At 44.7% G+C, this 72,089-nt stretch overlaps 1 long non-coding RNA gene across 2 annotated transcripts; it reads left to right on the forward strand.

Annotated features, from left to right (window-relative positions):
- Nucleotides 1-4,236: 4,236 nt before the first annotated feature.
- Nucleotides 4,237-58,604, forward strand: LOC138674063 (uncharacterized). Of its 2 annotated transcripts, XR_011320460.1 has the most exons (5): nucleotides 4,237-4,374; nucleotides 19,931-20,212; nucleotides 57,359-57,417; nucleotides 57,531-57,793; nucleotides 58,100-58,604. It is a non-coding gene; the product is annotated as an uncharacterized lncRNA (long non-coding RNA). The 2 variants fall into 2 exon arrangements; XR_011320459.1 differs by having other exon boundaries at nucleotides 57,359-57,793.
- The last annotated feature ends 13,485 nt before the right edge of the window (nucleotides 58,605-72,089 follow it).

Consider the following 72,089-nt stretch of genomic DNA (forward strand, 5'->3'; position numbering starts at 1 on the left):
AATTAACTGAAAACTGAAAATAAAGATTAAAAAACAAACACACGACGGATTTCATCAACCAAGGTATCATTTTAGTCAGTATAACGGCGCCAACCTGAGACTGTCTGTAGGTTACTGAGCACAATCCTGCTGACAGGTTCACTTTAAATGGCGTCTTGTCTTCCCCAATAGTCATTTTGAGGGGTCTATATGATAGAAAATAACCAAATGTGACACCATTCTAAAAACTGCACCCCTCAAGGTGCTCAAAACCACATTCAAGAAGTTTATGAACCCTTCAGGTGTTTTACAGGAATTTTTGGAATGTTTAAAAAAAAAAATAACATTTAACTTTTTTTCACAAAAAATTTACTTCATCTCCAATTCGTTTTATTTTCCCAAGGGAAAGAGAAGAAATTGGACCACTACAGTTGTTGTGCCATTTGTTCTGAGTACGCAGATACCCCACATGTGGGGGTAAACCACTGTTTAGGTGCATGGCAGAGCTCGGAAGGGAAGGAGCGCCGTTTGACTTTTCAATGCAAAATTGACTGGAATTGAGATGGGACGTCATGTTGCGTTTGGAGAGCCCCTGATGTGCCTAAACATTGAAACCCCCCACAAGTGACACCATTTTGGAAAGTAGACCCCCTAAGGAACTTATCTAGATGTGTGGTGAGCACTTTAACCCACCAAATGCTTCACAGAAGTTTATAATGCAGAGCCGTAAAAATAAAAATCATATTTTTTCACAAATATGATATTTTGCCCCCAATTTTTTATTTTCCCAAGGGTAAGAGAAGAAATTGGACCCCAAAAGTTGTTGTGCCATTTGTTCTGAGTACGCCGATACCCCACATGTGGAGGTAAACCACTGTTTGGGCGCATGGCAGAGCTCGGAAGGGAAGGAGCGCCATTTGACTTTTCAATGCAAAATTGACTGGAATTGAGATGGGACACCATGTCACGTTTGGAGACCCCCTGATGGGCCTAAACATTGAAACCCCCCACAGCTGACACCATTTTGGAAAGTAGACCCCCTAAAGAACTTATCTAGCTGTGTTTTGACAGCTTTGAACCCCCCAAGTGTTTCGCTACAGTTTATAATGCAGAGCCTTGAAAATTAAAAAAAAAATTTTTTCACAAAAATTATTTTTTAGCCCCCAGTTTTGTATTTTCCCAAGGGTAACAGGAGAAATTCGACCCCAAAAGTTGTTATCCAATTTGTCCTGAGTATGCTGATACCCCATATGTGGTGGGGAACCACCGTTTGGGCACATGGCAGAGCTCGGAAGGGAAGGAGTGCCATTTGGAATGCAGACTTGGATGGATTGGTCTGCAGGCGTCCCGATGCATTTGCAGAGCCCGTGATGCACCTAAACAGTAGAAACCCCCCACAGGTGACACCATTTTGGAAACTAGACCCCCTAAGGAACTTATCTAGATGTCTTTTGACAGCTTTGAACCACCAAGTGCTTCACTACCGTTTATAACGCAGAGTCGTGAAAATAAAAATTCATTTTTTTCCCACAAAAATGTTTTTTTAGCCCCCCAAATTTTTATTTTGCCAAGGGTAACAAGAGAAATTGGACCCCAAAAGTCGTTGTCCAATTTGTCCTGAGTACGCTGATACCCCATATGTGGGGAAGAACCACCGTTTGGGCGCATGGCAAAGCTCGAAAGGGAAGGAGCGCCATTTGGAATGCAGACTTGGATGGATTGGTCTGCAGGCGTCACGTTGCATTTGCAGAGCCCCTGATGCACCTAAACAGTAGAAACCCCACAGAAGTGACACCATTTTGGAAAGTAGACCCCCTAAGGAACTTATCTAGATGTGTTTTGACAGCTTTGAACCCCCAAGTGTTTCACTACAGTTTATAACGCAGAGTCGTGAAAATAAAAATTTATTTTTTTCCCAGAAAAATGTTTTTTTAGACCCCCAAATTTTTATTTTCTCAAGGGTAACAAGATAAATTGGACCCCAATAGTTGTTGTACAATTTGTCCTGAGTATGCTGATACCCCATATGTTGGGGTAAACCCCTGTTTGGGCGCACGGGAGAGCTCGGAAGGGAAGGACCACTGTTTTACTTTTTCAACGCAGAATTGGCTGGAATTGAGATTGGACGCCATGTCGCGTTTGGAGAGCCCCTGATGTGCCTAAACAGTGGAAACCCCCAATTCTAACTGAAACCCTAACCCCGACACACCCCTAACCCTAATCCCAACCATAACCCTAACCACACCCCTAACCCTGACACACCCCTAACCCTAATCTCAACCGTAAATGTAACCCTAACCCTAACTTTAGCCCCAACCCTAACTTTAGCCCCAACTCTAACCCTAACTTTAGCCCCAACCCTAACTTTAGCCCCAACCCTAACTCTAACTTTAGCCCCAACCCTAACTTTAGCCCCAACCCTAACTTTAGCCCCAACCCTAGCCCCAACCCTAACCCTAACCCCAACCCTAACCCTAGCCCCAACCCTAACCCCAACCCTAGCCCCAACCCTAGCCCCAACTCTAACCCTAACCCTAATGGGAAAATGGAAATAAATACAATTATTAATTTTTTTTAATGTTTCCCTAACTAAGGTGGTGATGAAGGGGGGTTTTTTATAGTGGGTTTTTTAGCGGATTTTTATGATTGGCAGCCGTCACACACTAAAAGACGCTTTTTATTGCAAAAAATATTTTTTGCGTTACCACATTTTGAGACCTATAATTTTTCCATATTTTGGTCCACAGAGTCATGTGAGGTCTTGTATTTTGCGGGAAGAGTTGATGTTTTTATTGGTAACATTTTCGGGCACGTGACATTTTTTATCGCATTTTATTCCGAGGTAGAATGACCAAAAACCAGCTATTCACGAATTTCTTCTTTATACCGTTCCACGTTTGGTAAAATGGATGAAGCAGCTTTATTCTTCGGGTCAGTACGTTTACAGCGATACCTCATTTATATAATTTTTTTTATGTTTTGGCGCTTTTTATACGATAAAAACTATTTTATAGAAAAAATAATTATTTTTGCATCGCTTTATTCTGAGGACTGTAACTTTTTTATTTTTTCGCTGATGATGCTGTATGGCAGCTCGTTTTTTGCGGGACAAGATGACGTTTTCAGCGGTACCATGGTTATTTATATCCGTCTTTTTGATCGTGTGTTATTCCACTTTTTGTTCGGCGGTATGATAATAAAGCGTTGTTTTTTGCCTCGTTTTTTTTTTTTTAACGGTGTTTACTGAAGGGGTTAACCAGTGGGACACTTGTATAGGTCGGATCATTACGGACGCGGCGATACTAAATATGTGTACTTTTATTGTTTTTTTATTTTATTTAAAGCACTGTATTTTTTTTTCTTTATTTATAAATTTATTTTTTTTTGCACATCTAAAAAAATTTTTTTTTTTTACTTTGTCCCAGGGGGGACATCACTGTATAGTGACTGATCACTGATCTGACACTTTGCAGAGCACTGTGTCAGATCAGCGATCTGGCGTGCCCTGCTCCATGGTTACCAGAGCCTGCTCTGGACCCGGAAGTACTCCCTGCAGGACCCGGAAGTAGCCCTGTGGCCATTTTGGATCCGGGGCCTGCAGGGAGGAGACGCTCGGTACAAGGTGAGCACTTTGCCTTGTACTGATCGTCTCAGGGAAGCATGCAGGGAGCCCCTTCCCTGCGCGATGCTTCCCTATACCGCCGACACACCGCGATCATGTTTGATCGCGGTGTGCCGGGGGTTAATGTGCCGGGAGCGGTCCGTGACCGCTCCTGGCACATAGTGCCGGATGTCAGCTGTGGTAGTCAGCTGGCGATTGGCCGCGCTCCCCCCGTGAGCGCAGCCGATCGCGTATGACGTACTATCCCATCACTGGGAAATAAGTCCCAGGTCACCTTGATGGGATAGTATGTCATATGGGATTAAGGAGTTAAAGTGCAGTGAATATTCATTAGCTGCTTCCCCGCCCACCTGTCAGCTGAGTCCGAAGCAGCAAATGAATACTCCTTCACAGGGACACACATGGTTTCCCCAGCGCTGGATTCCTTCAGCAGCTGGGGAGATCTGTGTGTCCAGTGGAGGAGGCAGCAGCAGTGGCCAGAGAGGACAAGATCGCTGCATACCTGCCTGCCGGGGCTGTGCTGGATGCTGAGTGCTCCAGCACAAGGACCTGTGTGATGTCATGAAGAGGGCGGGCTTGAGCATCACATGGCAGCACAGAGCCCTCCCTCTTCTGATGTCATCACAGGTCTTGCAGACACCACCCTACAATCTGCAAGCTTACTCCTCCTGAGCTGTGGAGAGGCAACAAGAGGGAGCGCTCTGTAGTGTCATGGGATGGGATGCTCCAGCATTTTACCTCACCACAGTGTGGCTGGCTGCCACAATTAAAAGGTTAGTCACTAACACACACTAAAGCACTATGCCACTTCTGTGGTGAAGTATAACTCCCAGCATGCCATAGGTTCTGCAGGACATGCTGGGAGTTATAGTTCTCCCAATGGATCTCAAAGCAGCACTCCAGTGTTATTTTTTAGTGCAGGAGTGGTGCTTTTAATATAAGCCCTGTGCCCCCATTCTTATACTCACCCTCCAGCGTCTTCATATAGTACTTTACAGACACCACACTGGTCCCACAGCTCCATCTTCTACCCACAGCTTCCAACATAATAACATACTATCTACTATATAATTGTCTAAGGGTCACTTCCGACTTTCTGTCTGTCCTTTCTGGCACGGATATTCATTGGTTGCGGCCTCTGTCTGTCAAGAAAATCCAAGTCGCTGATTGGTCGCGTCAAAGCAGCCACGACCAATCAGCAACGGGCACAGTCCGGAAGAAAATGGCCGCTCCTTACTCCCCGCAGTCACTGCCCGGCACCCGCTCCATACTCCCATCCAGCCACCGCTAACACAGGGTTAATGCCGGCGGTAACGGACCACGTTATGCCGCGGGTAACGCACTCCGTTATCGCCGCGGGTAACGCACTCCGTTATCGCCGCTATTAACCCTGTGTGTCCCCAAATTTTTACTATTGATGCTGCCTATGTGGCTTATACTCGAGTCAATGTGGGTGGCAGGGTCGGCGGGTGAGGGGGCTGAGGTATACTTACCTAGTCCCAGCGATCCTCGCGCTGTCCCTGCCTTCCTCCCCGTCTTCTGTGCTGCAGCTTCTTCCCCTCTTCAGCGGTCACGTGGGACCGCTCATTAGAGATATGAATAAGCGGCTCCACCTCCCATAGGGGCGGAGCCGCCTATTCATTCCTCTAATCGGCGGTGCCGGTGACCGCTGACAGGAAGAGCTGCGGCACTGAAGACCAGGCAGAGGGACAGCGCGAGGATCGCCAGGACTAGGTGAGTATGTCATATTCACCTGTCCTCGTTCCAGCCGCCGGGCGTCGCTCCATCTTCCCGGCCGGCGCCTCCATCTTCCCGACGTCTGCGCTCTGACTGTTCAGGCAGAGGGCGCGATGACGCATATAGTGTGCGCGGCGCCCTCTGCCTGATCAGTCAGAGCAGAGACGCCGGGAAGATGGAGGCGCCGGAACGAGACGCCGGGAGCTGCAATCAAGGGAGGTGAGTATGTGTTTTTTTTTTTTATTGCAGCAGCAGCGGCGGCGGCAGAGATTTCTATGGGGCACAATGAACGGTGCAGGGAGCAGAGCTGTGTATATATGTGGGACATGCAGGGAGCAGAGCTGTGTATATATGTGGGACATGCAGGCGGCAGAGCTGTGTATATATGTGGGACATGCAGGGAGCAGAGCTGTGTATATATGTGGGACATGCAGGGAGCAGAGCTGTGTATATATGTGGGACATGCAGGCGGCAGAGCTGTGTATATATGTGGGACATGCAGGGAGCAGAGCTGTGTATATATGTGGGACATGCAGGGAGCAGAGCTGTGTATATATGTGGGACATGCAGGCGGCAGAGCTGTGTATATATGTGGGACATGCAGGGAGCAGAGCTGTGTATATATGTGGGACATGCAGGGAGCAGAGCTGTGTATATATGTGGGACATGCAGGCGGCAGAGCTGTGTATATATGTGGGACATGCAGGCGGCAGAGCTGTGTATATATGTGGGACATGCAGGGAGCAGAGCTGTGTATATATGAGGGACATGCAGGCGGCAGAGCTGTGTATATATGTGAGACATGCAGGCGGCAGAGCTGTGTATATATGTGGGACATGCAGGGAGCATATGGCACCGTATATGGCACAGCAATGGGGCACAATGAACGGTGCAGAGCACCGTATATGGCACAGCAATGGGGCACAATGAACGGTGCAGAGCACCGTATATGGCACAGCAATGGGGCACAATGAACGGTGCAGAGCACCGTATATGGCACAGCAATGGGGCACAATGAACAGTGCAGAGCACCGTATATGGCACAGCAATGGGGCACAATGAACGGTGCAGAGCACCGTATATGGCACATCTATGGGGCACAATGAACGGTGCAGAGCACCGTATATGGCACAGCAATGGGGCACAATGAACGGTGCAGAGCACCGTATATGGCACAGCAATGGGGCACAATGAACGGTGCAGAGCACCGTATATGGGCACAGCAATGGGGCACAATGAACGGTGCAGAGCACTATATGGGGCACAGCTATGGGGAAATAATGATCTATTGTTATTTTTGAAATTCACCGGTAAATGCTGCATTTCCACCCTAGGCTTATACTCGACTCAATAAGTTTTCCCAGTTTTTTGTGGCAAAATTAGGGGGGTCGGCTTATACTTGGGTCGGCTTATACTCGAGTATATACGGTAATAAAAAAAACAAAAAAACTGCTATACTCACCCTCTGTAGTCCGCCGAGCCGATCACGCCTGCCGCCATCTTCCGTTCCCAGCGATGCATTGTGAAATTACCCAGAAGACATAGCGGTCTCTCGAGACCGCCAAGTCTTCTAGGTAATTTCGCAATGCATCCTGGGAACGGAAGATGGCGGCAGCCGCGCGCCCATCGCCACAGCGCCGTTGGATCCCAGGGGTGAGTATGTAATTATTTTTTATTTTAATTATTTTTTTTTTTTAACAGGGATATGTGCCCACACTGCTAAATACTGCGTGGGCTACATGGCTGCTATATACTACGTGGGCAGTACTATATACTACATGGCTGCTATATACTACGTGGACAGTACTATATACTACATGGCTGTCATATAGTACGTGGGCAGTACTATATACTACATGGCTGCTATATACTTCGTGGGACTGGCCAATATACTACGTGTCTGTGCTGTATACTATAGTAACATAGTAACATAGTAACATAGTTAGTAAGGCCGAAAAAAGACATTTGTCCATCCAGTTCAGCCTATATTCCATCATAATACCCAGATCTACGTCCTTCTACAGAACCTAATAATTGTATGATACAATATTGTTCTGCTCCAGGAAGACATCCAGGCCTCTCTTGAACCCCTCGACTGAGTTCGCCATCACCACCTCCTCAGGCAAACAATTCCAGATTCTCACTGCCCTAACAGTAAAGAATCCTCTTCTATGTTGGTGGAAAAACCTTCTCTCCTCCAGACGCAAAGAATGCCCCCTTGTGCCCGTCACCTTCCTTGGTATAAACAGATCCTCAGCGAGATATTTGTATTGTCCCCTTATATACTTATACATGGTTATTAGATCGCCCCTCAGTCGTCTTTTTTCTAGACTAAATAATCCTAATTTCGCTAATCTATCTGGGTATTGTAGTTCTCCCATCCCCTTTATTAATTTTGTTGCCCTCCTTTGTACTCTCTCTAGTTCCATTATATCCTTCCTGAGCACCGGTGCCCAAAACTGGACACAGTACTCCATGTGCGGTCTAACTAGGGATTTGTACAGAGGCAGTATAATGCTCTCATCATGTGTATCCAGACCTCTTTTAATGCACCCCATGATCCTGTTTGCCTTGGCAGCTGCTGCCTGGCACTGGCTGCTCCAGGTAAGTTTATCATTAACTAGGATCCCCAAGTCCTTCTCCCTGTCAGATTTACCCAGTGGTTTCCCATTCAGTGTGTAATGGTGACATTGATTCCTTCTTCCCATGTGTATAACCTTACATTTATCATTGTTAAACCTCATCTGCCACCTTTCAGCCCAAGTTTCCAACACTATGTCGCTGTGCAATATACTATGTGGCTGGGCAATATACTATGTCACTGGGCAATATACTACGTCACTGGGCAATATACTACGTGACTGGGCAATATACTATGTGACTGGGCAATATCCTACGTGGATGGGCAATATAGTACGTGACTGGGCAATATAGCACATGGCTGGGCAATATACTACGTGGCTGGGCAATATACTACGTGGCTGGGCAATATACTAAGTGGACATTATTATTATTATTCATTGTTATAGCGCCATTTATTCCATGGCACTTTACATGTGAGGAGTGGTATACATAATAAAAACAAGTACAATAATCTTAAACAATACAAGTCATAACTGGTACAGGAGAAGTGAGGACCCTGCCCGCGAAGGCTCACAATCTACAAGGGATGGGTGAGAATACAGTAGGTGAGGATAGAGCTGGTCATGCAGCAGTTTGGTCGATTGGTGGTTACTGCAGGTTGTAGGCTTGTCAGAAGAGGTAGGTCTTCAGGTTCTTTTTGAAGGTTTCGATGGTAGGCGAGAGTCTGATGTGTTGTGGTGGAGGGTTCCAGAGTAGAGGTGATACGCGAGAGAAATCTTGGATATGATTGTGGGAAGAGGAGATAAGAGGGGAGTAGAGAAGGAGATCTTGTGAGGATCGGAGGTTGCGTGTAGGCAAGTATCGGGAGACGAGGTCACAGATGTATGGAGGAGACAGGTTGTGGATGGCTTTGTACGTCATGGTTAGGGTTTTGTAGTGGAGTCTCTGGGCAATGGGGAGCCAGTGAAGGGATAGACAGAGGGGAGTGGCCGGGGAATAGCGGGGGGACAAGTGGATTAGTCGGGCAGCAGAGTTTAGAATAGATTGGAGGGGTGCGAGAGTGTTAGAGGGGAGGCCACAGAGCCGGAGGTTGCAGTAGTCAAGGCGAGAGATGATGAGGGCATGGACTAGGGTTTTTGCAGATTCTTGGTTGAGAAATGCACGAATTCGTGAAATATTTTTGAGTTGAAGTCGGCAGGAAGTGGAAAGGGCTTGGATATGTGGTTTCAAGGAGAGATCAGCGTCAAGGATTACCCCGAGGCAGCGAGCTTGTGGGACTGGGGAGAGTGGGCAGCCATGCACTGTAATGGATAGGTTCGTTGGGGGGGGGGGGGGGTCGCGTGAGATGGGGGAAAGATGATGAATTCTGTTTTGTCCATGTTAAGTTTCAGAAATCTAGCGGAGAAGGATGAAATAGTGGACAGACATTGAGGGATTCTGGTTAGTAGGGAGGTGATATCTGGTCCAGAGATGTAGGTCTGTGTGTCATCAGCATAGAGATGATACTGAAAGCCATGAGATTCTATGAGCTGTCCCAGGCCAAAGGTGTAAATGGAGAAGAGCAGGGGCCCAAGGACTGAACCTTGTGGGACTCCGACAGATAGGGGGCGAGGTGAGGAGGTGGTGTGTGCGTGGGAGACACTGAATGTCTGGTCTGTTAGGTATGATGAGATCCAGAATAGGGCCAAGTCTGTGATGCCAAGGGATGAGAGGGTCTGTAATAATAGGGAATGGTCCACTGTGTCAAAGGCAGCCGACAGGTCGAGGAGGTGGAGGACAGAGTAGTGTCGCTTGCTCTTGGCGGTTAAGAGGTCATTGGTGACCTTAGTTAGGTCAGTTTCAGTGGAATGGTGTGACCGGAAGCCAGATTGTAAGCGGTCAAAGAGGGAGCAAGAAGAGAGATGGGAGGACAGTTCAAGGTAGACGTGTTGTTCCAGTAGTTTGGAGGCATAAGGGAGAATAGGGCGATAGCTAGATACAGAGAATGGGTCAAGAGAGGGCTTTTTGAGGATAGGTGTGATGGAGGCATGTTTAAAGCTTGAGGGGAAAACACCAGTTGTTAGTGATAGGTTGAAGAGATGGGTTAGGGTTGGGATGAAGACTGTGGTGGGGTTTGGGATGAAGTGGGATGGGAGCGGGTCAAGTGCACAGGTGGTGAGATGTGATCTTGAGAGTAGAGTGGTGAGTTGATCTTTTGTAATGGTGGAGAAGTTGGTTTTGGAGGTGGAGGGCTGGGAAGTCAGGAGGAAGGGGTCTGGGGGTTGTTGACCAAAACTGTCTCTGATGCTATCAATCTTCTGCTTGAATAATGAGGCAAAGTCTTCAGCTGAGATAAGTGGGGAGGGAGGAGGTGCTGGGGGACGGAGGAGAGAATTGAAGGTGTTGAATAACTGTTTATTGTTGTGAGACAGGGAGGATATGAGAGATGAGAAGTAGGTTTGTTTAGCTGTGGCGAGTGTGGTCTTGAAAGTAGTGAGGGACTGTTTGAATGTGATGAAGTGCTCATTGGAGTGGGATCTTTTCCATCTGCGCTCAGCAGCCCTGGAAGCTCGTCTCAGTTCTTTGGTCAGGCTGGTGTGCCAGGGCTGTCTGTTGATTTTGCGAGCTTTGGTATGTGTTAGTGGGGCAGCAGATTCCAAAGCTACAGCTATTGTGGTGTAATATAGAGCGGCAGCGTCATCCGCATTGTGTATGGAACTTATGTCTGTGAGAGGGAGGAGGGATTCAGACAATGAACGTAGGTCAAGATGTTTAAGATTTCTGCGAGGGTGTGAAAGTTTGTGGGGTGGGGATTGTAGACATGGAGTGGAGAGAGATGAGAATGTAAGAAGGTTGTGGTCAGAGAGAGGAAGAGGTGAGTTAGAGAGGTTAGATAGGGAGCAGAGGCGGGTGAAGATGAGGTCCAGTGTGTGACCATCTTTGTGGGTGGCTGCAGAAGACCATTGAGTGAGGCTGAAGTAGGAAGTGAGAGATAGAAGTTTAGTGGCAGCTGAGAGGGAAATGTCAATGGGGATGTTGAAGTCGCCCATGATGATAGTGGGGATGTCCGCGGAAAGGAAATGAAGTAGCCAGGTGGTGAAGTGGTCAAAGAAGGTGGTGGCTGGCCCTGGGGGGCGGTAAATGACAGCCCGTTGGAGGTTGGAGGGGGAGTAGATGCGCACAGAGTGCACCTCAAAGGAAGGGAGGGTAACAGAGGGTGGCAGTGGGATTGGGGTGAAGGGGCAGTTATCTGACAGGAGAAAACTAACTCCTCCATACCATGAGAATGCTAGAAGCAGAGGAAAGTCTGTGTGCAAAGCTGGGTGATGTACTATGTGCACTTCATAGACAGATAGCAGGAGAGCTGGGTGGATGAACATACCTGTCAGAAGAATACCGTATATACTCGAGTATAAGCCGAGATTTTCAGCCCAAAATTTTGGGCTGAAAGTGCCCCTCTCGGCTTATACTCAAGTCACGGTGGGCGGCAGGAGCGGCGGGTGAGGGGGAGAGGGCGCTGAGGCATACTCACCTAGTCCCGGCTATCCTGGCGCTCCCCCTGCCGTCCCACGGTCTTCGGTGCTGCAGCTCTTCCCCTGTTCAGCGGTCACGTGGGACCGCTCATTAGAGAAATGAATACGCGGCTCCACCTCCCATAGGGGTGGAGCCGCATATTCATTTCTCTAATCAGCGGTGCCGGTGACCGCTGATAGAGGAAGAGGCTGCGGCACCGAAGACCGTGTGACAAGCAGAGGGAGCAGGACGCCGGGAGCAGGTAAGTATGTCATATTCACCTGTCCGCGTTCCACACGCCGGGCGCCGCTCTGTCTTCGCGTCCTCTTGCTCTGACTGTTCAGGTCAGAGGGCGCGATGACGCATATAGTGTGCGCGGCGCACTCTGCCTGATCAGTCAGTGCGGAGAGACGCCGGGACGGGACACTGAGGAGCTGCAAGCAGCGAGGTGAGTATTGCAGCAGCAGCAGCAGCAGCAATGGCACAGCTTTCTATGGCACAGCTATGGGGCAATACTGAACGGTGCAGAGCACTATATAGCAGCTATGGGGCAATAATGAACGGCGCAGAGCACTATATGGCAGCTATGGGGCAATAATGAACAGCGCAGAGCACTATATGGCACAGCTATGGGGCAATAATGAACGATGCAGAGCCCTATATGGCACCTATGGGGCAATAATGAACGTGCAGAGCACTATATGGCAGCTATGGGGCAATACTGAACGGTGCAGAGCACTATATGGCACAGCTATGGGGCAATAATGAACGGTGCAGAGCACTATATGGCAGCTATGGGGCAATAATGAACGGTGCAGAGCACTATATGGCAGCTATGGGGCAATACTGAACCGTGCAGAGCACTATATGGCACAGCTATGGGGCAATACTGAACGGCGCAGAGCACTATATGGCAGCTATGGGGCAATACTGAATGACGCAGAGCACTATATGGCAGCTATGGGGCAATAATGAATGGTGCAGAGCACTATATGGCACATCTATGGGGCAATACTGAACGGCGCAGAGCACTATATGGCAGCTATGGGGCAATAATGAACGGCGCAGAGCACTATATGGCAGCTATGGGGCAATAATGAACGGCGCAGAGCACTATACGGCACATCTATGGGGCAATACTGAACGGCGCAGAGCACTATATGGCAGCTATGGGGCAATAATGAACGGCGCAGAGCACTATATGGCAGCTATGGGGCAATAATGAACGGCGCAGAGCACTATATGGCACATCTATGGGGCAATACTGAATGGCACAGAGCACTATATGGCAGCTATGGGGCAATAATGAACGGCGCAGAGCACTATATGGCAGCTATGGGGCAATAATGAACGGCGCAGAGCACTATATGGCACAGCTATGGGGCAATAATGAACGGCGCTGAGCACTATATGGCACAGCTATGGGGCAATAATGAACGGTGCAGAGCACTATATGGCAGTTTTATATGGCACATCTATGGGGCAATAATGAACGGTGCAGAGTACTATATGGCAGAGCTTTCTATGGCACATCTATGGGGCAATAATGAACAGTATGGAGCATTATATGTGGCACAGCTTTATATGGAGCATCTTATGGGGCAATAATGAACGGTATGGAGCATCTATTTTTATTTTTGAAATTCACCGGTAGCTGCTGCATTTCCTACCCTAGGCTTATACTCGAGTCAATAAGTTTTCCCAGTTTTTTGTGGCAAAATTAGGGGGGTCGGCTTATACTCGGGTCGGCTTATACTCGAGTATATACGGTATGTATATTCTGGAATATATAATAATATATAATAACACCTGTTGTGAATTCTGTGGCAGAGTTCACTCCTGTGGTCACAAATGGTACTTCGGCTGATTCTCTCTGGGAGCTTCCGTTTGTGGAGGAAAGTGGTACTGCAGCTTCTGAGTTTCCTCCCTCAGGTGATCTGGTGAGGTCGTTAGCTGCTTCTCTACTTAACTCCACCTGATGCTTTGATCCATGCTTCCTGTCAATGTTCCAGTGTTGGACTTGTGTTTCTCTGGATCATTCCTGTGGCCTGCTGCTCTGCATAGCTAAGTGCTTCTTTGCTATTTGTTGCTATTTTTTCTGTCCAGCTTGTCTATTTGTTTAGCTGGAAACTCTGGGACGCAAAGGGTGTACCTCCGTGCCGTTAGTTCGGTACGGAGGGTCTTTTTGCCCCCTTTGCGTGGTTTTCTTTAGGGTTTTGTGTAGACCGCAAAGTTATCTTTCCTATCCTCGTTCTGTCTAGAATATCGGGCCTCACTTTGCTGAATCTATTTCACCCCTACGTTTGTCTTTTCATCTTACTCACAGTCATTATATGTGGGGGGCTGCCTTTTCCTTTGGGGTATTTCTCTGAGGCAAGGTAGGCTTATTTTTCTATCTTCAGGCTAGTTAGTTTCTCAGGCTGTGCCGAGTTGCATAGGGAGCGTTAGGCGCAATCCACAGCTGCCTCTAGTTATGTTTGGAGAGGATCAGGAATTGCGGTCTACAGAGTTTCCACGTCTCAGAGCTCGTTCTATTATTTGGGGTTATTGTCAGATCACTGTATGTGCTCTGATCGCTATGTACATTGTGTTACTGAATTGCCTATCATAACAGTACAGGAAGCCAAAAGTACTAATGATTCTCAATAGAGGGAAAAAAGAAGTTCTGAGACCATTTTTTTTCCTTTGCACTGTGATTTGTCTTTTTTTTTTCCCCTAGACATTTGGGTGGCTCAGGACACAGGTGTTACAATGGACATTAAAGGTCTGTCTTCATGTGTAGATCAGCTCACGGCAAGAGTACAAGATATTCAAAATTTTGTGGTTCAGAATTCTTTGTTAGAACCGAGAATTCCTATTCCAGATTTGATTTTTGGAGATAGAACTAAATTTCTGAGTTTCAAGAATAATTGTAAACTGTTTCTGGCTTTGAAACCTCGCTCCTCTGGTGACCCAGCGCAACAGGTTAGGATCGTCATTTCTTTTTTGCGTGGCGACCCTCAGGACTGGGCATTTTCTCTTGCGTCAGGAGATCCTGCATTGAGTGATATCGATGCGTTTTTCCTGGCACTTGGATTGCTGTACGATGAGCCTAATTCAGTAGATCAGGCAGAAAAAAATTTGCTGGCTCTTTGTCAGGCTCAGGATGAGATAGAGCTATATTGCCAGAAATTTAGAAAATGGTCCGTGCTCACTCAATGGAATGAATCTGCGCTTGCAGCCATTTTCAGAAAGGGTCTCTCTGAAGCCATTAAGGATGTCATGGTGGGATTTCCTATGCCCGCTGGTTTGAATGAGTCTATGTCTTTGGCCATTCAGATCGGTCGACGTTTGCGTGAGCGTAAATCTGTGTACCATTTGGCGGTATTACCTGAGATTAAACCTGAGCCTATGCAGTGCGATAGGACTATGACTAGAGTTGATCGGCAAGAACACAGACGTCTGAATGGGCTGTGTTTCTACTGTGGTGATTCCACTCATGCTATCTCTGATTGTCCTAAGCGCACTAAGCGGTTCGCTAGGTCTGCCACCATTTGTACGGTACAGTCAAAATTTCTTCTGTCCGTTACCTTGATCTGCTCTTTGTCATCGTATTCTGTCATGGCATTTGTGGATTCAGGCGCTGCCCTGAATTTGATGGACTTGGAGTATGCTAGGCGTTGTGGGTTTTTCTTGGAGCCCTTGCAGTCCTATTCCATTGAGAGGAATTGATGCTACGCCTTTGGCCAAGAATAAGCCTCAGTACTGGACCCAGCTGACCATGTGCATGGCTCCTGCACATCAGGAGGTTATTCGCTTTCTGGTGTTGCATAATCTGCATGATGTGGTCGTGTTGGGTTGCCATGGCTACAAGTCCATAATCCAGTATTAGATTGGAAATCCATGTCTGTGTCCAGCTGGGGTTGTCAGGGGGTACATGGTGATGTCCCATTTCTGACTATTTCGTCATCCACCCCTTCTGAGGTTCCAGACTTCTTGTCTGATTACCGGGATGTATTTGATGAGCCCAAGTCCGATACCCTACCTCCGCAAAGGGATTGTGATTGTGCTATCGATTTGATTCCTGGTAGTAAATTCCCAAAAGGTCGACTGTTTAATTTATCTGTGCCTGAGCACGCCGCTATGCGGAGTTATGTGAAGGAGTCCTTGGAGAAGGGGCATATTCGCCCGTCATCGTCGCCATTAGGAGCAGGGTTCTTTTTTGTAGCCAAGAAGGATGGTTCGCTGAGACCTTGTATAGATTACCGCCTTCTAAATAAGATCACGGTTAAATTTCAGTACCCCTTGCCGTTGTTATCTGATTTGTTTGCTCGGATTAAGGGGGCTAGCTGGTTCACCAAGATAGATCTTCGTGGTGCGTATAATCTTGTGCGTATTAAGCGAGGCGATGAATGGAAAACTGCATTTAATACGCCCGAGGGCCATTTTGAGTATCTAGTAATGCCATTCGGACTTGCCAATGCTCCATCAGTGTTTCAGTCCTTTATGCATGACATCTTCCGAGAGTACCAGGATAAATTCCTGATTGTGTACTTGGATGACATTTTGGTCTTCTCGGATGATTGGGAGTCTCATGTGAAGCAGGTCAGAACGGTGTTTCAGGTCCTGCGTGCTAATTCTTTGTTTGTGAAGGGATCAAAGTGTCTCTTTGGTGTTCAGAAGGTTTCATTTTTGGGGTTCATCTTTTCCCCTTCTACTATCGAGATGGACCCTGTTAAGGTCCAAGCCATCCATGATTGGACTCAGCCGACATCTCTGAAAAGTCTGCAAAAGTTCCTGGGTTTTGCTAATTTTTATCGTCGCTTCATCTGCAATTTTTCTAGTATTGCTAAACCATTGACCGATTTGACCAAGAAGGGTGCTGATGTGGTCAATTGGTCTTCTGCTGCTGTGGAAGCTTTTCAAGAGTTGAAGCGTCGTTTTTCTTCTGCCCCTGTGTTGTGTCAACCAGATGTTTCGCTTCCATTCCAGGTCGAGGTTGATGCTTCTGAGATTGGAGCAGGGGCTGTTTTGTCGCAGAGAAGTTCTGATTGCTCGGTGATGAAACCATGCGCCTTCTTTTCCAGGAAGTTTTCGCCTGCTGAGCGAAATTATGATGTGGGCAATCGAGAGTTGCTGGCCATGAAGTGGGCATTCGAGGAGTGGCGTCATTGGCTTGAAGGAGCTAAGCATCGCGTGGTGGTCTTGACTGATCATAAGAACTTGACTTATCTCGAGTCTGCCAAGCGGTTGAATCCTAGACAGGCTCGTTGGTCGCTGTTTTTTGCCCGTTTTGACTTTGTGATTTCGTACCTTCCGGGCTCTAAAAATGTGAAGGCGGATGCTCTGTCTAGGAGTTTCGTGCCCGACTCTCCGGGTTTATCTGAGCCGGCGGGTATCCTCAAAGAGGGAGTAATTGTGTCTGCCATCTCCCCTGATTTGCGGCGGGTGCTGCAAAAATTTCAGGCTAATAAACCTGATCGTTGCCCAGCGGAGAAACTGTTTGTCCCTGATAGGTGGACGAATAAAGTTATCTCTGAGGTTCATTGTTCGGTGTTGGCTGGTCATCCTGGAATCTTTGGTACCAGAGAGTTAGTGGCTAGATCCTTTTGGTGGCCATCTCTGTCGCGGGATGTGCGTTCTTTTGTGCAGTCCTGTGGGATTTGTGCTCGGGCTAAGCCCTGCTGTTCTCGTGCCAGTGGGTTGCTTTTGCCCTTGCCGGTCCCGAAGAGGCCTTGGACACATATCTCGATGGATTTTATTTCAGATCTTCCCGTTTCTCAAAAGATGTCAGTCGTTTGGGTGGTCTGTGATCGCTTCTCTAAGATGGTCCATTTGGTACCCTTGTCTAAATTACCTTCCTCCTCTGATTTGGTGCCATTGTTCTTCCAGCATGTGGTTCGTTTACATGGGATTCCAGAGAATATCGTTTCTGACAGAGGTTCCCAGTTTGTTTCGAGGTTTTGGCGAGCAGGATGGGCATTGACTTGTCTTTTTCCTCGGCTTTCTATCCTCAGACTAATGGCCAGACCGAACGAACCAATCAGACCTTGGAAACATATCTGAGATGCTTTGTTTCTGCTGATCAGGATGACTGGGTGTCCTTTTTGCCTTTGGCTGAGTTCGCCCTTAATAATCGGGCCAGCTCGGCTACCTTGGTTTCGCCGTTTTTCTGCAACTCTGGGTTCCATCCTCGTTTCTCTTCAGGGCAGGTTGAGTCTTCGGACTGTCCTGGTGTGGATACTGTGGTGGACAGGTTGCAGCAGATTTGGACTCATGTAGTGGACAATTTGACCTTGTCCCAGGAGAAGGCTCAACGTTTCGCTAATCGCAGACGCTGTGTGGGTCCCCGACTTCGTGTTGGGGATTTGGTTTGGTTATCTTCTCGTCATATTCCTATGAAGGTTTCCTCTCCTAAGTTTAAACCTCGTTTCATTGGTCCGTATAGGATTTCTGAGGTTCTTAATCCTGTGTCTTTTCGTCTGACCCTTCCAGATTCTTTTTCCATACATAACGTATTCCATAGGTCATTGTTGCGGAGATACGTGGCACCTATGGTTCCATCTGTTGATCCTCCTGCCCCGGTTTTGGTGGAGGGGGAGTTGGAGTATATTGTGGAGAAGATTTTGGATTCTCGTGTTTCAAGACGGAAACTCCAGTATTTGGTTAAGTGGAAGGGTTATGCTCAGGAAGATAATTCCTGGGTCTTTGCCTCTGATGTCCATGCTCCCGATCTTGTTCGTGCCTTTCATATGGCTCATCCTGGTCGTCCTGGGGGCTCTGGTGAGGGTTCGGTGACCCCTCCTCAAGGGGGAAGTACTGTTGTGAATTCTGTGGCAGAGCTCCCTCCTGTGGTCACAAGTGGTACTTCGGCTGATTCTCTCTGTGAGCTTCCGTTGGTGGAGGAAAGTGGTACTGCGGCTTCTGAGTTTCCTTCCTCAGGTGATGTGGTGAAGTCGTTAGGTGCTGCTCTATTTAACTCCACCTAGTGCTTTGATCCTGGCCTCCAGTCAATGTTCTAGTATTGGACCTGTTTCCTCCTGGATCGTTCCTGTGGCCTGCTGCTCTGCATAGCTAAGTTCTACTTTGCTATTTTGTTTGCTGTTTTTTTCTGTCCAGCTTGTCTATTTGTTTTTTCCTGCTTGCTGGAAGCTCTGGGACGCAGAGGGTGTACCTCCGTGCCGTTAGTTCGGTACGGAGGGTCTTTTTGCCCCCTTTGCGTGGTTTTTGTAGGGTTTTGTGTTGACCACAAAGTTACCTTTCCTATCCTCGCTCTGTTCAGAAAGTCGGGCCTCACTTTGCTAAATCTATTTCATCTCTACGTTTGTCTTTTCATCTTAACTCACAGTCATTATATGTGGGGGCTGCCTTTTCCTTTGGGGTATTTCTCTGAGGCAAGGTAGGCTTATTTTCTATCTTCAGGCTAGCTAGTTTCTCAGGCTGTGCCGAGTTGCATAGGGAGCGTTAGGCGCAATCCACGGCTGCCTCTAGTGTGGTTGGAGAGGATTAGGGATTGCGGTCAGCAGAGTTCCCACGTCTCAGAGCTCGTTCAATGTTTTTGGGTTATTGTCAGGTCACTGTATGTGCTCTGACCTCTATGTCCATTGTGGTACTGAATTACCTTATCAGAACACATAGCACAGCTACGTAGTATGTTGCACAGCCAGATAGTATATTGCACAGTCCACATAGTATATAGCACAGCCCACGTAGTATATAGCACAGCCACGTAGTATATTGCACAGCTGACGCAGTATATAACACAGCCTACGCAGTATATAGCACAGCTCATGCAGTATATTACAGCCACGTAATATATTACACAGCCCACGTAGTATATTGCACAGCCGACGTAGTATATAGCACAGCGACGTAGTATATAACATAGCCCATGCAGTATATAACAGCCCACGTAGTATAAAGCACAGCCAAGTAGTATGTTGCACAGCCACGAAGTATATTGCACAGCCACATAGTATATTGCACAGCCACATAGTATATAGCACAGCCACGTAGTATATTGCACAGTCCACGTAGTACATAGCACAGCCATGTATATTGCACAGCCGACGCAGTATATTGCAGAGCCGACGCAGTATATAACACAGCCCACGCAGTATATAACACAGCCCACGCAGTATATTACATAGCCACGTAGTATATTACACAGCCCACGAAGTATATAGCACAGCCACGTATTATATTGCACAGCCAATGTAATATATAACACAGCCCACGCAGTGTATAACACTGCCCACGTAGTATATAACACAGCCCACACAGTAAATAGCAATGTGGGCACCATATCCCTGTTAAAAATAGAAAACACAGTAGTTTGACAATAAATGGTTTCACCCAACCACTAACCATGAGTGGAGAAAAAGTTTTGGTGTTATCATTCATATTCTCTGAAAAAAAGCCAAGAAAGCAAAAATTTTGCTGGGGTATGTACACTTTTGAGCACAACTGTAACTGTATATAGCATTACTGATAATTATGCAGTGGACACTGATAAGAATCCATGTGGCTTCTTCACAGACATCTCTAGCCTTCGAACATCTTGCTGACTGCAATGGGCCATATAAAGATTGCCAAGTTTGTTCTGGCACTTGAGAACTTCTGTGGAGACCGGACACCCACCGAATATGCTGGGACACCAGGCTTCATTGCTCCTCAGAGCTGGCTGCTGAGCAGTACAATGCAGGAGTGGACTAGTACGCATTTGGCATCATTTTGAACATCATGATTACCAGCAGGTCCAAATACCAACGAGGACTCTTCAATGCTTCCAGCAAGGTGGCGGAGAACATCATTAAAAAGGTCGGTACATGATATAAGTTATAACACAGCTATGTTATTTTTTTATTGTGATGCTAGCAGTAATTTACTAAAATATTTAGCTACGTTAGTGAAAGGGAGATGTCCCAATATATAGGTAGGTCAACTGTTTAAGTGTTCAATATGCTGTAGGGATGTAGTAATAGTCTATACTACTCGTCACATATTATTGTCGATTTCTACATAAAAAACTAATATATATATATATATATATATATATATATATATATATATATATATATACATATATATATTTATATTTATTTATACAATATTTATTTAAAAATGTATGAAGCTGTTATAGAATTGTAAACAATTTTTTACTTATTTTGTAGCTCTTCTGGATTCCTGTGCCAGTAAATATAAGAGAAGATATTTCATACAAACTCATATTATAATAGCTTCACAATCTCCTTTTCCTAGTTCACAAAGTTAATAATTAGAGTTAAGGTGGCTGGACTGTGCCTCGCTACTCTGCTGAGATGATGGATGGTGTGACAGGGATATGGAGTGGCCTACTCAAAGGGAGTGGCCTACTCAAAGCCCAGACCGTAATCTACCGTAATTGAGAATCTGTGCTCAGACTTGAAGATGGTTGTTCACCAGAGAAAACCATCCAACTTGAATGAGCTGGGACTTTGAGGAATGGGCAAAAATTCCTTTGGCCAGATGTGGAAAAATTATATATACTTATCCAAAGCAACTTGAAGTTGCAATTGCCACAAAAGTAGGTTCTACAAGTACTGACTTTAGGGGGCTGAATAGTTAGGCACACTGAAGTTTCAGTTATTTTGTCCTATTGGTTGTTTGCTTCACCAAAAAGACAACCAAATATTCAAAGTTGTAGTTGTATGTTTTTACATGATCAGATGCAAACCTTCAAAAAAAAAACCAAACTGAAATTTCAGGTTGTGAGATCGCAAAACACAAATGCTAAATGGGGTGAATACTTTTGCAAGTCACTGTAGGTATTTAGAAATAGTACTTATAACACTAAATCCTGTGAAAGTTTTTGTCTTAATACACTACCTTTCAAATGTTTAGGGTCACCCATACAATTTTGTGTTTTCCATGAAAACTCATACTTTTATAAATCAAATAAGTTACCAAATGAATTTAAAATCTAGACCAAACATTGACAAAGTTTGAAAAAAAGATTTTTATTTGAAATAATAATTTTCTCCTTCAAACTTTGCTTTCGTCAAAGAATGCACTCTTTGCAGCAAGTACAGCATTCCAGACCTTTAGCATTCTAGCAGTTAATTTGCTGAGGTAATCTGGAGAAATTTCACCCCATGCTTCCAGAATCCCCTCCCACAAGTTGGTTTGGTTTGATTGGCACTTTTTGCGTATCATACGGTCAAGCTGTTCCCACAACAGCTCAATGAGGTTGAGATCTGGTGACTGCGCTGGCCACTCCATTACAGATAGAATACCAGCTGCCTGCTTTTTCCCTAAATAGTTTTTGCATAATTTGGAGGTGTGCTTTGGGTCATTGTCCTGTTGTGGGATGAAATTGGCTCCAATCAAGCGCTGTCCACAGGGCATGGCATTGCACAATGGAGTGATAGCCTTCCTTATTCAAAATCCCTTTTACCTTGTACAAATCTCCCACTTTACCAGCACTAAAGCAACCCCAGACCTATGGTTGAGCGAAACGGATCGTTCATTTTCAAAAGTCGCCGACTTTTGGCAAAGTCGGGTTTCATGAAACCCGACCCGATCCCTGTGTGGGGTCGGCCATGCGGTACGCGACTTTCGCGCCAAAGTCGCATTTCGTATGACGCGCTTGGCGCCATTTTTTTCAGCCAATGAAGGGGCGTAGGCAGAGTGATGACATAGGTCTTAGGGGCGTGGACGCCTATCGCCATGTTGTCGCTTGTGCGATGTAGCGATTTGCACTGCGTAACACCAGCTTTTCAGTTCAGGGACGGAGAGAGAGAGAGAGAGAGAGAGAGGAGGAGGAGGAGGAGGAGGAGGAAGAAGAGGAAGAGGAAGAAGAAGAAGAAGAATCCCATTGCCTTTGCATTGGGTTTCGTGTTTCGGTCGATCCTCGACTTTTCGCCATAATCGGCCGATTTCACTCGACTTTTGCGATAGTCGGGTTTCGCGAAACCCAGCTCGACCCTAAAAAAGTCAAGGTCGCTCAACCCTACCCAGACCATCACATTACCTCCATCATGCTTGACAGATGGCGTTAGGCACTCTTCCAACATCTTTTCAGTTGTTCTGCATCTCACAAAGGTTCTTTTGTGTGATCCAAGCACCTCAAACTTTGATTTGTCTGTCCATAACACATTTTTCCAATCTTCCTCTGTTCAATGTCTGTTATTTTGCCCATATTAATCTTTTCCTTTTATTAGCCAGTCTCAGATATGACTTTTTCTTTGCCACTCTGCCCTGAAGGCCAGCATCCCGGAGTCGCCTCTTCACTATAGACGTTGACACTGGCGTTTTGCGTGTACTATTTAATGAAGCTGTGAAGCTGCCAGTTGAGGACCTGTGAGGCGTCAATTTCTCAAACTACAGACTCTAATGTACTTGTCTTGTTGCTCAGTTGTGCAGCGGGGCCTCCCACTTCTCTTTCTATTCTGGTTAGAGCCTGGTTGTGCTCTCCTCTGAAGGGAGTAGTACACACCGTTGTAGGAAATCTTCAGTTTCTTGGCAATTTGGAATGGAATAGCCTTCATTTCTAAGAACAAGAATAAACTGTCAAGTTTCACATGAAAGTTTTTTTTTTCTGGCCATTTTTAGAGTTTAATGGAACCAACAAATGTAATGCTCCAGATTCTCAACTAGCTCAAAGGCAGGTCAGGTTTATAGGGTCTCTAATCAGCCAAACTGTTTTAAGCTGTGCTAACATACTTGCACAAGGGTTTTCAAGGGTATTCTAATCATCCATTAGCCTTCTTACACAGTTAGCAAACACAAAGTACCATAAGAACACTGGAGGGATGGTTGTTGGAAATGGGCCTCTATACACCTATGAACAGAGGTGTCAAACTGCAATCCTCAAGGGCTGCAAACAGGTCATGTTTTCAGGATTTCCTTGTACTGCACAGGTGATAATTTAATCACATACACACATAATGATTACAGCACCTTGTGCAAAGCTAAGGAAATCTTTAAAACACGCATGGTTTGCGGCCCTCGAGGAATGCAGTTTGACACCCCTGCCTATGAATATATTGCATTACAAACCAGACGTTTGCAGCTAAAATAGTCATTTACCACATTAACAATGTATGTAACAGTGTATTTCTGAATCATTTAATGTTAGCTTCATTGGGAAAAAAACTGCTTTTCTTTTAAAAATAAGGAAATTTCTAAGTGACCCTAAACTTTTGAATGGTAGTGTATATTGCATTCCTCATATTATATAGCACTATGTGCTTACAATTGCTCATTTTGCCTTTCTACCCAGCTAATTCTTCTCTTCGCCATTAGGTCTATGACATCATGTGATAAAAACTGATTAACTGAATCCTTCTAAGCTCTCTGTTGAAGCAGTATGTCTCTTTTTTCCCTGCATAAGTCATGAGTCGCTGCAAAAGTCCCGGGGGGGTAGCAGCTGGGTCTCCCTACATAGAGCAGAGAAAAGAGAAGAATTAAGTGGGTAGAAAGACAAAATGAGAAATTATAAGTACACAATGACATATAATACATACAGTATATGATTATAAGTGTTATCTAGTGTTATAATTAAATGTCTTTGCATTGCACATCACTGTGTAAAAATGTAGAGATCATGCCCACACACAGAATCCGTTCTGTTGAAGCCATGCAGATTTATTTTTAGAATTGTCAGTGAAAAAACTGGGGGAAAGGATACCACCCAAAGTTTTAACTCTGCAAGAAACATATTGGCCCCTGGTTCTAATAGTTGCAAAAATGTAGAATCCTGATACAAGATATGGATGAATTTATTAACCCCTTAAGCCCCAAGGGTGGTTTGCATGTTAATGACCGGGCCAATTTTTACAATTAACCTTTATGAGGTTATAACTCTGGAACGCTTCAACGGGTCTTGATGATTCTGACACTGTTTTATCGTGACATATTGTACTTCATGATAGTTGTAACATTTCTTCGATAATACTTGCGTTTATTTGTGATAAAAATGGAAATGTGGCAAAATCACGATTTTCCAAATTTGAATTTTTATGCCCTTAAATCACAGAGATATGTCACACAAAATACTTAATAAGTAACATTTCCCACATGTCTACTTTACATCAGCACAATTTTGGAACCCAAATTTTTTTTTGTTAGGGAGTTATAAGGGTTAAAAGTTGACCAGCAATTTCTCATTTTTACAGCACCAATTTTTTTAGGGACCACATCTACAGTATATACTCGAGTATAAGCCGAGATTTTCAGCCCAAATTTTGGGGCTGAAAGTGCCCCTCTAGGCTTATACTAGAGTCACGGTCAGCGGTGGGGTCTACGGGTGAGGGGGAGAGAGGGCTGAGGCATACTTTCCTGCTTCCGGGGCTCCTGGCGCTGTCCCTGCAGTCCCACAGTCTTCGGGTGCCGCAGCTCTTCCCCTGTTCAGCGGTCACGTGGGACTGCTCATTAGAGAAATGAATATGGACTCCACTCCCATAGGGGTGGAGCAGCATATTAATTTCTCTAATGAGCGGTAACGGTGACCGCTGATAGAGGAAGAGGCTGCGGCACCCGGAGACCAGCTGTCCGGGAGAAGGAGCGGGATGCCGGGAGCAGGTAAGTATTACATATTCACCTGTCCGCGTTCCACACGCGGGGCGCCGCTCCATCATCCCGTCCTCTGGCTCTGACTGTGCAGGTAAGAGGTAAGAGGGCGCGATGACGCATATAGTGTGCGCCGCCCTCTGCCTGAACAGTCAGCGCGGAGAGACGCCAGGACGGGACGCTGAGGAGCTGCAAGCAAGAGAGGTGAGTATGGCTTTTTTTTTTTTTTATTGCAGCAGCCACAGCATTATATATACCGGTAGCACAGCTTTCTATTGCACATCTATGGGGCAATAATGAACGGTGCAGAGCACTATATGGCACAGTTTTATATGGCACAGCTTTCTATGGGGCAATAGTGAATAGTGCAGAGCACTATATGGCAGAGCTTTCTATGGCACATCTATGGGACCATAATGAACGGTGCAGAGCACTATATGGCAGAGCTTTCTATGGCACATCTATGGGGCAATAATGAACGGTGCAGAGCACTATATGGCAGAGCTTTCTATAGCACATCTATGGGGCAATAATGAACGGTGCAGAGCACTATATGGCAGAGCTTTCTATGGCACATCTATAGGGCAATAATGAACGGTGCAGAGCACTATATGGCAGAGCTTTCTATGGCACATCTATGGGGCAATAATGAACGGTGCAGAGCACTATATGGCACAGCTTTATATGGCACATCTATGGGGCAATAATGAACGGTGCAGAGCACTATATAGCACAGTTTTATATGGCACATCTATGGGGCAATAATGAACAGTATGGAGCATTATATATGGCACAGCTTTATATGGAGCATCTATGGGGCAATTGTTATGGAAATTTGGGTTGGATAAATCTACCCGTGTGTGCTGCGGCCGCTCCCAATTATTATTTCTGAGCCCTTAAAGAATGAGTCTGACACGTGGTGACAACTTGACATTCAATCAAAGACTGGAGATTTATTTCCTGATACATAGTTTTTATAATAACATATAGAAAGGAGTGGTTTGGGGCGGTTAGTTAATTAACATATAATTCAGTTATTGGTTATCTGATATATATGGAATATTGTGATTAATGCGCATATGACTGCTGATTATGCAACTAAAATGTAGCTCTCGGTATGTAGGGCAAAGTTGAGACATCTGACCAGGACTTAGTACATTTGGCACTGTTGATCTGCCATTTCAGAAGACTCAGCGGTATCAGTCCCGAACATCTGGTCCAACTTCCCGTTTTTTAAGGTGTTTGAGACATAGCGGAAAGTACCGAGCACAGTCTGGCCTAGCTTATGTGGTTAAATTGAACAATTGATTATAAAGTAGCTGAGTAGATAGATATATATGATTTAAAGGAGTATACATGCAAGTGAGATCTACATGATATACATATTTCTATCACAAGCCCCCCTTAGATATCACTTGCCCTAAGCCTAGCCTCCTGTCCCAAAGCGCTGCAACTCTTTTGTGCTGCCGGCGAACTGACGCAAACCTAATGCCTACGCCCTACACCGTACAGACTTTCGCAATGGGTGATCAGGAGATCTGTCCCTAAACGGGGGTAGAGGCATGCATGGTCTCATATTGGCGACTCTGTTCGATCAGTTCCACATATTCGTCGTCATCAGGATTGGAGGAGCCATCAGGTGGGTGAATCTGAATTCGGATAGGTTCATCCAGGAGGAGATACGGCATCAGGTTTGTTGTTTCCTTGACTGTCTTTTCCATCATCAGGATCATTCTGGCTTAGGCGTATCTTCTGGTATGGGAGCCTTCTTGCAGTGCGATGCGTGGATCCAAGTGGGCCTTCCCTCTAGTTTCACAGAGGTTGGTGTCGTCAGCAGCACTTGGAAGGGACCGTCAAATCTGGGGTCGAGCGATCTCCTCACAAACTTCTTCACCAACACCCAGTCTCCTGGTTTCAGGGAGTGTGAACCGGGTACCGATCCTGGATCTGGTAATGAAGAGAAAACTCGAGAATGGATGTTAGCAAGTTTCTTGGTGAGTTCAATCACATAAGCAGACAAAGTATCATATTGCATTGTCAACTGCTGAGGGAAGAATACCCCTAGCCGAGGGCTGGACCCAAACAGAATCTCATGAGGTGACAGTTTTTCTGGGCCCCGGGGAGTGTACCTGACACTAAACAGTGCGATGGGGAGTGTTTCATGCCATGGTTTGCGTGTCTCTTGGGCAACTTTTAACATCCTGTTTTTGAGTGTCCCATTCAGTCTTTCTACTTTCCCGCTACTCTGGGGGTGGTAGGGAGTGTGTAGGCCTAAGTCTGACCCTACTGCTGACCAGTTCTCCCTTGTGAGGTTTGCTGTGAATGCGGGCCCCTGATCACTCTCTATCACTTCTGGGACCCCGTATCTGCACACGATCTCTGAGAGTAGCTTCTTTGCAGTAGTCTTTGCTGACTGATTCCTCACTGGGAAAGCTTCTGGCCATCCTGAAAACACGTCCACGACCACAAGGGCATATTCGAATCCTCCACTTGGTGGCATCTGGATGTGGTCTATTTGGATCCTCTGGAAGGGGTACAGCGGTCTGGCGAGATGATGTGTGGGAACTTTCTCCATTCTTCCAGGGTTGCATTTGCCGCAGGTCAGACAGCTGCTAGTGAACTTGGCTGTTAGGGTGGAGATCCCTGGAGCGAACCAGTAAGCACCAATCAGATCATTCATCTGTGTCTTTGATCTGTGCGTGGGCCCATGTGCCCACTGGACCACCATAGGGTACATGCTTCGGGGTAAACAGGGTTTGTAGTCCATTGAGTATACTCTTCCTTCTTGATGTGTTGCACCCTTCCGCATCCAATTCTCCTTCTCCTCCTTTGGGGCTTGTTCTTGCAACTTCTTGAATAGATCCCAAGACGTCATCTCATCTGGTGTCTTGTCTGTTGTGAATTCTGTGATCAAGCTCCCTCCTGTGGTCACGAGTGGTACTGCGGCTTCTGAGTTTCCTTCCTCAGGTGATGAGGTTAAGTCGTTAGGTGCTGCTCTATTTAACTCCACCTAGTGCTTTGATCCTGGCCTCCAGTCAATGTTCTAGTATTGGTCTTGCTTCCTCCTGGATCGTTCCTGTGGCCTGTCTGCTCAGCATAAGCTAAGTTCTGCTTGTGTTACTCTTGTTGCTTATTTTCTGTCCAGCTTGCTTTTTTGGGTTTGCTTGCTTGCTGGAAGCTCTGAGACGCAGAGGGAGCACCTCCGTACCGTTAGTCGGTGCGGAGGGTCTTTTTGCCCCACTGCGTGGTTGTTTGTAGGTTTTTGTGTTGACCGCAAAGCTATCTTTCCTATCCTCGGTCTATTCAGTAAGTCGGGCCTCACTTTGCTAAATCTATTTCATCTCTGTGTTTGTATTTTCATCTTAACTCACAGTCATTATATGTGGGGGGCTGCCTTTTCCTTTGGGGAATTTCTTTGAGGCAAGGTAGGCTTATTTTTCTATCTTCAGGACTAGCTAGTTTCTCAGGCTGTGCCGAGTTGCATAGAGAGCGTTAGGCGCAATCCACGGCTACCTCTAGTGTGGTTTGATAGGTTTAGGGATTGCGGTCAGCAGAGTTTCCACGTCTCAGAGCTCGTCCTATGTTTTGTGGTTTTTGTCAGGTCACTTGTGTGCTCTGAACTTCAAGGTCCATTGTGGTTCTGAATTACCTATTCATAACACTTGTCCTCAGTTGCCACGTAGCAGCTGTCCGGCTCTACGACCTCTCCCATTTCTCCAATCTGTCTTCCTTTGGCGGCTTCTTTGGCTGCCATATCCGCCATGTTGTTGCCCCGTGCCTCTACTGTGTTCAGTTTTCCATGTGCTTTGACCTTCAGTACTGCCACCATTTTTGGGAGTTGGAGTGCGCTCAGTAGGTCTTTAATAGCTCCATGATGCTTTACGGTTGTTCCACTTGCTGTGATGAAGTCTCTTGCAGCCCAGATGGGTCCGAAGTCGTGTGCTATGCCATGCGAATACCTTGAATTGGTGTAAATGTTCGCAGTTTTGCCTTCTGCAATCTGGCGAGCCTTCGTCAGCGCTATCAGTTCTGCTTCCTGGACTGACAGGCTAGGTGGCAGACTCCTGGACCACAGGATTTCTTGATTGCTGGTCACTGCACATCCCGTGTGAAATCTTCCTTCATCATCTGCAAATCTGGAGCCATCTACATAGAGGATCAACTCTGGGTTGTGTTGTGGATTCTGTTTTTGGGCTCCCTCTGGTGGTTACAGATGGTACTGGGTGACTTGTGTTCTCTGCGGTCTCTGGTGTCCACCTGTTCTATCAGGATATGGGAGTTTCCTATTTAACCTGGCTTTCTTGTCATTTCCTCGCCGGCTATCAATGTAATCAGTGTGTCTTGTTACCTCTGCTTCCCGCTTCTGTATTCTTCAGGACAAGCTAAGTTTTTGATTTTCCTTTTCCACGTTTTGCTTAATTTTTGTCTTAGTCCAGCTTGCAGATATGTGATTCCTTTTTGCTGGTTGCTCTAGTGGGCTGATATTACTCCTCATGTTCCATGAGTTGGAACATGAGTTCAAGTAATTTCAGGATGGTTTTTTGTAGGGTTTTTCGCTGACCGCGCAGTTCACTTTTGTATCCTCTGCTATCTAGCTTTAGCGGGCCTCATTTTGCTGAATCTGTTTTCATAACTACGTATGTGCTTTCCTCTCATTTCACCGTCATTACATGTGGGGGCTGCTATTTCTGTGGGGTGTTTCTCTGGAGGCAAGAGAGGTCTGTGTTTCTTCTAATAGGGAAAGTTAGTTCTTCGGCTGGCGCGAGACGTCTAGAATCATCGTAGGCACGTTCCCCGGCTACAGCTAGTTGTGTGTTGAGGTTCAGGATCGCGGTCAGCTCAGTTTCCATCACCCTAGAGTTTGTTTTCTTTTTTGTGCTTGTCCTTTTTTGATTCCCTGCCATTGGGATCATGACAGTATAGCCGGCCAAAAAGTGGTAATTGTATTGGCTGAAGTAGGAGGAAAAGTAGTCTGAGGAAGTTTTTTTTTTTTTTTTCCCCCCCTCAGAGTTTGCTGCATAGCCTTAATTGCAGCCTGGCTGCGTCTTACCTCCTCTTAATCCTTGAATGGCTCTGATCTCAGCTGTTTATCATGGACGTCCAGAGTTTGGCTTCCAGCCTGAATAATCTTGCTCCTAAGGTTCAAAATATACAAGATTTTGTTGTACATGCTCCTATGTCTGAACCTAGAATTCCTATCCCAGAGTTTTTTTCTGGAGATAGATCTAGTTTTCTGAATTTTAGGAACAATTGCAAGTTGTTTCTTTCTTTGAAATCTCGCTCTTCTGGAGACCCTGCTCAGCAAGTCAAGATTGTAATATCTTTCCTGCGGGGTGACCCTCAGAATTGGGCATTTGCATTGGCACCAGGGGATCCTGCGTTGCTCAATGTGGATGCGTTTTTTCTGGCATTGGGTTTGCTCTATGAGGAACCTAACCTAGAGATTCAGGCTGAAAAAGCTTTATTGGCTCTCTCTCAGGGGCAAGATGAAGCAGAAATATATTGTCAGAAATTTCGGAAATGGTCGGTGCTTACTCAGTGGAATGAGTGCGCCCTGGCTGCAAGATTCAGAGATGGCCTTTCTGAGGCCATTAAAGATGTCATGGTGGGGTTCCCTGCGCCTACAGGTCTGAATGAGTCTATGACTATGGCTATTCAGATTGATCGGCGTTTACGGGAGCGCAAACCTGTGCACCATTTGGCGGTGTCTTCTGAACAGGCACCTGAGACAATGCAATGTGATAGAATTCAGTCCAGAAGTGAACGGCAAAACTATAGGCGGAAAAATGGGTTGTGTTTTTATTGTGGTGATTCAGCTCATGTTATATCAGCATGCTCTAAACGCACAAAAAAGGTTGATAAGTCTGTTGCCATTAGTACTTTACAGTCTAAGTTCATTCTGTCTGTGACTCTGATTTGTTCATTATCAGCCATTTCCGTCGATGCCTATGTGGATTCAGGCGCTGCCCTGAGTCTTATGGATTGGTCATTTGCCAACCGCTGTGGGTTTAGTCTGGAGCCTCTGGAAGTCCCTATTCCTTTGAAAGGAATTGACTCTACACCTTTGGCTATGAATAAACCTCAGTACTGGACACAAGTGACCATGCTTATGACTCCCGTTCATCAGGAGGTGATTCGCTTCCTGGTACTGTATAATTTACATGATGTCTTAGTGCTTGGTCTGCCATGGTTACAAACTCATAACCCAGTCTTGGACTGGAAAACGATGTCTGTGTTAAGCTGGGGATGTCAGGGGGTTCATGATGATGCACCTCCGATTTCTATCGCTTCATCTACTCCTTCTGAGGTTCCGGTATTTTTGTCTGATTATCGGGATGTTTTTGAGGAGCCTAAGCTCAATTTGCTTCCTCCTCACAGGGATTCCGATTGTGCTATAGATTTGATTCCTGGCAGTAAATTTCCTAAAGGTCGTTTGTTCAATCTGTCAGTGCCAGAGCATACTGCTATGCGGGATTATGTTAAGGAGTCCTTGGAAAAGGGACATATCCGTCCATCTTCGTCCCCTTTGGGAGCAGGTTTTTTTTTGTGGCCAAAAAAGATGGTTCCTTGAGGCCTTGTATAGATTACCATCTTTTGAATAAGATTACAGTTAAATATCAGTATCCTTTGCCATTGTTGACTGATTTGTTCGCTCGCATTAAGGGGGCTAAATGGTTCACTAAGATTGATCTTCGGGGTGCGTATAATCTTGTGCGGATAAAGCAGGGTGATGAGTGGAAAACCGCATTTAATACGCCTGAGGGCCATTTTGAGTATTTGGTGATGCCTTTTGGACTTTCTAATGCTCCTTCTGTCTTCCAGTCCTTTATGCACGATATTTTCCGTGAATATCTGGATAAATTTATGATTGTGTATTTGGATGATGTTTTGGTTTTTTCGGATGACTGGGAGTCCCATGTTCAGCAGGTCAGGAAGGTGTTTCAGGTCCTGCGGGCCAATTCTTTGTTTGTAAAAGGTTCAAAGTGTCTCTTTGGAGTCCAGAAGATTTCTTTTTTGGGGTATATTTTTTCCCCTTCTACTATTGAGATGGATCCCGTCAAGGTTCAGGCTATTTGTGACTGGACGCAGCCTACATCTCTTAAGAGTCTACAGAAGTTCTTGGGCTTTGCTAATTTTTATCATCGTTTCATAACAAATTTTTCTAGTGTTGTTAAGCCTTTGACGGATTTGACTAAGAAGGGTGCTGATGTTGCTGATTGGTCTCCTGCGGCTGTGGAGGCCTTTCAGGAACTTAAGCGCCGGTTTTCTTCTGCTCCTGTGTTGCGTCAGCCAGATGTTTCGCTTCCTTTTCAGGTTGAGGTTGATGCTTCCGAGATTGGAGCGGGGGCGGTTTTGTCACAGAGAAGCTCCGATTGCTCAGTGATGAAGCCATGTGCGTTCTTTTCTAGAAAGTTTTCGCCCACTGAGCGGAATTATGATGTTGGTAATCGGGAGTTTTTGGCCATGAAGTGGGCATTTGAGGAGTGGCGTCATTGGCTTGAGGGTGCTAGACATCGTGTGGTGGTCTTGACTGATCACAAAAATCTGATTTACCTTGAGTCTGCCAAGCATCTGAATCCTAGACAGGTTCGTTAGTCACTGTTTTTCTCCCGTTTCGATTTTGTGGTTTCATACCTGCCAGGTTCAAAGAATGTGAAGGCGGATGCTCTTTCTAGGAGTTTTGTGCCTGACTCCCCTGGAAATTCTGAGCCCACTGGTATCCTTAGGGATGGGGTGATTTTGTCGGCTGTCTCCCCAGACTTGCGACGTGCTTTGCAGGAGTTTCAGGCGGATAAACCTGATCGTTGTCCGCCTGAAAGACTGTTTGTTCCGGATAATTGGACCAGTAGAGTCATCTCCGAGGTCCATTCTTCTGCGTTGGCAGGTCATCCTGGAATATTTGGTACTAGAGACTTGGTGGCCAGGTCTTTTTGGTGGCCTTCCTTGTCGAGGGATGTGCGTTCTTTTGTGCAGTCTTGTGAAGTTTGCGCTCGGGCTAAGCCTTGCTGTTCTCAGGCCAGTGGATTGTTGTCACCTTTGTCTATTCCGAAGAGGCCTTGGACGCACATTTCCATGGAATTTATTTCGGATCTCCCTGTCTCTCAAAAAATGTCCGTCATCTGGGTTGTGTGTGACCGCTTTTCTAAGATGGTTCATCTGGTACCCTTGCCTAAGTTGCCTTCCTCCTCTGAGTTGGTCCCTCTGTTTTTTCAGAACGTGGTTCGTTTGCATGGGATTCCGGAGAACATCGTTTCTGACAGGGGATCCCAGTTTGTGTCTAGATTTTGGCGGACGTTCTGTGCTAAGATGGGCATTGATTTGTCCTTTTCGTCTGCATTCCATCCTCAGACGAATGGCCAGCCGGAACGAACTAATCAGACCTTGGAAACTTATTTAAGGTGTTTTGTTTCTGCTGATCAAGATGACTGGGTTACCTTTTTGCCGCTTGCCGAATTTTCCCTTAATAATCGGGCTAGTTCTGCTACCTTGGTTTCTCCTTTCTTTTGTAATTCGGGGTTTCATCCTCGTTTTTCCTCTGGTCAGGTGGAGCCTTCTGATTGTCCTGGAGTGGACATGGTGGTGGATAGGTTGCATCAGATTTGGAGTCATGTGGTGGACAATTTGAAGTTGTCCCAGGAGAGGGCTCAGCAGTTTGCTAATCGCCGTCGCCGCGTGGGTCCTCGACTTCGTGTTGGGGACTTGGTGTGGTTGTCTTCTCGTTTTGTTCCTATGAAGGTCTCTTCTCCTAAGTTCAAGCCTCGGTTCATCGGTCCCTATAGGATCTTGGAAATTCTTAACCCTGTGTCGTTTCGTTTGGATCTCCCGGCATCGTTTGCTATTCATAATGTGTTCCATCGGTCGTTGTTGCGGAAGTATGAGGTACCTGTTGTTCCTTCGCTTGAGCCTCCTGCTCCGGTGCTGGTGGAGGGAGAATTGGAGTATGTTGTGGAGAAGATCTTGGATTCTCGTGTTTCCAGACGGAAACTCCAATATTTGGTCAAGTGGAAGGGTTATGGTCAGGAGGATAATTCTTGGGTGGTTGCCTCTGATGTTCATGCTGCTGATTTGGTCCGTGCATTTCATAGGGCTCATCCTGGTCGCCCTGGTGGTTCTCGTGAGGGTTCGGTGCCCCCTCCTCAAGGGGGGGGTACTGTTGTGGATTCTGTTTTTGGGCTCCCTCTGGTGGTTACAGATGGTACTGGGTGACTTGTGTTCTCTGCGGTCTCTGGTGTCCACCTGTTCTATCAGGATATGGGAGTTTCCTATTTAACCTGGCTTTCTTGTCATTTCCTCGCCGGCTATCAATGTAATCAGTGTGTCTTGTTACCTCTGCTTCCCGCTTCTGTATTCTTCAGGACAAGCTAAGTTTTTGATTTTCCTGTTCCACGTTTTGCTTAATTTTTGTCTTAGTCCAGCTTGCAGATATGTGATTCCTTTTTGCTGGTTGCTCTAGTGGGCTGATATTACTCCTCATGTTCCATGAGTTGGAACATGAGTTCAAGTAATTTCAGGATGGTTTTTTGTAGGGTTTTTCGCTGACCGCGCAGTTCACTTTTGTATCCTCTGCTATCTAGCTTTAGCGGGCCTCATTTTGCTGAATCTGTTTTCATAACTACGTATGTGCTTTCCTCTCATTTCACCGTCATTACATGTGGGGGGCTGCTATTTCTGTGGGGTGTTTCTCTGGAGGCAAGAGAGGTCTGTGTTTCTTCTAATAGGGAAAGTTAGTTCTTCGGCTGGCGCGAGACATCTAGAATCATCGTAGGCACATTCCCCGGCTACAGCTAGTTGTGTGTTGAGGTTCAGGATCGCGGTCAGCTCAGTTTCCATCACTCTAGAGTTTGTTTTCTTTTTTGTGCTTGTCCTTTTTTGATTCCCTGCCATTGGGATCATGACAGGGTTGGCCAGTGGCTCTTCTGCCACATTGGGTAACCCTGCTGTATCCTGTTGCATGATGCTGAAACAATCATGATCATTCGGTCGGAGCAAATCCAGATCCTTGTGGAAGGTATCATGCAGATTTTGATCTGGAGGGTTCGTATCTGTATCCCCCCTTGGGAGTGGGAGTAGAGTGGCTGGATTGAGGACTGTACATCTGGAGATGGTGACGTTGTCAGGCAGTAGTAGTGAGCACTGTAGACGAAGATGTCTTGCGGTGGAGAGATGTTTTGGCTGGGTTTGGTTGAGAATTGCTGAGATGTCATGTGGAGCCAGGATTTCCAGTGGATGTCCAAGAATGATGTCAGCTGTTTTGTCCAGGAGGGCGTGTGCTGCAAATACTGCTCTCATGCAGGAGGGGGCTCCCCTTGCAACTGGATCCAGGCGAGCTGAAAAATAGCCTAGAGGTCTCTGTCTTCCCCCGTGGGTCTGTGTCAGGACTCCAGTAGCATGGCCTTCTTTCTCCATCAGGTAGAGACGGAATGGCTTCTCGTAGTCAGGTAGGCCTAGCGCTGGCGCTGAGACTACTGAGTCTTTTAGCTTCTTGAATGAAATGAAGGCCACATCTGTCAGCAGGAACGGGGTTACGTTAACGCAGTCATACAGAGGTTGCATTAGGACTGAGGCATCAGGGATCCAGGTTCTGCAGTACGATACTAGACCAAGAAAAGCTTGTAGTGCCTTTGGAGATGTTGGGGGAGCCATCTTCTCCACTGTGGTCTTCCGGTCATCTGTCAGGTGTTTAGTCTGGTGAGCAATGCAGTGCCCAAGGAACGTAACTCGCTTCAGACACCACTGGACTTTGTTCTTCGAGACCTTGCAGTGTTGTTTCGCCAGGTAGAGTAGGAGAGACACAGAGTGTGCTTTACACGTGTCAAAGTCAACTGCACAAAGGAGTAGATCGTCCACGTATTGTAGCAGGGTCACTTCTGCATGTTCTGTGATCCAGTTGGCGAGATCTGTGGACATTGCTTTGGTGAATTGCGAGGGGCTGTTCTGGGCCCCCTGGGGCATCACCGCCCATGTGTACTGTGCCCCCTGATGCATGAAGGCAAACAGGAACTGGTCGTCTGGATGGAGGGGAACACTGAAGAAAGCATTTGCCAGGTCGATCACTGTGAACACTGTTGCTGAGGAAGGCACATTTGAGAGCAGGGTGTGTGGATTTGGCACAATTGGAGTTTGAAATACTGTAGCGTCATTCACCGCTCTTAGGTCATGTACCATTCTGAACTTGGCTGGCTCTCCTTTTACAGTCTTTTTCTTGACAAGGAAAAGCGGGGTATTGCAAGGAGAGGTGCAGGGGACAACGACCCCTATTTCCAGGAACACCTTCAATTGGTCTGAGACGGCTTGACTCTGTGCGATGGACAAGGGATACTGGGCCTTACGAGGATATGGAGTACCTGGCTTGAGTGATACCCGCACCGGGGCAACTTGAAGTTTTCCCACATCTTGGGGTCCCTTAGACCATAGACTTTCTGGTACTACGTCCAGTACCTCCTTGGGTAGGCCTTCATGGGTTGTTTGAGGTTCCTGTAAGGCTGCCAGCATGACTGACTCTTCCTGGGTCAGAGGTGAAGAAAGGGTTACGGTCCCATCTTCCTGGAGCACTATGGTTGCTTTTAGTTTCTGTAGAAGGTCTGCCCCCAGTAGGTTGAGTGGGCAGGTTCTTGACACCACAAACTGGGACAGGATAGAGTGTCCTGGCTGAGTGCACACGCTCAGAGGCTTTGTAAGCTGAGAATTTCTGACTTGACCATCAATGCCCATGCAAGACACAGAGGATTCTGATAGGCAGTTGGGATCAGCGAGTTCCGCAGGTCTCATCACACTTCTGGCTGCACCGGTGTGCAGAAGAAAAGATCTGACAACGCCATCCACTTTCAGGGCAATTTCAGGTATTGGTCCTGCAGACGGGGTTTTACATGTCAGGAGCGTAGTGTCTTGCAGACCTGGCTTGCTTACCCCTGTCCCATGGACGGGGTACTTCACTGCCTTCTGTACTTCTTCCTTGACCTGTTTCTCTGGACCAACTCTTGGGTTGCATGGGTGCTCTGCACTGGTTCCAGAAATGGCCAAACTTGCCACAGTTGCAACACCTGACACTTCTTCTGTCTTTGTAGGGTGGTTGCGCTTCCAGGTCAGTGGTCACCATGAGAGGGGCTGTCTTCTGCACTCCTGGTTGGGACTCAATCCCTTTGGCTACTGTGGACAACGGCATGATGGACACTGTAGCGGCAGCGGGGTCCGGCCTGCTGATTGAAGCTGCGGTGGTAAGATGAGGCCTGCAGGTGCGTCCGTGGCGAGGACCGGGGGTGCCATGAGACCGGCGGCTTCATCCAACCCAAGGTCTTGGGGCATTACAGGGGCTGCGGCTGCATCTGCCATCACTTCTTCCCCCTGCTTTGATATAGCTTCTCCCCTTTGCTAACCTTATTGAGGTCGGTGTCTCCTCTCCGGAGTCTGCAGCGGTTCTTCCGGTGTGTCGCTTGACACTTTGCAGCGTCTTCACTTCTGGCTCCCCTTCCGGCGTTCTCAGCAGCACGGCACCCGTTTCCTTCTTCGCGCACTTTGTGGCGCTATAATGGCAGCAGTTTTGGCGACAATTGGCAATAAACAGTCTCCCAGGCACACATAACTCGTTTTGCTGGGTCAGTCCACTGCTATTGACCTGCTCTTGGGCCTAGCCACTCTCAGTGGTTTCCTGATTGGCTGTCTCAGTCCATGCACAAAGGCCTGTGCCGACATTTGCGTGTGTATCTGGTCATGAATGGTGAAGCCCAAGTCTTGGAATACTTGCATTACTCTGCCATGAAACTTCTCCACAGTCTCTGTCTTCTCCTGACTCATGTCATGTAAGCTGAGGGCCTGTCCGGCCAGCCTGCCTTTGGCCCACTCTCTGAGTTGTTCAATCAGCTTCGGCCCTGACTCCCAGGCATGTACGTCTAAGTCTGCTGAAAGCTTGAAGTGTTCTTTCATGATTGGCCAGAAGGCATCACCTGCCTTTATCTCCATCACTGCCCACAGATCATTCCAGGTGGCTGCATATGTGCGCTGGTTCTGCTGCATTCTTCTGTAGAATGGCATGGGGTGCATCTCTGGATCTGGAAGATTGTTGAGGATACTGGTCACCTGACTTGGGGTGAAGTGCACATAGTGTAATGGTGGTGCTTCTATCTGCCCCTGTCTCCTAGGTGCCCGTGGGTTTTTCTTTCTAGTACTGGGTAGCATGTATGAAGTCCCCTCTTCATCATCATCAGAGGAATAGTTGTGATAGAGTGCACTGGGGTCATGCAGTGGCTGATAAGCGGTCTTGGATATTGTCTTTTTGTGAGAGGATGTGTCCCCACCCTGCTGAGGCTGTGGAGGATTATAGTTCCATTGTGGTGTGAATGTTGGCTGCTCTGACCGGGGATACTGATCACCATCTGATGGTGATGCCTGTCTCCCCCCCTGTCCCCGGACCTGAGCTGCCTGCTGCGGCTTGGGGGGTGCCTTCTACTGGGGGATCTCCACCTTCCTCCCCCGATACCATGACTGTGAGAGGCTGGGCTGTATTGGGAACATAGAATGTGCCTTGTGCTGTGAGCACTGGATACAGAGACACCACACTGCCTGGACTCGGCGCCTGCCTGACAGGCAGCAGATCAGGAGAAGGAGAGTGTGGCACAGAATGAGATATGAGGTGCGCAGAAAGCAGAGATGAAGGGTGGGAGGGATTAACTGAGAGAGGAAAAGATGGGTGATTTAGAGGAGGGGGAGAGTGCTTCAGAGAGAGAGAGAGAGGAGGAGATGAAAACTGTGAAGGAGGTGGGTGTGGTGTAGGAGGAGGAGATGAAGAAGAAGGAGGTGGGTGTGATGTAGGAGGAGGAGGTGAAGAGGAAGAAGGAGGTGGGTGTGGTGTAGGAGGAGGAGGTGCGGAATAATGAGAAGGGTGAGGAAGAGAAAGAGGAGGAGAAAGAGGTGGAGAAGAAAGAGGAGGAGGAGAGGGCAGTGCAGAAGACGGAGAGGAAAAAGATGGTGGAGAAAGACAAGAAGAGAATTCCTTCTTCCTTGATGCAGCCTGTGCCGGCATCGTCAGAGTAACAGTGCCATCTCCCTGTACCAAGTTTGGGCGGGGCGCACCACATGCTGAGCAAGTCTCCCTGTACAATGGATTCTGCTGGGTGCAGACTGCACACACCCAATATTTTTCATCCCCATATGGGGGAGGTGCTGATGGTTTAACACCTTTCCCTACTTTGTACACATAAAAATCACTTCCTGACTCCTTCACATATCTTTCGGTGCTCCCCAAACGTTGTAAGTCTGTAGCCACCTTATACCATGCTGTTGCAGTGGGCAGCAAGTTAGTAATAACTAGCTTTCCTTTCTTTCTTTTTAAGACATCATGCCACTCTGCAGCTCTAAGTCTGCCTCCCTGATGAATTTCACATACTTTCATTAGCTGCCTGTAATTCTTCACATATCTGACACCTTCATGCTCCGCTACTATTTGAGGAGCCGTTTTGTCATCAGGAAGCAAAAGGCTCTCCTGTTGCCTGGCCAAATTATTCCCCATTGCAAAAAGAGAAATAAAAAACACAACAATAAAAATCTCAAGTAGGTAAGTATATAAAAACACGAAAAGTAGAAGAAAAAGGGAGCTTTCAAAAAATTGATGCAAGATGTTGAAATCAAAACATAAAAGAACCATAAAAAAAACTGGGTACACGATCCAAAACTCAGGATTTTCACAGAGAAGGAAGAAAAATAAATAAATAAAAACCCCTTTTAACCCCTTAGTGACAGAGCCAATTTGGTACTTAATGACCAGGCCAATTTTTGCAATTCTGACCACTGTCACTTTATGAGGTTATAACTCTGGAACGCTTCAACGGATCCCGCTGATTCTGAGACTGTTTTTTCGTGACATATTGTACTTCATGTTAGTGGTAACATTTCTTCGATATTACTTGCGATTATTTATGAAAAAAATGGAAATATGGCGAAAATTTTTAAAATTTTGCAATTTTCAAACTTTGTATTTTTATGCCCTTAAATCAGAGAGATATGTCATGAAAAATAGTTAATAAATAACATTTCCCACATGTCTACTTTACATCAGCACAATTTTGGAAACAAAATTTTTTTTTGTTAGGGAGTTATAAGGGTTAAAAGTTGACCAGCAATTTCTCATTTTTACAACACCATTTTTTTTTAGGGACCACATCACATTTGAAGTCATTTTGAGGGGTCTATATGAAAGAAAATAACGAAGTGTGACACCATTCTAAAAACTACACCCCTCAAGGTTCTCAAAACCACATTCAAGAAGTTTATTAACCCTTTACGTGCTTCACAGGAACTGAAACAATGTGGAAGGAAAAAATGAACATTTAACTTTTTTTTGCAAACATCTTAATTCAGAACCATTTTTTTTATTTTCACAAGTGTAAAAACAGAAATGTAACCATAAATTTTGTTATGCAATTTCTTCTGAATACGACAATACCCCATATGTGGGGGTAAACCACTGTTTGGGCGCACCGCAAAGCTTGGAAGTGAAGGAGCGCCGTTTGACTTTTTCAATGCAGAATTGGCTGGAATTGAGATCGGACGCCATGTCACATTTAGAGAGCCCCTGATGTACCTAAACAGTGGAAACTCCCCACAAGTGACACCATTTTGGAAACTAGACCCCTTAAGGAACTTATCTAGATGTGTGGTGAGCACTTTGAACCCCCAAGTGCTTCACAGAAGTTTATAACGTAGAGCCGTGAAAATAAAAAATCGCTTTTGTTTACACAAAAATGATCTTTTCGCCCACAAATTCTTATTTTCACAAGGGTAACAGGAGAAATTAGACAACAAAAGTTGTTGAGCAATTTCTCCTGAGTACGCTGATACCCAATATGTGGGGGTAAACAACTGTTAGGGCGCACCGCAGAGCTTGGAAGAGAAGGAGTGCCGTTTTACTTTTTCAATGTAGAATTGGCTGGAATTGAGATCGGACGCCATGTCGCATTTGGAGAGCCCCTGATGTGCCTAAACAGTAGAAATCCCCCACAAGTGACCCCATTTTGGATACTAGACCCCCCATGGAACTTATCTAGATGTGTGGTGAGAACCTTGAATGCCCAAGTGCTTCACAGAAGTTTATAATGCAGAGCCGTGAAAATAAAAAATATTTTTTTTTCCACAAAAAAGATTTTTTAGCCACCAAATTTTTATTTTCACAAGGGTAACAAGAGAAATTGGACCCCAAAAGTTGTTGTCCAATTTGTCCTGAGTATGCTGGTACCCCATATGTGGGGGTAAACCACTGTTTGGGCGCACGGCAGAGCTCGGAAGGAAGGAGCGCCGTTTTGGAATGCAGACTTTGATAGAATGGTCTGCGGGTATTATGTTGCGTTTGCAGAGCCCCTGATGTACCTAACCAGTAGAAACCCTCCACAAGTGACCCCATTTTGGAAACTAGACCCCCCAAGGAACTTATCTAGATGTGTGGTGAGAACTTTGAATGCCCAAGTGCTTCACAGAAGTTTAGAATGCAGAGTCGTGAAAATAAAAAATATTTTTTTTTCCACAAAAAAGATATTGTAGCCCCCAAGTTTTTATTTTCACAAGGGTAACAGGAGAAATTGGACTGCAATAGTTGTTGTCCAATTTATCCCGAGTACGCTGATGCGCCATATGTGGGGGTAAACCACTGTTTGGGCGCACGGCAGAGCTCGGAAGGGAAGGAGCGCCTTTTTGGAATGCAGACTTTGATAGAATGGTCTGTGGGCATTATGTTGCGATTGCAGAGCCCCTGATGTACCTAAACTGTAGTAACCCCCCACAAGTGACCCCATTTTGGAAACTAGACCCCCCAAGGAACTTATCTAGATGTGTGGTGAGAACTTTGAATGCCCAAGTGCTTCACAGAAGTTTAGAATGCAGAGTCGTGAAAATAAAAAATATTATTTTTTTCACAAAAAAGATTTTGTAGCCCCCAAGTTTTTATTTTCACAAGGGTAACAAGAGAAATTGGACCCCAGAAGTTGTTGTCCAATTTATCCCGAGTACGCTGATGCCCCATATGTGGGGGTAACTGTTGTGAATTCTGTGGCTGAGTTCACTTCTGTGGTCACAAGTGGTATTGCAGTCTCTGGGCTTCCTCCCTCAGGTGTTTTGGTGAGCTCGTTGGCTGCCTTGCTATTTAGCTCCACCTGAGTCTGTCTTCCTTGCTCCTTGTCAATGTTCCAGTGTTGGATCTGAGCTACTGCATCTTCCCTTGGGCCTGCTGCTCTGCTAGATAAGTGCTTCTAGTTTGTTTTCTGTTTTTTTCTGTCCAGCTTGCTATTGTCTTTTGCTGGAAGCTCTGAGAAGCAAAGGGGTGCACCGCCGTGCTGTTAGTTCGGCACGGTGGGTCTTTTTGCCCCTTTGCGTGGTTTTCGTTTTAGGGTTTTTTGTAGACTGCATAGTTCTCTTTGCTATCCTCGCTCTGTCTAGAATATCGGGCCTCACTTTGCTGAATCTATTTCATTCCTACGTTTGTCTTTTCATCTTGCTAACAGTCATTATATGTGGGGGGCTGCCTATTCCTTTGGGGTATTTCTCTGAGGTAAGTCAGGCTTGTATTTCTATCTTCAGGCTAGTCAGCTCCTCAGGCAGTGCCGAGTTGCATAGGTAGTTGTTAGGCGCAATCCACTGCTGCTTATAGTTGTGTGAGGATAGATCAGGTACTGCAGTCTACAGAGATTCCACGTCTCAGAGCTCGTCCTATTGTTTTTGGTTATTGCCAGATCTCTGTATGTGCGCTGATTACTGCACGCTGTGTTGCCTGATTGCCAGCCATAACAGGTAACCCACTGTTTGGGCGCACAGCAGAGCTCAGAAGGGAGGGAGCACCATTTGACTTTTTGAGCGCAAAATTGGCTGTCGTATTTGGAGACCCCTGATGTACCTAAACAGTGGAAACCCCCCAATTCTAGCTCCAACCCTAACCCCAACACACCCCTAACCCTAATCCCAACCTCATCCATAATCCTAATCACTAACCCTAACCATAATCACAACCCTTAACCAAAACAACCCTAATGTCAACCCTAACCATAACCCTAATCAAAACCCTAAATCCAACACACCCCTAATCCTAATCTCAACCCTAACCTCAAACCTAACCCTAATCCCAATACACCCCTAATCACAACCCTAACCTTAACCCTAATCCCAAACCTAACCCTAATCCCAAGCGTAACCCTAATGCCAACCCTAACCCTAATACCAACCCTAATCCACACCCTAACCCTAATCCCAGCTCTAACCCTAACTTTAGCCCCAACCCTAGCCCTAACTTTAGCCCCAACCCTAACCCTAGGGCTACTTTCACACTTGCGTCGTTTGGCATTCCGTCGCAATCCGTCGTTTTGGACAAGAAACGGATCCTGCAAATGTGCCCGCAGGATGCGTTTTTTGCCCATAGACTTGTATTGCCGACGGATCGTGACGGATGGCCACACGTCGCGTCCGTCGTGCACTGGATCAGTTGTGTTTTGGCGGAGCGTCGGCACAAAAAAACGTTCAATGAAACGTTTTTTTGTACGTCGCATCCGCCATTTCTGACCGCGCATGCGTGGCCGTAACTCCGCCCCCTCCTCCCCAGGACATAGATTGGGCAGCGGATGTGTTGAAAAACTACAGCTGCTGCCCACGTTGTGCACAATTTTCACAACGTGCGTCGGTATGTCGGGCCGACGCATTGCGACGGCCCCGTACCGACGTAAGTGTGAAAGAAGCCTAACCCTAAGTTTAGCCCCAACCCTAACCCTAAATTTAGCCCTAACCCTAAATTTAGCCCCAACCCTAACCCTAAATTTAGCCCCAACCCTAGCCCTACCCCTAACCCTACCCCTAACCTAACCCTATCCCTAACCCTACCCCTAACCTAACCCTAACCTAACCCTAACCTAACCCTACCCCTAACCTAACCCTATCCCTAACCCTAACCCTACCCCTACCCCTAACCTAACCCTACCCCTAACCTAACCCTACCCCTAACCCTACCCCTAACCTAACCCTAACCCTACCCCTAACCCTACCCCTAACCCTAATTTTAGCCCCAACTGCTGTTCTCCTGCCGGCCGGCAGATGGAGACAGATGGCGGGCGCACTGGGCATGCGTCCGCCATGTTCTGCTGCCGGCGGCCAGGAGGAGCAGCAAGAGGATCCAGGGACCTAGGTGAGTATGCTAGGGTCCCCGAATCCCCCTATTTCTCTGTCCTCTGATGTGCGATCACATCAGAGGACAGAGAATTACACTTTACTTTTTTTTTTTTTTTGCGGTCGCCGGTAAACAGTTAATTACCGGCGATCGCAAAACAGGGGTCGGTAATACCGACCCCGATCGTGCTCTTTGGGGTCTCGGCTACCCCCGGCAGCCGAGAGCCCAAAGATTCTCCCGGTGCCGGCCGGCGGGCGCACTGCGCATGCGCCCGCCATTTTGAAGATGGCGGCGCCCACCGGGAGACACGAGGAGCATCGGGGGAGCTAGGTGAGTATTGGGGGGCCACCTGGGACCCTTTTTCTCTGTCCTCCGATGTGCGATCACATCGGAGGACAGAGAAATTAAAAAGAGATCGCTTTTTTTTTTTTTTGCGATTGCCGGTAAACGGTTAATTACCGGCGATCGCAAATGCGGGGTGGGTTAAAAACCCCCCGAATCATGTTCTCTGGGGTCTCGGCTACCCTCGGCAGCCGAGACCCCGGAGAAAATCGGCCTCTGGGGGGCGCTATGGACTTTTTCCACAGCGCCGTTAATTAACGGCGCTGTGGTTTAAGTACCCTTAGCGGCCGCCGTTAAAAGGCGTATCGGCGGTCGCTAAGGGGTTAAACAAAAAATGAAGAGGCAGAAAAGAAAAGAAACTTTGAAAAACTTAAAAGTCTAAAAACTTAAAAAAAATGCAACAAAACAACAGAAAATAAAATAAAATTAAAACGGCTTCTCCTCTCCCCCCCCCTTTTTTTTCTTTATCTCCGTACTCTGCGCTCAAATGCAATCAGAGACACACTTCCCCTTTTTAATCAGCAGCTGCAGTTTTACCCAAAAATCACGTATGTCACAGCAAAAATGATAGATATCATTTAGTTTCACCTCTTCAAATAAATGTCATATATATGCAAAAACAGAAAACTTAGCAACAAAAAGAAGAGGGGAAAAAAAAAGACAAAAAAAAACCGGTGTTGACCGTGTGATTTACAATGCATATATTTCTCCTAACTGCATGGAGGAGGGGAAGTTCTAAATAGAGAACAGACGGGGAGAGAGAAGAAAAAACAAACAAACTTCTTTTTCAATTCTACGCAGTTAAGCAACAATACATGACATTAACAGACAAAGAACATTGACATCCAGGAGATTCGACACCCTCTTTATTATTTTGTGACACGTGCAGGAAGCGCTCAGAAACAGACTACTGCCAATCGCACTAAGCACACCTATGCCCGGGCCACCTGAGTGAGAAACACAACAGGTGGGAATTCTACCACCCCGGTCCAACCTATCTAACTAGATAGTCGGCACTATGGGAATCTGCAGTAGCCCTCTAAGTTATCACTACCCGTGCCTGGAGCCTGGGACCACCTGCCCCGGGACTACCTGTCCCTCCTATGCACGGGAATCCTGCAATAACTTATCGAGCGATTTGACTTCCTGCGGTGTTACCCAGCATCCACAAACAGTCCCTGTTCCTTGCTTCTCCCGGATGTTACACAAACAGAGAACATATACACGGCACACAGCAGACACCTTGACTTATATCCCAGGGTTTAGGTTCAGGCTCGGACTTTTTACACTACCTGGGAATGCGGTGGTGACCACACCTGACCGGCTAAAGGTACAGACCCGGACTGGGCACAGGGGACATTCAGGTAAGATGATAGAATTTTCTTACCTTACTCTGATGGAGCTGCAGTCTCCGTCCCGTGGGCCAAGGCCGTGGCCCGCACCCTCGTCTGTGCGGTCAGCCGGATCCCCTCCTGTGATATCTTCGTCCGGCCTCGCGGGGGCGCCACTTGTTATGGAAATTTGGGTTGGATAAATCTACCCGTGTGTGCTGCGGCCGCTCCCAATTATTATTTCTGAGCCCTTAAAGAATGAGTCTGACACGTGGTGACAACTTGACATTCAATCAAAGACTGGAGATTTATTTCCTGATACATAGTTTTTATAATAACATATAGAAAGGAGTGGTTTGGAGTGGTTAGTTAATTAACATACAATTCAGTTATTGGTTATCTGATATATATATGGAATATTGTGATTAATGCGCATATGACTGCTGATTATGCAACTAAAATGTAGCTCTCGGTATGTAGGGCAAAGTTGAGACATCTGACCAGGACTTAGTACATTTGGCACTGTTGATCTGCCATTTCAGAAGACTCAGCGGTATCAGTCCCGAACATCTGGTCCAACTTCCCGTTTTTTAAGGTGTTTGAGACATAGCGGAAAGTACCGAGCACAGTCTGGCCTAGCTTATGTGGTTAAATTGAACAATTGATTATAAAGTAGCTGAGTAGATAGATATATATGATTTAAAGAAGTATACATGCAAGTGAGATCTACATGATATACATATTTCTATCACACAATAATGAACAATATGGAGCATTATATGTGGCACAGCTTTATATGGAGCATCTATGGGGCAATAATGAACAGTATGGAACATTATATGTGGCACAGCTTTATATGGAACATTTATGGGGCAATAATGAACAATATGGAGCATTATATGTGGCACAGCTTTATACAGAGCATCTATGGGGCAATAATGAACGGTATGCAGCATTATATGTGGCACAGCTTTATATGGAGCATCTTATGGGGCAATAATGAACGGTATGGAGCATCTATTTTCATTTTTGAAATTCACCGGTAGCTGCTGCATTTCCTACCCTAGGCTTATACTCGAGTCAATAAGTTTTCCCAGTTTTTTGTGGCAAAATTAGGGGGGTCGGCTTATACTCGGATCGGCTTATACTCGAGTATATACGGTAATTTGAAGTCATTTTGAGGGGTCTATATGATAGAAAATAACCAAGTGTGACACCATTCTAAAAACTGCACCTCTCAAGGTGCTCAAACCACATTCAAGAAGTTTATTAACCCTTCAGGTGTTTCACAGGAATTTTTGGAATGTTTAAAAAAAAATGAACATTTAACTTTTTTTCACACAAAATTTAATTCAGCTCCAATTTGATTTATTTTACCAAGGGTAACAGGAGAAAATGGACCCCAAACGTTGTTGTACAATTTGTCCTGAGTACGCCGATACACCATATGTGGGGGTAAACCACTGTTTGGGTGCATGGCAGAGCTCAGAAGGGAAGGAGCGCTATTTGACTTTTCAATGCAAAATTGACTGGAATTGAGATGGGACGCCATGTTGCATTTGGAGAGCCCCTGATGTGCCTAAACATTGAAACCCCCCACAAGTGATGCCATTTTGGAAAGTAGACCTTCTAAGGAACTTATCTAGATGTGTGGTGAGCACTTTGACCCACCAAGTGCTTCACAGAAGTTTATAATGCAGAGCCGTAAAAATAAAAAAACATATTTTTTCGCAAAAAATATCTTTTTGCCCCCAATTTTTTATTTTCCCAAGGGTAAGGGAAGAAATTGGACCTCAAAAGTTGTTATGCAATTTGTCCTGAGTACGGTGATACCCCATATGTGGGGGTAAACCACTGTTTGGGTGCATGGCAGAGCTCAGAAGGGAAGTGTTAGGAGTCGAGTTCCCACCGCTGCACAGGGGGAATCTCGAACCATGTCTGCTGCGGTCTCTCATTCTGCATCAGCCGCAGTGGAGTCTGTTCAGCGGAGACGTCAGTCCCAGCGTCTTGCTCAGTCTCACTCTGTGCAAAGGCTTACTGCTGCTTCTCCAGCTTCTGCCTTTGAAGCCAGTGCTGGGCAGCGGCGAGCAGACGCTTTTGGGACTAAGTCCTGCTTTTCCCTTCTGAGCATGCCCAGGGCAAGATCTCCCGTTGCAGATTGAGGGTCAAATGCTCAGATACTGCAGCAGATCCCATTGGTCCTCCAGGAAGGTCCTGAAGGTGCTCAACTTCTGTGGCAGACTCCCATTGGTCCTTCTGGGAAGGTCCTGTACATGCTGCAGCTATAAAAGGTTCGCATGGCCGCGCGCTAGTATACACTTGTTTATGTGTGTGTGTTGTGAGTCAAAGTCGCTCTTTAAACATCCCCTCCCTTGTGTTTGAATGCTCGCGTAAGGAGGATGATTGTAATCTAGCGCCCGACTTGTAACCAACACTGGTACACAAACAGCATCTATTGCTGTGACCGCCAGTGCGGCGCCGTGCGCTATCACCGCACTTTCCAAACCCAAGTCTGGGTGGTTAGTGGCGTCCGCCAGTGCAGCATCGCATGAACTCTCGTGCTATTTAATTATTAGTTTTGTTACGTGCGGTACTGCGGCCCTGTGACGCAACAGGGTTCGCTTCTTTCACACAGGGTGAAGCTAACCCGTGTGTATCCTCATTATACCGCCATATAGTCCATCATTGCTTAGCAGCAGGTTCCATCTCTACATGGAGGACCCCGGGCTGCGAATGCACCTTATTCCTTTTCTCTAATTATTTGGTGCGTTCCGCTAGCCCTAACAGGAAGGAGCGCCGTTTGACTTTTCAATGCAAAATTGACAGGAATTGAGATGAAACACCATGTTGCGTTTGGAGAGCCACTGATGTGCCTAAACATTGAAACCCCCCCAAAAGTGACACAATTTTGGAAAGTAGACCCCCTAAGGAACTTATCCAGATGTGTTGTGAGAGCTTTGAACCCCCAAGTGTTTCACTACAGTTTATAACGCAGAGCCGTGAAAATAAAAATTATTTTTTTTCCCACAAAAATTATTTTTTAACCCCCAGTTTTGTATTTTCCCAAGGGTAACAGGAGAAATTGGACCCCAAAAGTTGTTGTCTAATTTGTCCTGAGTATGCTTATACCCCATATGTGGGGGGAACCACCGTTTGGGCGCATGGCAGAGCTCGGAAGGGAAGGAGCACCATTTGGAATGCAGACTTAGATGGATTGGTCTGCAGGCATCACATTGCGTTTGCAGAGCCCCTATTGTACCTAAACAGTAGAAACCCCCCACAAGTGACCCCATATTAGAAACTAGACCCCTCAAGGAACTTATCTAGATGTGTTGTGAGAACTTTAAACCCCCAAGTGTTTCACTACAGTTTATAACGCAGAGCCGTGAAAATAAAAAAAAAATTTCCCAATAAAATGTTTTTTTAGTCCCCCAAATTTTTATTTTCCCAAGGGTAACAAGAGAAAAAGTTGTTGTCCAATTTGTCCTGAGTACGCTGATACCCCATATGTTGGGGTAAACCCCTGATTGGGCGCACGGGAGAGCTCGGAAGGGAAGGAGCACTGTTTTACTTTTTCAACGCAGAGTTGGCTGGAATTGAGATGGCACGCCATGTCGCGTTTGGAGAGCCCCTGATGTGCCTAAACAGTGGAAACCCCCAATTCTAACTGAAACCCTAACCCTAGCCCCAACCCTAGCCCTAACCCTAGCCTTAACCCTACCCCTAGCCCTAACCTTAACTATAGCCCTAACCCTAGCCCTAGCCTTAACCCTAGCCCTAACCCTAATGGGAAAATGAAAATAAATACATTTTTTTAATTTTATTATTTTTCCCTAACTAAGGGGGTGATGAAGGGGGATTTGATTTACTATTTATAGTGGGGGTTTTTAACGGATTTTTATGATTGGCAGCCGTAACAGACTAAAAGACGCTTTTTAATGCAAAAAATAGTTTTTGCGTCTCCACATTTTGAGAGCTATAATTTTTCCATATTTTGGTCCACAGAGCCATGTGAGGTCTTGTTTTTTGCGGGACGAGTTGACGTTTTTATTGGTAACATTTTCGGGCACGTGACTTTTTTTATTCTGATTTTTGTGAGACAGAATGACCAAAACCAGCTATTTATGAATTTGTTTTTTGGGGGGGCGTTTATACCATTCTACGTTTGGTAAAATTGATAAAGCAGTTTTATTGTTCGGGTCAGTATGATTACAGCGATACCTCATTTATATTTTTTTTTATGTTTTGGCGCTTTTATACGATAAAAACTATTATAGAAAAAATAATTATTTTTGCATCGCTCTATTCTGAGGACTATAACTTTTATTTTTTCGGCGATGATGCTGTATGGCGGCTCGTTTTTTGCGGGACAAGATGACGTTTTCAGCGGTATCATGGTTATTTATATCCGTCTTTTTGATCGCGTTATTCCACTTTTTGTTCGGCGATATTATAATAAAGCGTTGTTTTTTGCCTCGTTTTTTCTTTTTCTTTACCGCGTTCACTGAAGGGGTTAACTAGCAGGACAGTTTTATAGGTGGGGTCGTTACGGACGCGACGATGCTAAATATGTGTACTTTTATTGTTTTTTTTATTATTATTTAGATAAAGAAATGTATTTATGGGAACAATATATATATATTTTTTTAGGATTGTTTTTTTTTTTTTTTACACATCTGAATATTTTTTTTTTACTTTATTACATTGCCCCAGGAAGTGGGGCATCATGTTATGCAGGCATGTTGAGCAGGTGCTGGTAAGCCACTTCCCTGCAGGACCCGGATGCAGCCCAGCGGCCATTTTGGATCTGGGGCCTGCAGGGAGAAGAAGGTAGGAGACCCTCGATGTGATCACGTTGCTCGGAGGATCTCAGGGAAGCACGCAGGGAGCCCCCTCCCTGCGCGATGCTTCCCTATGCCACCGGAACACTGCGATCATGGTTGATCGCAGTGTGCCGGGGTTAATGGGCCGGGGGCGGTCCGTGACCGCTCCTGGCACATAGTGCCGGATGTCAGCTGCGATAGTCAGCTGACACCCGGCCGCGATTGGCTGCGCTCCCCCCTTCAGCACGGCTGATCGTGCTGGACGTACTATTCCGTCACTGGGAATTAAGTCCCAGGTCACCTTGATGGGATAGTACGTCCAATGGGATTAAGGGATTAATGATGCCACAAACATCAGAATAATTATTGTTAAAAGTAGTGGAAAATGTAATCCCATCACACCATTTAAATATTAGCTATAGAAGGCGAAAATGTCACGCCCATTGCATAATAATTTAATAGTGGCAATAACCAAGAGGGAACTTAATCATTAACATAGAACTATGCACAAATCTATTCCATGACTTACTATTATTAATACAGGGAATTCAGGAGTGAATAAGGCTGGTTTCACACTTGCGTTTTTGAACGCATGCGTTTTTTTTAAAAAACGCATGGTACAAAAACGCATGTAAACGCTGCGTTTTTTGACGCACGCGTTTAACGCGTGCGTTAAAAAAACGCAGCGTTTACACGCGCTTACATGCGTTTTTGCATGCGTTTGCGTTTTTTTGGGGATTTAAAAAAAAAAAAAAAAAAAATTAAAAAAAAAGGTTACCAGACACAACCAATGGGAATAGAGAGGGCGTACATGATTGGCACTCAATATATAGACCCTAGGGGTACAGAAATTTTCAGAGCTTGCTACTCAATGGAGAACTTTTATTTCAAACTGGAGTTCAGCTTCAAGATTTTCCTTGCCTGTGTTTATGCTTGGGAGCAAGACCGAAACCGCCAAAGATGGAGAAGGAGACAGCGTCGGCGTTTTTGGAGGCACCCCATCATTGAAGTGCGTGAGACCCGTGGAGCATATCACACGCTCTATGCGGAGCTGAATGCCAACCCGGAGAAATTCCAGGATTACACCAGAATGTCTCAAGATTCTTTCCGGGATTTACTGTCTCGTGTGGAAGGTTCCATACGGCGACAGGACACACGGCTCCGTAGAGCAATTCCACCCGAGGAACGTCTGTTAGTGACATTACGGTACGTTCAAAAACTAAACCAATGACAGTCCAATTTATTTGGTTATGACATGTATTTTTTGTTGTTTTTTTTTACCTTTTTCTTATTGAAAAACACCATTAAGAGCCGATTTTAAATGTTTTTTTTGTTTCCTTTTCTTCTAGATTTCTGGCCACAGGAGAGAGTTTATCTTCCCTGCACTTCCAATACCGCCTTGGAATCTCAACCCTGTCCGGAATTGTTGTGGACACCTGTCGTGCATTATGGAATGTACTCCGTGAGGAGTTTATACCCGTACCCACTGTGGACATGTGGCGGGAAATATCAAAAACATTTTTGAACGTGTGTGATTTTCCAAACTGTTTAGGGGCGGTGGATGGGAAGCACATCCGCATTGTTAAACCTGCCAGAACCGGATCTGAGTTTTTTAATTATAAAAAATATTTTTCGGTAGTGCTCATGGCAATAGCGGATGCGGAGTGTCGCTTCATCGCCGTGGACATTGGAGCTTTTGGCCGTGGCAATGATTCCCAGACCTTCAAGAGCTCGGATATGGGCCGTCGGGTATATGGCAACAATTTTAATTTTCCCCCTCCACAGCCTCTCCCCAACACTCAAGGCCCACCGCTGCCATTTGTTATGGTTGGGGATGAGGCCTTCCAGATGGGTGAAAATCTCCTGAAGCCCTATTCTAGTAGGAACTTGGACCACACTCGCAGAATATTCAACTACAGACTGACCAGGGCCAGAAGAACCGTAGAGTGCAGCTTTGGCATTCTGGTTGCTAAATGGCGCATTCTTGCAACAGCCATCAATCTAAAAGTGGAAACAGTGGACGAGGTGGTCAAAGCCTGTGTGGTTCTACACAATTATATAATGGCTAAGGAGCGACCCCACATTGAACTTGATGAACCAGTTTCACACCCATTGCCAGATTTTCAGCATCACCCGATGCGGTCAACTGCAGCCGTTGGTCTTATGCGGGACCAATTTGCGGCCTATTTTGTGTCCGATATTGGACGGGTTTCATGGCAGGACAATGTTGTTTAAATGTCCTGTTGTATGTTTACCAATTATTAAATACTGATACAAATTTTTCTAATTAATAAACTTTTTTGTGTTCACCAGGTCTCCTGTCTTTTTCCTCTCTAAAAAAAGGTTGAACAAAGATGGGCAGTAGATATGTATATCATAATTTGTAATCCAAAACCAGGAGTGGGTGATAGTTGATGAGGTAATAATTAGATTTTTTTAATCATAATTGGCCTCTGTTGCACTCCCTATTTTGGTTTACAAAGAATGATATAAACACGCATACTTATAATAATGTAACCAGATTTAAATTTATTTATTGGTAATCTTCTTGACGTCATTGCGTCAAGACTGGCACGCTCTCTATACCCATCAAGTCAAGTGTAAGAAATAATGAATTCATGATGAACATATACATGATCATAAATTCAAAATTTCTTACACCTGCCCAGGTGAGGATAGATAGTTAGCGTGTGCCAACCATTGTCCCATCAGTTTGACAAACATTGTCACATAATGTGCTATATAGAATATGGTGAATATACAAGTCAGTAATCAACTAAACAGGTCAGGTGTCTATTTTGACATCTGACCGGTTCAGTTGAGTTCTGAACTTGATTGCCACCATTTTCTCTTTGTACAGTGACACTACACTAGTTAAAAATTAAAAATAAGAGTATGGAAATAACTACTATTTTTTTGGCCAACTCATATCTGTATACTAAAGAAACACATATAGATGTTGTCTGGTATTTTATACTACTGGAGATATGTGTAGGCCAAAAGAATAAGTGTGTGACGAAGTTTATTGGTGTGTATTGAGAGCGGTGAAAGACACAATAAACCAAACATAATTGTTGCAAATAAACTTTTTTTTTATTGAGGAAAAACAAAACAAATTTATTTTTTGGTACCGCGCCGGGTTGAACCACGCCGGCTTGGGGTTGAGTGACGTAACTGGGGGGTATTCAGAACTGAAGCCTGGCTCACTGTGGAGGAGGCAGAGGTGGCAGGAGAATGGGCAAGAAAACTTGAAGGGTCTGGAAGTTCGGGGATGGGGCTTAAAACATGAGGGGCTTGAGACGCACTGGAAGGTTGAGACACATCGGTAGGTGATGGGGGAGGAATAATCAAAGTTTTTTGTTTTTTATGCGTTTTGCCAGTTTTCCGTTGGGTTTTCCGGGTTGGGGGAAGTCTTCTTGGGCTAGGTTGTAAAGTGTGGGCGGGAGACACGTCAGGACCCGGCTCCACAATTACACAGTCAGTCTCCATTGTGGAGCGCTCGGCAATGTCTGAGTCCAATGGGGGGAAAGATAAAGTCCCGCCTGGGTCCTGGTGCCTCGTTGGGGGGGGGGGGAACAAAAACCCTCCCAGGATCCTGGTGCCTCGTTGGGGGGGGGAACATAACACCCTCCCAGGGTCCTGGTGCATCGTTGGGGGGGGGAAAACAAATCCCATACCAGTGTCCTGCTGCATTGCTGGTGGGGGGGAACATAAAGCCATGGATGGGTCCTGCTGCATCGGGGTGGGTCCTGCCCGGAAAGGTATGGCTTGGTCGTGCTGCATCATGGGGGGCCCGGTGCGATACGCCATGGATGGGTCCTGCTGCATCGGGGGGTGTCCTGCCCGGAAAGCAACGCCTTGGTCCTGCTGCATCGGGGTGGGTCCGGTCCGATATGCCAGGCCTCGGTCCTGCTGCATCGGGGTGGGTCCGGTCCGATATGCCAGGCCTCGGTCCTGCTGCATCGGGGGTGGGCCGGTCCGATATTGCATGGATGGGTCCTGCTGCATCGGGAGGGTGCCGGGCCGATAAGCCACGCCAGGGTCCTGCGTCATCGTGGTGTCAGTGGAGGAGGTCCAAGCCGGAGCAGCGGTCGTCACGGTGGTGGCGGTGGGATGTCCAACAGCACTCGTCATCGTGTTGGCGCTGTAGTGGAGTACACCTGTAGAGGGAATAGAGGTGGCCGTGCAGTGGTATGCAGCAGAGGTAGGAATGGTGTTTACTTGTGACAGTGACGGCACAGTTGGATATGCCGCCACATTACGACTCTGACTCTGCTGCATAGCCTGCACAAAAGCAACATTGCAGGCCTGCATCACACTCAGCTGGAGATCAGGGCTAAGGTGTTCCGACATGCCCTGTTCGATTTGATTAAAAAAATGATGAGCTGGCTTCTGGAGGTCGGCTTTCACTTGATCAACGCTTTTGGCGACATCCTGGATGCGGCACTCTAACAGGTTATGTGACACATCCATTCTGTCACCTAAAGCCTTGATAGCTTCGTGTAAAACCGAGCTCAAGTGCAAAAACTCGGGCATGAGGGACCTATCCGAAGCCCTCTGTCGCTGCCGGGATGAGCCCGCAAAAATGGGTGCAGCGAAAGAGGACTGCGAAAGGGGAAGACCTGATGGGCCAGCCCCCTGGTCTCCAGTGAGTGTGGAAGACCCACCTGGTGCTGCGCTGCTGGATGGCTGGGACGGGTCCGTGGCTGCCGGCTGAAGGACCGCTCCAGAACCTGTGGCGACAGTCGTGCAGTGTGTGCTGTGAAAAAAGAAAACAGAAAATTAATACCAAACTATAACAAGACGGTACATCCTGTGGAATTAAAAATGACAGATTATGTCAATGCAATACAACCGGAGGCATGTGAGAAATACTTACGTTCTCATGAGAAGGACCGGTCTCAGGAAGGCCAACACACGGTGATATTTGTAGAGCCGGTGCCTTGCTCCGGAACCACTAGCTGCACTCTTCTCTGCACGCAGGTCCTTGTTGAAGCGGTCCTTCATGGAACGCCAACGTGTTCTTACTTTGTCCACTGTGAAATAACAATAAAATATAATGGTCAGAATAAGGACTTTTGGCCGTGCTCTCGTGACTGTGTGTGATGACAGAAACTACGAAAAGTTTCTTTCATCACACACAGTCAAGAGAGCATGGCCAAGGTCTGTTGCTTCACACTACCGTGCAATACTTACCAAATGCATTACGGACCCGTGGCGGGGAATTCTCCCAGCCATCCCACAACGCTTGGGCCACCTCACTCCACAAACGACGGAGAACACTATTGACGGCGTGCTGTTGATCCCGGCTGTCCCACAACGGGACTCGCTCCTGGACCAGACTGATCAGCAGGTCATTATCAATCCGGTCGTCGTCCCGTTGTGAAACCTAAAATTAAAAGAAAATCATTTAAGTTTGCTCAACCACATTTGGAAAAAATAAGACACGAAGATGAGAAAGGGCAGGAATATGAAAGACAACTTTCAGAAAAGGATGATACAAGAAAAATGTAAAGAAAAACAAGGGTACAGAAAGGAAGTTAAAAGAATATTACAATAAGGACAGTCTGCCTGGTATACATACCCGCTGCCGTCTTCCACCTGGACCTTGACTCCGCTGCTCAGTACCTCTCTGTCCCTCAGTTGAAGTGCTCTATAAAATAAATAAAAAATTGCCTCATGTGTCGATGTGACAGTCAATACTTACCAAGCTGACGGACAAAAAAATTACCTCGCTCACGTGATCCACTTCTGATTGCCGTGGCTGGAACTCCTCATCAGACGAAGAAACCGGAGAAGACATTCTGATGCGTGTTGAAAGAAAAAAATAGAAGAAATTAGGACATGTAGATCCAAAAAATTGAAAATGAATGCATTGGCTAGGATATACTCACATTGCTCTGTGTCTTGTCCAACAATGCGTCCGGGCAGGGTGCTGTCTTCTTTGGAGTCTGATGAGAAGTGACCAGAAACTTCCCCCAACCTTCCTTTTATAACCCTGCTGCTATGGGGGAGGCTTATCAGTGTCTAGACAACCTTATCTAAAAACGCATGCATCCCCATTGACTCCAATGCATTTTTTGTCCCCAAAAAAAACGCATGTAAACGCATGCCTTTTTTTGGTAAAAAAAAACGCCCCTAAAAATACTACAAGTTGCAATTTTAGAAATTGAACGCATGCAGTTAAAAAACGAATGCGTTCACAAACGCGTGCGAACGCGTACACCTAAAAACGCATGCGTTTTCAATGTTAAATATAGGGCAAAAAACGCATGCGTTTTTTTTGTAAAAAACGCTGCAGACAAAAACGCAAGTGTGAAACCACCCTAATATGGGATGTTTTATACTTATAGTATAACCTCTAATTAAACTATTCAGGTAACGAAGACATCCCAGATGCCAGAAAGTTCTCCATTAGAAACACCTAAAAATGAATTAGATAATTTCAAAGAAACTTCTGTTTCATTTGAGAAGATTAAAAAAGTGATTGGTGGACATGTTACAATAAAAATGTATCTGCATCTAATAAAATATACATTTTTTAATTTATCTTACTTGTACGAGCAGTTGTCTTTTTTTTTCTTTATTATTGGGATTGGCTATTAAATATCAAAATACAATTTACCTGTGTTCCTAGTATTCAGATGAACAGGTTCAGGTGAACTTGCACTATAAGATATGTGCGACTGCCCTACTGCACCATAATAATATATATAAATATCTGCTAATCGACTGAGCAGTGAGTTTCTCATCCAGTAAATACTACTCTCTCCCTTTTTCTTTCCAACAGATTCTACACCAGAACTTGCGTGGAATTCAACACCTGCGTTCTAAGGGCATCATCCACGGGTAACTAGAAATACATCTAATTCTCCCAAGTGATGGCTAGAACTGTATATAGCATTACTGATAATTATACAACAGACACTGATAGGAATCCATGTGGCTTCTTCTTCTCTGAGATCTCAAGCCCTTGAACATCTTTGCTGGATGCGACGGGCTATATAAAGATTGCCGACTTCAGTCTGGAGACCCGGACAGCCACCAAATATGCTGGGACACCAGGCTTCATTGCTCCTGAGAGCTGGCTGTGGAGGAGTACAATGCAGGAGTGGACTAGTACGCATTTGGCATCATTTTGAGCATCATGATTACCAGCAGGTCCAAATACTAACGAGGACTCTTCAATGCTTCCAGCAAGGAGGCGAAGAACATCATTAAAAAGGTCAGTACTCAGTACATGATATAAGTTATATTACAGCTATGTTATTTTGTTATTGTGATGTTAGCGGTAATTTACTATAATTTTCAGCTCCGTTGGTGGAAAGGATAAAAATGTCCCAATATCTTGGCATGTCCAGTGTTTAATATACTGTAGGGATGTAGTAATATTATACAGTATATTACCGGTCATTTATTATTGTAGATTTCAGTATAAAAACACAAATATATAAAATGTAACATTTCATTTTATATTTAAATATTTACTAAGTTGTTAAATAATTTTAATTTTTTTTTACTTATTTTGTAGCTCTTCTGGGAAAATCTTGCCAGGCGCTTTGGAGTCAATGGTAACATCAGAGCCCATAAGTTTTTCCAGCGTATTGACTGGGACTCGGTGGAATCCCTTAGAATGTGTCCGCCACACATTCCTGTGCCAGTAAAAATTAGAGGAGATATTATATACTGACTCATATTATAATAGCTTCACATAGCTTTAATATATTTTTCCAAATTCATAATGCTACTAATAAGTGTAAAGGTGGCTGGTCTATGCCCCTCTACTGTGCTGAGATGAGGTTTAGACCACTAATATTTCCTCTGTGAAGGTAATTGATCTGGGGTCACATCTGTCATTGGAGACATGGGAAGACCCCATACATGTTAAATGATTGGCAGATAGTGACAAAATAGGGTTTTTTTATTCACTTTTATATAACATGTAGGGGGCTTCTAGTCTTTCTGAACTTTACCATCTACTTTTCACATGTAATCACCGCCTTCTGTTTTTTTCTCTTATAAACAAGCCACATGCAGCACGGTTCCAGACCATTCAATCTCCAAATACTGAAAGTAGCAGAGGCTAACAACTCAGCCCTCTCAGCAGACCATTTGGCATTATAAACGGGGATTTCATTTTCCAATATCAGCTGGAAAGCCCCAAACTGTCCACAAGCTCATTAATAACATCAGAGCAAGTTGTCTTCCTAAGCCACAAGAAGAACATCAAAAATATGAAGATCCGGATGAACAAGCAGGACCTGGACAAGCAGGAAAGAAACAAGCCAGAACCAGGGTCAGAATCAGGATGCCGGCAGAACACCAAAGATATTAGTGTTCAAGAGGTTGGACACAAAGATGGATAAGTTAAGGGAGATAAACACACAGTAAGGAGATTTCTGTGTGCCTGGGAATACCATGCACACTACATGCCCCTGACAATCACAGCCTTGTGATAATATATGTGTTAAGGTACCTTCACACATAACGATATTGTTAACGATATCGTTGCTATTTGTGACGTAGCAACGATATCGTTAATGAAATCGTTATGTGTGACAGCGACCAACGATCAGGCCCCTGCTGGGAGATCGTTGGTCGCTGAATAAAGTCCAGAACTTTATTTCGTCGCTGGACTCCCTGGAGACATCGCTGGATCGGCGTGTGTGACACCGATCCAGCGATGTCTTCACTGGTAACCAGGGTAAACATCGGGTAACTAAGCGCAGGGCCGCGCTTAGTAACCCGATGTTTACCCTGGTTACCATGCTAAAAGTAAAAAAAAACAAACAGTACATACTTACCTACAGCCGTCTGTCCTCCAGCGCTGCGCTCTGCTCTCCTCCTGTACTGGCTGTGAGCCGGAAAGCAGAGCGGTGACGTCACCGCTCTGCTTTCCGGCTCCCAGACAGTACAGGAGGAGAGCAGAGAAGCAGAGCGCAGCGCTGGAGGACAGACGGCTGTAGGTAAGTATGTACTGTTTTTTTTTTTTTACTTTTAGCATGGTAACCAGGGTAAACATCGGGTTACTAAGCGCGGCCCTGCGCTTAGTTACCCGATGTTTACCCTGGTTACCGACATCGTTGGTCGCTGGAGAGCGGTCTGTGTGACAGCTCTCCAGCGACCAAACAGCGACGCTGCAGCGATTCGGATCGTTGTTGGTATCGCTGCAGCGTCGCTAAATGTGAAGGGGCCTTTAGGCTATATACAGTTGTGTGAAAAAGTGTTTGCTCCCTTCCTGATTTCCTATTCTTTTGCATGTTTGTCAAACTTAAATGTTTCAGGTCACCAAAGTTAAATATTAGCCAGAGATAACACAATTAAGTGCAAAATGCCGTTTTTAAATGAAGGTCTTTATTATTAAGGTAAAAAGAAATCCAAACCTACAGGGCCCTGTGTGAAGAAGTGATTGCCCCCTAAACCTAATAATTGGTTGGGCAACCCTTAGCAGCAACAACTGCAATCAAGAGTTTGCAATAACTGGCTATAAGTGTTTTACAACTTTCTGGAGGAATTTTGGCCCACTCATCTTAGCAGAATTGTTGTAATTCAGCCACATTCGAGGGTTCCAAACGTGAACCGCCTTTTTAAGGTCATGCCACAGCATCTCAATCAGATTAAGGTCAGGACTTAGACAAGGCCACTCTAAGCCATTCAGAGGAGGACTTTTGGATAATTGTCCTGCTGCATAACCCAAGTGTGCTTCAGCTTGAGGTCACGAACAGAAGGCCTGGCATTCTCCTTCATGATTTTTTAGTAGACAGTATTCATGGTTCCGGAAAGCAGAAAAATATGCGGCACTCACCCAGTAGAAGCTGTATTTACGTGCTCTTTATTGGAACAAAGAATGTGAATACATCCATTCAAGACATCAGGTGGAGCGGAGGGTGCAGTGATGGAGGCTGGACGACGGCCGTTTCGCAACTAAATGTGCTTCAACGGGTCCACATACCAGGTTACCAACGTCATATCCTTTTATAGGTTTTCTGACATATATAGTAACATCAATTCACAGTGCTATTGTGAAACATGACTATAACAGTGAGCGTGCAAACAGATAACACTAGTAACCACTTTACAGATTGTAACAGAATGTTATAACAAAATATCAAAACAAAATATTAAATTAGCACTATGTCACATAATTTTTAATGTTCACTATAGGAACACTGACATACCTAATTTGTCATTTAATCCGATTGGACCCTGTGCATTGGCATTTAAAATCCATTTGGCTTTTTGTAAAAGTAACCTATTCTGATCTCCTCCCGAGGCTGGGTATTTAACTATTTCTAAGCCAGCAAAATTTAATAGATTTGGATTTGCATTGTGGACTTCTCTCATATGATGAATTAATCTTAGGCAGCCTTTGCCCGTTGAAATAGAGTTATAATGTTCTTTAAACCTTACTGTTAACGGTCTTATAGTTTTACCGATATAGAAATATCGGCACGGGCACAGCAGAATATATACAACAAACTTGCTTTTACAAGAAATAAAATCTTTTATACTGTGAGTAATTGAACCTATTTGAATAGGGCTCTGAGTGATGTGCAAATGGCAAAACCGGCAATTGCCGCATCTATGATTCCCTATAGGCGCGTTGTTAATTAGCCAACAACTTCTCGGTGTTAGGATTTTGTTATGGACTATCAAATCTGATAGATTATGAGCTCGCCTATAAGCAAATTTTGGAGGATTTAGATGTATCGACGCCAGATCTTTATCGGATTGAAGCACGTGCCAATTTTTACGAATAGAGGTATGTATAATATTATCCATATTGCTATGCTTGAAACAAAAACTGAAACTGTCTATATCTTGTTTAGATGACCCATTTTTAATTTGTCTCTTTCTCAAATAATCATTTTGAGAGCATTTATTAATGCGGTTCTCAGCTTCTCTTAGAATATTGTACGGATAACCTCTTTTTGTGAAGCGTGTCTTAAGTTCGCCAATCTGCTCATTGAATATGATATTATTATTATTTATTTTTCGTAGTCTAACCATTTGACTAAATGGTAATCCTCTTTTTGTGTGACTCGGGTGATCGCTATCGAAATGTAGCAAATTATTGGTCGCGGTTTCCTTTCTGAACACCTTAGTTATTATTTCTCCCTCGATGATTTCTATTTTTACATCCAGATATTCGAGACTGTTAACTCCAAAACTAGATGTAAACTTCATATTCTCTGTATTTGAAACATTTAGATATTCTACGAAGGAGTTAAATTCATCCTCATTTCCATCCCAAATCAACATCATATCATCCACGAATCTCGTGAAGAAACGAATATGTTTCAAAAATAGATTATTGATATTATTAATGTATGTATCTTCAAATATTGCTAAGAATAAATTTGCATACGTGCAAGAAGTATTCATGGTTCCATTTACCACAGTAAGTCTTCCAGGTCCTGAAACATCAAAAAATCCCCAGGCGATCACACTACCACCACCATATTTTATTGTTGGCATGATGTTCCTATTTTGAAATGCTGTATACACTTCCAAAAAGTTCAACTTTTGTCTGTCCACAGAGTTTTCTCCCAAAAGTCTTGAGAATCATCAAAATGTTTTCTGGCAAAACTGAGACGAACCTTTATGTTCTTATTGGTCATCAGTGGTTTTCATGTTGGAACTCCGTCATCTAGGCCCTTTTTTGCCCAGTGTTTTTCTTATGGTTTAGTTGCGAACACTGACCTTAACTGAGGTAAGTGAGGTCTGTAGTTCTTTGTACGCTGTTGTGGGGACTTTTGTGATCTCGTGCATGATTTGTCACTACACTTTTGGAGTAATTTCAGTCAGCCACCCACTCCTGGGAAGGTTCACCACTGTTCCATGGTTTTGCCATTTGTGTGTAATGGCTCTCACTGTGATTCGCTGGAGTCCCAAACCTTTAGAAATGGCTTTATAACCTTTTCCATGCTGATAAATCTCAATTACTTTGTTTCTCATTTGTGCTATACTACAAACATGAAGTGGATTGACTTCATGGTTTGATGTGATTTCAATGCATTTATACTGTTTATATCGTACACTGAATGTAAATTGGGACTGACAAATGGAATATACAGCACCAATTCCATAGAGATTACATAGAGAGGAACTGTGACTGTTATTGAGATAATTGGATTCAGTTTCTGTCTCACTGTTTCACTCATTAATGAACATACAATATACAGCACTAGTCCTAACATGACAGCTGATTTTTGGACTGCGACTGGCATTGAGATAACTGGATTTATTGTATATATCATCTTTTTGAATAATTAATGAGTGTATCTATTGATCTGTTTTTAAAGCGAAAAGTTTTTTTCTTGTTCGGCCTTTGATTTTAAATTTATTAATTAAAGTTACATCTTAGGTCCCACTTGCTGGTAACCATAGGATTTCTTTTTCCCTTAAAAATAAAGACCCTCATTTAAAAACTGCATTTTATGTTTATTTCTGTTATCTTTGCCTAATATTTAAATTTGGGGATCTGAAATTTTTAAATATGACAAACATGCAAAAGAATAGGAAACCAGGAAGGGGGCAAACACTTTTCAACATAAATGTGTTGTAAGATGGCCGAAGGAAGAGTCCTTGAGGGTAGATATGTGTCATTGCGGCTATTAGATGCGGTGATGTGAGCCGGTGATGTGTGCTTGGAAGTATGACCCAGCACACTTAGTGCTGAGAGAGTTATCAAGGCCATTCCAGGGCCAGGTTTTAGGAGTGGTCATAAGAGATGGGTGGGAATGACGGCTCACATATCCCAACCCTAGGGGCGTGGTTTGGCAGATAAAATGGAGACCGAGTGTATCATTCAGTGGCTGGATCTGGAGCTGTGTGGATCCCCTTTGTGTTGGTCTGTGCTAAGGCCTAAAGAACTGGACACTATGCTGAGCAGGTGGACCCACTGTATGTTTGTATGGACTGTTGAGTGAGTACAAACCTCTACAGTGTATACATATTATGCAAAGTGAATGAAGAAAAGAGAAATTTAAAGCAAATCAATATTTGTGCGACCTCTTTGCTCTCTAAACAGCATCAAAACATGTACACTTGCACACAGTTTTGGAAGGAACTCAGCAAGGAGGTTACTGGGCTGCTTGCTGTAGTTTTGGTTTTGATAAAATACAATGTTTTATCAGCAAGAGTTTATCACTAGAGGACTAATAAATCTGCTACCTTATAGTTCTCCATATTCATGAGCTCTGTATAACTGTACCCCCACCGCTGATTGGTAGCTTTCTGCTTATATACAGTGTGAAAGCTGCCACCAGTAGTGTGGGCAGGGTTATATAGAGATCAGCATTCAGAGCATTTCAGATGAAATAGTGAATACCTGGTGACAACTTCCCTTTAGGTGTGAACAATTGCTGTATAATTTCAGTTTTTTGCTCTATTACCAGCTGCATTGAGTGAAGTAACATTGTTAGGGCTTTTACAGCTTCACCTCTTATGAATCTGTGATACAGCTTCTATGGAGCCACGTAGGGCTATTATTATTATCTTAGGCCTGGAATGATATGCTACATCAGATGCAGAATTCCTGAAAGTAATTTAGATTAAAAATATTGTAACTTTTTCAATTATTATTTACAGTCTTCCTATGGCAATGGCTCTTTATTTGATGGAGGAACCAATGCAATGATTGCTATGAAATTGCATGTTTACCCAAACATGATTTCTACTTGTAATGTTGAAAAAATACCACAGGAGGTCAGCACACATCAGGATGGCTAAAATATAACAGTGAATGGGACTTCAAATAGTGGACTCAGCAGGATGTATCATCAGCTTCTAGCAAACATGGGCAAAGGTTAGTTCCACTAAAAACAAGGGATCCATAAAAAGACGACAGCGGAGCAGATCCACATGTAGCCAGAATAGATAGTGCGACTTCCTTGTTTGTTTGCTTGGTTTGGCTGTTCAGTAAATTGTGATGACATCACCGTGCAGCGTGTGTCATCAAGACTCAGTGCCAGCATGGTGACATCATCTGTTCCAGCTGGCTTCAGCTGCAGAGGCTAGGGTAAATGTAAGTAATGAAAGGTGAGTCTAAGAGAGTTTGTATGAATCAAACGGACCCTAAGAGATAGGGAGAGAAAAAAGGGGAACAAACGCCGCGCACGATCTAAGTGTAGTAAAAACTATTGCTAAATTGCACGCTATAGTAGTTGCACTCACCAGAAACAGGCGAATTGAGGCATAAACAGGATCCCACAGGAATCCCGAGGAGGCGGACTGCAGCTCGACCAGCTGGGCTCACGGGAGGCTTCAGACAACCGTGGTGAAAGCAATCAATAGACCGAGAAATACCCAGATAGTTGTCAGCGCTTCCGTCACAAGATTCTCGTGGTAATGAAACAGAATTGTTTATTTTGGAGTTACAGGATAAAACAACGCGTTTCGACTCCAAACATCCGGGAGTCTTCTTCAGGTTAATTAAAAAATATGTATATCATATATAAAAAAAAAGTATACCACATTCACGTTATATATACCTTGCTTCACAAGAAACTAAAGGAGCAAAATGTTGAGGGAGCTCTATAGCCACACCCAACCAGATGAAAGGGAGGCTAGTCCTCCATAAAAAATAAAAAAAATATATATTTTTTTTTTCCTTTCTTTTCCCTTCTTTTTCTTTTTTCCCTTTTCTCCTCTAAAATTCAACAACAATGTATGATTCATTTGGCATTATTGATCAAACTTTTTTAACCACATCATTCAGACCATTGGGAAATAAAGTCTGGAGTTGGTAAATCCAAAAGGATTCTTTCCTATTCAGCACTTGATTGCGATTCAGTACATTTTCAGGGATGGATTCTACAGGAATGACAGTGATATTAATTTTTTTGATGTTTAATTAATAAATGTCTAGATAAACTGTGTTGGACAAAAACAATTTTAGTATTATGGCGATGACCATTCATTCTAGCTCTTAGCAAATATAATGCCGACTGAATCATGCATTGTTGTTGAATTTTAGAGGAAAAAGAAAAAGAAGGGAAAAGAAAGGGGGGAAAAAGGATTAATTTTTGGGGATTTTTTTTTTTTTTTTATGGAGGAGACTGGAAAAAAAGGAAGGGGATACCAATGATTGAAAACATTGCACAACTCATCCTCTGATCCCACACCACATCTAAAAAATTGTCACATCTCCTGGATGAGGGTGCTTCCGTAGGACTATCTGAATACTTTCTGGCAGAACAATTTTTACAACCAATGGTAATAACTGTGCCTGTTTACACCAAGGACACCAAAGAACTTACTCCCATATTATAGGATTTACATTGGGGAAAAATGTCACGTAGTTCACACATTATATCATTATATCATTTCTATTCATACTTCTTTTCCACATCTTCTATTTAGAAAAACATTATCTTTTTGTCTCGGCAAACATGAGTATTTCTCCAAGGACTATGTTCTTATATATTATCTGAAACACATTTTCTTTTGCAGAATATTTTTCTCATATTTGTGGGTGAATTCATTTTGCAAATAGATTGTTGCACGATGGGGGCAGAAATTCTCCCCCTCATTGGACAACCTCTACATGGCCTGGTGGGAGGAGAGTCATCTGTATATGACCGTTAATCCAAGCCTTCATCTCATCAAGTGCTACTTTCATAATATAGATGACCTCCTCTTATCTGGCAAGGAGACCAAAATCTTTTGTTTCCTATTTCTGAAATACCGTACCTTAATAATAATTTAAATCTTAATTTTACAGCCGAACATCATGAAGATCATGTGTCTTTTCTAGGTATATCTTTACATGGGGACCTAAAATATGGTTCCATTAAAACCACTAGAAAGCCAACACTATGTGCCGATAGTTGTCATCCTGAATACACAACCAAAAATGAACCAATTCTGAATGTAATATAGCAAAATGTGCTTGCACAGAGAATGCTACATATGAACAACAAGTTACTTGAACAATGTGGTTATTAAAACAAAACCCTAAACAAATCCCAAAACATTGTAGACCTTAAAACACGATGATTACTTTCCACCACACCTTAAAAAATCCCTTAAAAATAATACCCTTGTGGTCTCCACCCCTTACAGTACAAATGCTTAGGCTATAACAAAATGCATACTACGTCATCTTCCCATTATATATCAATAACCTAACTTAGCACCAATCATTATGGAATCAAGTGAGCAGTCAGATAGTGTTTTCTTTAGAAAAATTATTTAATCTAATTTATATAATCCGGTAGTATCCAAATGGCGGTGCTCAAGGGCAACATAGCGTGAGTAAGATGGATATAAACACTCACTGCTGCTCACTTGCCGGACTATTAACCGTACCAGTCGTAGCTGTATAGTACAGAGAAGATGTGGGAACCACAAAAGAAAACGACCAACAAGGGTAACTATAATCAAAATACAAAACTCTTTATTCAATATACATATTAAAAATAACTATGAAAGAAATCGGACACAGATGGGGAAATGGTATAGGTCACAATACAGGTACTCCCCTATAGAAAACGTGTAGGCCTCGCACTGGCTCCCTATCAAATGTAAAAACAGAGTATGGATAATGGGGGGGGAAACCCCAAAAGTAATGGAATGGCTACAGTAAGTGTAAAATACACTACATACTCCTGAACACTATACCATGGAAACAACGGATATATAATGTATAAGTCTCCATCACGCCCATTAAACTATGAAACACATGTGAAAAATAAGGCCCAGAGAACTTAAACTACTCTAAACATCCAGAATGGCCGCTGGAACCAAGAAAGTGACATATGGAGAAAGCCATCCCTGAAAACACTAACCTCGACCCCAGGAACACAACCAGGAAGGTGCACATGCACCCATATACATAAAGGCAGATAACATGGTATGATCTTTATTACCTGGTCCTGGGCGGTGTTAGCGGGGGAGAGCCAAGTGCGCAGCCGACACGTCTACCCGACGCACCCCTGACGAAGGAGCGTCGGCTCCGAAACGCGCGTCGGGTAGACGTGTCGGCTGCGCACTTGGCTCTCCCCCGCTAACACCGCCCAGGACCAGGTAATAAAGATCATACCATGTTATCTGCCTTTATGTATATGGGTGCATGTGCACCTTCCTGGTTGTGTTCCTGGGGTCGAGGTTAGTGTTTTCAGGGATGGCTTTCTCCATATGTCACTTTCTTGGTTCCAGCGGCCATTCTGGATGTTTAGAGTAGTTTAAGTTCTCTGGGCCTTATTTTTCACATGTGTTTCATAGTTTAATGGGCGTGATGGAGACTTATACATTATATATCCGTTGTTTCCATGGTATAGTGTTCAGGAGTATGTAGTGTATTTTACACTTACTGTAGCCATTCCATTACTTTTGGGGTTTCCCCCCCCCATTATCCATACTCTGTTTTTACATTTGATAGGGAGCCAGTGCGAGGCCTACACGTTTTCTATAGGGGAGTACCTGTATTGTGACCTATACCATTTCCCCATCTGTGTCCGATTTCTTTCATAGTTATTTTTAATATGTATATTGAATAAAGAGTTTTGTATTTTGATTATAGTTACCCTTGTTGGTCGTTTTCTTTTGTGGTTCCCACATCTTCTCTGTTTATATAATCCGGACAAAGATTTTAAAATCTTAGCGACCGGGCCAATTTTTTAAAATCTGACCAGTGTTATTATGTAGTAAATAACTCTGGAATGCTTGAACATATCCCATTGATTTTGAGACTGTTTTTTTTTTCGTTACATATTATACTTTATGATAATGGTGAACTTAGGTTGATATGTTTTGCTTTATTTTGTAAAAATATCAGAAATTTGACAATTTTAAAAAAATTAAAAATGTTCAAACTTTGAATGATTATCCTTTTAATCCAGATAGTCATACCACAAAAAAGCATTAATAAGTAACATTCCCCTCATGTCTGCTTTATAACAGCAATATTTGTAAAATGTTGTTTAATTTTGTTAGCATTTTACAAGGTTTAAAAATGTAGAAGTAATTTTTCATTTTTTCAAGGAAATTTGCAAAATTTATTTTTATAGGGAACTATTCAGATTTGAAGTGACTTTGGGGGTCCTACATATTGGAAAGCCCCAAAAGTGATACCATTTAAAAAAAAAATGCACCCCTTAACATGTTCAAAATTGCTTTCAGATAGTTCATTAACCCTTCATTTGCTTTTCAGGAATTAACGCAAAGTTGCATAACAGGAATGAAGACGTTTATTTTTACCATTCAAATGTCGTTAACGTCTCAACAGGCTACTATAGCCGGTAGACTCTAAGGCAGACAATTGGCCAAGAACTGCCATGGGAAACATCAAGACCACACAATCATAATCTCCAAGTAATCATGGAGTTAAAGAGGGAACATCACACTCTGTTAGGCCAGGTTCACACTGCGTTAACAGCAGCCCGTTCAACACATGCGTTAATGGGCTGCTGTTAACGCAAGTGCCGATGTGTCATCGCGCTAGCGCAGATAGAGCTAGCAGATGCTCTATCTGCACTAGTAGTGACGGACCCGGAAATGCTGCAGCCGGCGTCCCAGTGTCCGTCACTCAATGACGGCACATCACTAGCGCACGCCCATTGTGGGCGTGCGCTAGCGATGCGTGCGACATTGGACTCAATGGCGGCGTTAATGGACTGCATACACCGCATTATGCCGCGGTGTAACGTAGTCCGTCTAACGGACGCCAGTAACGTAATGTGAACCCAGCCTTAACCATTTAGGTAGTGCAGTCACTATTGACAGCAGCATATAAGGGGTTAAATAGCCAAGGTCAGTTCCAACCCTGATTGTAGCTAATGCAGCCAGTTGTCAGCTATAGAGTACAGCCGACAGCTGCTGGATTGTCACCTGTATGGAGATGCCATTCTCTTACATCTCAGGTCAGTAAAAAGGCGTATTGGTGGTCATTAAGGGGTTAAACGTACATAACTTACCACCAAGTGAGCTTTTCCATATGCAGTATCACAATGAGCCATTTGTAGATACACACGTGGTCAAAATTGTTGGTACCCCTCGTTTAATTACAGAAAAACCCACAATGGTCACAGAAATAACTTGAATCTGACAAAAGTAATAATAAATAAAAGATATATGAAAATGAACAAGTGAAAGTCAGACATTGCTTTTCAACCAGGCTTCCACAGAATTAAAAAAATAATAAAAAATAAAACTCATGAAATAGGCCTGGACAGATATGATGGTACCCTTAACTTAATATTTTCTTGCACAACCTTTTGAGGCAATCACTGCAATCAAACGATTCCTGTAACTGTCAATGAGACTTCTGCACCTCTTCATCAGGTATTTTGTCCCACTCCTCAAGAGTAAACTGCTCCAGTTGTCTCGTGTTTGAAGGTTGCCTTTTCCAGATGGCATGTTTCAGCTCTTTCCAAAGATGCTCAATAAGATTTAGGTCAGGGCTCATAGAAGGCCATTTCAGAATACTCCAATGTTTTCCTCTTAGCCATTCTTGTGCGTATTTAGCTGTGTGTTTTGGGTCATTATCCTGTTGCAAGACTCATGACCTGTGACTGAGACCAAGCTTTCTGACCCTGGGCAGCACATTTCTCTCTAGAATCCCTTGATAGTCTTGACAGTTCATTATACCCTGCACAGATGCTAGATACCTTGTGCCAGATGCAGCAAAGCAGCCCAGAACATAACAAATCCTCCTCCATGTTTCACAGTAGGGACTGCGTTCTTTTCTTGATATGCTTCATTTTTCCGTCTGTGAACATAGAGCTGATGTGCCTTGCCAAAAAGTTCCATTTTTGTCTCATCTGTCCATAGGACAGTCTCCCAGAAGCTTTGTGGCTTGTCAACATGTAGTTTGGCAAATTCCAGTCTGGCTTTTTTTATGATTATTTTTCAACAATGGTATCGTCCTTGGTCGTCTCCCATGATGTCCACTTTGGCTCAGACAACAACGGATGGTGCGATCTGACACTGATGTTCCTTGAGCTTGAAGTTCACCTTTAATCTGTTTAGAAGTTTTTCTGGGCTCGATTGTTACCATTCGTATTATCCGTCTCTATGATTTGTCATCAATTTTCCTCCTGCGGTCACGTCCAGGGAGGTTGGCAACAGTCCAATGGATCTTAAATTTTTGAATAATATGTGCAACTGTAGTCACAGGAACATCAAGCTACTTGAAGAGGGTCTTATAACTTTTACCTTTAACATATTTGTCTATAATTATCTTTCAAATCTCCTGAGACAACTCTTTCCTTCGCTTCCTCTGGTCCATGTTGAGTGTGAACAAACAGCACAGTGAGTATCTGTAGCCCTATATACAGGCCAACTCACTGATTGCAAGATTGTAGACAACTGTGATGCTAGTTGGTGGACACACCTTCATTTGACATGTCCCTTTTGTCACATTATTTCCAGAGGTACCATCATTTCTGTTCAGGCCGAGCTCATGAGTTTCATTTTTTTTTTTTTATTCTGTGGAAGCATGGTTGAAAAGCAATGTCTTACTTTCATTTGTTCATTGTCATAGAACTTTTATTATTACTTTTATCAGATTCAAGTTTTTTCTGTGACCATTGTGGATTTTTTCTGTCATTAAATGAGGGATACCAACAATTTTGACCCCGTATTTAAATAAAAAAAAAAAACTAAAGAAATTAAATCCTATACTACTAATAAAATCTATAACATCAATTAATTTATAAATTGCAACACAAAACATTTTGTTTATGCCATTGTTAGGCATGTAAAAAACAATAGACTGGTATTACCACTTGAAACCTTAAAAAAAATAACTAGTTCCCAGCAACGACGTAAAGTTTCAAACTGATCACTGTCAGAAGCATCTCGAAATTCTATGGAAATCCACTCTGGTGATTTGACTCATTTTAACAGATTAGGAATAAAAAAAGAATTATAAAATCCTGTTCGAGGAAGCATGTATCAGAAACATCTGACCTGCAGTGTGCACCTCGCTACAAATCTTACTCTAGTCGCTGACTGGAGTAACATTTCTGATATCTTGACAACAAGCTCATCAAGAATTAGACAAGCTGTGGCATCACAATCTAGTCGCGCCCCCATCTCGCCCTAGCTACACCAAAATGAAGAAACTGGAGTGAAACTTGGCTTCAAATTCGAGTTGGACAACATTTTGCGACATTTCAATGCAATTTATAGCAAATTATAGCAAAATTGCTTTAATGAATCCTCCTACTGCTACAGATTCTTTCTTCCCTCGGCATCAAAGGCCTTGCCGTGTCCTGGATTGCCTCATACTTTTCCGACCGCACATTTAGCGTTTCCCACTCCCACACTACCTCCTCACCCCACCCCCTCTGTTGGGAGTCCCTCAAGGCTCTATCCTAGGGCCTCTACTTTTTTCCATCTATACCCTTGGCCTAGGACAACTCATAAAGTCCCATGGCTTCCAGTACCACCTATATGCGGACGACACTCAGATATCTGGCTCAGATGTCTACTCTCTTCTGTCCAGAATCCCAGAGTGTCTGTCAGACATATCCTCCTTCAACTATCGCTTCCTAAAACTCAATGTAGACAAA

This window comes from Ranitomeya imitator, chromosome 4 (genome assembly GCF_032444005.1).
Source record: "Ranitomeya imitator isolate aRanImi1 chromosome 4, aRanImi1.pri, whole genome shotgun sequence".
In the NCBI taxonomy this organism is placed as follows: domain Eukaryota; kingdom Metazoa; phylum Chordata; class Amphibia; order Anura; family Dendrobatidae; genus Ranitomeya; species Ranitomeya imitator.